This window comes from Wyeomyia smithii, chromosome 3, assembly GCF_029784165.1.
Source record: "Wyeomyia smithii strain HCP4-BCI-WySm-NY-G18 chromosome 3, ASM2978416v1, whole genome shotgun sequence".
NCBI lineage: Eukaryota > Metazoa > Arthropoda > Insecta > Diptera > Culicidae > Wyeomyia > Wyeomyia smithii.
The window spans coordinates 135,016,967-135,089,055 of record NC_073696.1 but is presented as its reverse complement, the minus strand read 5'-3'; the positions used below and the strand labels follow the sequence as shown (position 1 = coordinate 135,089,055).

At 37.4% G+C, this 72,089-nt stretch overlaps 1 protein-coding gene across 6 annotated transcripts; it reads right to left on the bottom strand.

The window, feature by feature from the left end:
• Window positions 1–24,418: 24,418 nt before the first annotated feature.
• On the bottom strand, window positions 24,419–66,897 carry LOC129732842 (uncharacterized). 6 transcript variants are annotated; one of them, XM_055694162.1, is made up of 5 exons: window positions 66,697–66,897; window positions 46,054–46,432; window positions 45,794–45,989; window positions 24,862–25,062; window positions 24,419–24,785 (listed from the first exon to the last, which is right to left on the bottom strand). In XM_055694162.1, the coding sequence occupies exons 3-5, from the start codon at window positions 45,896–45,898 to the stop codon at window positions 24,699–24,701; spliced, it is 393 nt and encodes a 130-aa protein (XP_055550137.1). In that variant the 5' UTR covers window positions 45,899–45,989; window positions 46,054–46,432; window positions 66,697–66,897; the 3' UTR covers window positions 24,419–24,698. The 6 variants fall into 6 exon arrangements, with proteins under 6 accessions (XP_055550137.1, XP_055550139.1, XP_055550140.1 ...); XM_055694164.1 differs by having other exon boundaries at window positions 46,054–46,250; XM_055694165.1 differs by having other exon boundaries at window positions 46,054–46,231.
• Window positions 66,898–72,089: the final 5,192 nt, after the last annotated feature.

The window sequence follows — 72,089 nt, the reverse complement described above, 5'->3', positions numbered from 1 at the left end:
GGAACTGTCGGTGTGGCGAAGTTTGGTTCAAGCAGAGCATAATGCGGAATCGGTGTCCTGCGATGGCGATTAAGTAGCACTTTCGTTTCATCGTACTCGTTGCAGACCTCTGCCATTTCTGGTAGCGTTCGAGCTCGCGCTGATGCAACGATTGATGCATACTCCGTGTTCATATTTTTCTTGACCATGAAAAACTTTTCTTCGGTGACATTGGGGGATATATAAACCGAAAGAGGGTACAAATGTCCCGATAGAATTTCGCGAAAGACTCATTTGCTCCTTGGTAACGAGAGTTGGCTTCGTTGCGCAGAATCTGAGCATAGCTACTGGGTACAAATTCCCGACGAATCTGCTCCTTGAAGTCTCTCCAGGATCTCAAGGATCCTTCCGTGAAAGCCCTTTCGTACCAATCGAGTGCATCGTCCTGCAGAAGGTGCTTGATTGATTTCAACAGCAGCTCATCTGCTACACCTTCGGATAATGCAAAGCATTCTACCCGATCGAGAAACGTGTTCAACGACGTCGTGTCTTTTTCTCCTCTGAATTGAAAGGGCCAATTGTGAATAGCTTTTGGATTCCTAGGCGCTTCTTGTTGATGGCGATCTCGTCGTAGAAAATAATTCAGCAACTCGTCACGAAGACGATTAAACTTAAGGGAGTCGTCTCTTCTATGAATGGTGCGATTTCCCGGTAATCATGCTCCTCCGACGAAACAAATCCTGCCGAGTCGCTTCTCCGTCCGTTTCTCCTGTTTGTCACCGTTTCTTGGTATACCGGTGGTGGGCTTTCAGAAATTCCGAAAACCGAGTTGAAATTCTGTTCGAGCGATGTAATCGGCAATCGATTGTGAGCATCTAACCTGGGATTCCAAAGCGGTGGCTGCGTGGTGGGTGTTCGCCCTCGCCCGCGGCTTCTTGTCAGCGGCGACGATGATGTCGGTCGGCCGATTCTGCAGTGGTTGCTCTTTGTGGTGAGCCTATCAGCTGCTGCTGTCGTGTGCTATCATGTATTCGCGGCAGTGGTCTTGTCTCACTCGTTTCGTTTGCTTGCACTGAACGTCCACTGTAATTAGCTGACTGAACTAAATTTGACAGATTTAACGCTTCATTAACACTGCTCAAGGCCGAATAAACTACGGACTGAACTCTGACATGATCCTCTTGTAGCGCGACCGTGGGAGGACTGATGCGCGTAAACCGATTGCGATAATGACGTTATCGCGATTTGGCATGTTCTAGAAACCCGATGTCGTGTTTCAATATTGCCGTATCGATCGGTGTTAGTAAAAGTTTGATCCACGATTGACAGGTATCAATGTTGGTAGAGTCGTGCATCACATGCGCTGAGCTCGTATAAATCTGACCGCGAATCTTATCCTCCTCGAACGCTTTTTGCAACCGTGAGCATTTAACTCTTCGAGTCGGTTGCCCTAAATCTGTTATGTTACGTAAAGCTAACTCATATTTGAGTTCTTCTTCACTTAAATGTAATGGGTCAATCTCCATCTTCAAATGCGGCTTCTAAAGCCAAATTATATACTATTAAATACCAAATAAATTTTGCCAAACTGGGTTTCAAAAAAAAATCTATTGGTTCGAATTTAGTTGGGCGCCAATGTAATATTAAAAAGCTTTCGGCTGCTCAACAAAACAAAAACGTAACCAAATTTGACATTAACATATTTATTCCTGCGCACTCATCGCAGGCTTGTTCATTACCAGCTTATTTTCAGGCACGTTATTTTCACTCTGTTTCTCCTACTTTCCTCCTTCGCCCTATCTCTTTTTCCACTCTATTCTAGGCATGCCAAACTGCTACTCTTTCAACATCTTGCCATATCTAGTTTTCCCTACTTCCCCTTTTCTCTCCAACTCCGTCTACTCACGACTGTCTTGAGGTATCCACTAGTGCGTCCGGGAGGCCGTGTCACTCGTCTCTCTGCAAAGCGATTTCCGACTCGGTGCTCCACCGGTCTCTTCGTTTCACTGGAGAACTTTCTATTCGTCTGATCCTCGGATCATTCGCCCCTCGAGGATCTCGTGACTCAATCCAATGCGGAACCAGAGGCAAGCAAACGGACTGCAGAGTGCAGAGTACAGAACAAATCCCGGAGAAGGGCCCTACGAAAACAGGATTAACCTCAGCTCGATTTCCCATTTGCTTCTAAGTATTTCGACTCACCCTTATGGGGCCAGCTCAATAAGTTGAACGAGCTTGTTTCGAATAGCACTTCTAATAACGCGCTTCTGGCGTTTCCTGCTGCGATTTGCCTTTGGGTTCGTGATGTGGGTCCCGTTAATTACCTGGATTCCAAAACTTGAGACACGTTTGTCGTTTGCTGCTTCACGCTTGTGTGCCTATCCCGGAAGAATACGATGACGTTTCGACAGCCTTCGATTTGATCGTGAATTTCTTACATCACTTTCTTTTTCAAGCAAGTTGATATGGTTCGGTTGGGTGTACCATGTTAAGTTCATGTCACCAACTCTACACTGTGCTAAATGTTAATTACATTTTACTACCTATTAACTATCTACGCTACACGATATAAACAAATCGCAAGAAATCAATGAATTTAGAATGTTAAAAAATATTAAATTGAACACAAAAATAGGCGGGACGAAGTTTGCCAGGTCAGCTAGTAAATACATAAATATGCTGGTTGAAGCAAAGCTGCAAGTGATGAATACGAAGATTAGAACTCGAGAGCAAAAAAATCGGAAGGATAAAAAAAAAATACTAAGAACGAAGAAAACTACACATTAAATAATAGTTTTTGCATAATAGTTGTTTTTTTTTTTTTTTTTTTTTTTTTATTCTCGCTTATTTTCCGTCGGTCTATTTCCGCCCACTGTTGTGGCCAATTACCGACGCCCAGGGAGGCGACTCCACACCCAGGTCCCTAACTCACGACCCGTTTATTAACGGACCGGCGCCAACGGCTTTACTTCCTCATGCGATGGAAGGCGTGATCCCAGAGATTTTTCGCCTCAGAAAATCTCCCGGTGTCGGCTAGGATTGAATCTAGACCAGTTGGGTTGGTTGTGAGTGGATCACGCCACCCCACAACCATCGACACCTATGTCGGCGGTGGGATTCGAACCCAGGCGTCGAGCGTGGTTGGCGGAGACGTTACCAACCACACTAGGCCCCCGCTATAATAGTTGTTATCACTAATTATGTTTGTTTTGTTGAACATCTTTCATATATAATACTAGCTGACCCGGCAAACTTCGTACCGCCGCCATGAGTTTTATTGATTGTTGTATTGCAGAAGCTGAAATATCTGACTGCTGCTAAAGGAACCTACTCAAGATATTTTTAGCTCTGATTTGTTTTCAGTTCTGTTTCAATCCAGCGCTCGTGAAATTCTTAATTTTTATTTCATTGAACATTATAAAGCCCCTCTCAATCATAATCAAATAATTTCAATACATTTCTGAAAACAAGCAGTCATTCTTTAAAATATTCTCAAGGAAATCTTAAGAAAATTATTACGTTTAAAATTGAACGGCAAGTTGGTAGGAGTAATCGGGATTACTTTTACTTTTAAGGCGACAGACCGATTATCGATCCAGTGCCGAATCCGATACCCGGAGTAATCGGGATACCCGGGATAAATACGACTTCTCCTTTGTAGTTTAATGTCGGAATTGTCGCTTCAATGTCATTTGCCATCGGGTAGTGGCAGCAATGCCCCTATTCGGTGGTAAATTTGACCTTGAACCTATTGAGTAGCAGTATTTGAAAATATTCGATTAGCATTTTTCACTCAATTGAGTGTTTAAGTTACTATACTTTACTTTTCTTTTGTTCAAAACTCGTTTTAAGACTATGGAAATCAAGTGTGTAACTGACAACACATTCATTGTATTCTGAAAAATATTCGCGACTACAAAGCTCAAAAACTTTTTAAAGGCTGCTCACACTCACGCAAACTCTCGTATCGATTGTCAGAGTATGCGTGTTGACAAAAGCAAATATTTCTTTCCTTTACTCTCCTATGCGAAAAACCAAACAAATATCAGGAGCTTCGTAGTCCCGAATAGGGTTTCGAACGTCGTCGCATTTCGAGCTCGTGTTGTTCTCAACCGATCAACTTTCCTTTGCGATTCGTATATTTCCTGACTTTCTGATATTCTATCTTCAGTGTTGCGCAGCGTTACACTTTTATTGACTTGCCTACGCTGCTCTTCGTTTCGGCGTGCCCGAATATTCGCTAGCTGATTCCGTGTATGACGGCCAATGCTACTACGTTTCACACTTGGCATGATTCGTGTCTTAATCGCAAAACTGAAACAAAAACAACGAATTTAATTCTAATTCAAGGGCATGTTAAGTGTTTGAACACACCTCTTGCAACCAGGGATGCCACATATACAGATCTTTCTGTATTTTACAGATTTTTGAACTAAAAAAGCAATACAGATTCTGTATTACAGAATTACAGAATATTGCCAAAAATACAGATTTTACAAATTAACACTTATTTAGCAGATAAACTTAGATATGAGCACTTTTTTCTTTTGAAGATTTTAATGCCAGTTGAAAGTCACTTGTTTGCAATCGTAGCAAGTGTAGCAGCATAGGCTCAAACGTCCGACCAACCAAACCGATACAGATACAGTTAGGGTAAAAAGGTATAAAACGCCCCCCCTAAGCAAGAACGTCGATATTGCAGTTATGCTTATCACAAACAACGAATCTTTTATACAGTTAAATACACCATTTAGTTGGTAATGCACTGCAATTGTTTTGCTTTGTAAAAAAATTTATACAAAATCGCAACATTAAAAACAAAAATTACATTCAAATCGCAGACTTTTAAATCTGCCGGGGCAAAACGCCCCAGATGCAGTATAATATGCCCCAATGCAGAAGGACAACATGCCCCTCATATAATAAACAGAACATTTGTATGCCGCTGCGTTAAAAATAGCTGTAGCTACAAGTGTTTGAATTAACTAAAATATATAAAATTGATTTTTACCAATTGTGGCTGTAAGCGTCAACCAATTGAACAATTAACAACTAACCAAATTAATGACAAATCTTGTTTTCAAGTCAACGTTTTTTATTTTCTAATCAATTCATTAAAAACACAACCATTTTTTTCTGTTGCAGCATGATTCTGCTTGATACTCTTTTTTTTTTATTGTAAAAAAATAACATCCAAGAGCATAACATCACTCCATATACAGTGCCGACACTCGTTTCGTCAACGCTGATGACCCTACTGGGTGGGTAAGGATGCTCATCGAAGACCCGTTCCAACAGGTCGGAAAACTTCGCAACACTTTTCCGATTGAAGCCTCTTGCCCGTGCGATAGAAGTGTTTTCCGGTGTACGAAGGGAAATGTTTGGATGACGCTGAAGACAACTTTCTAGTCAATCTGGCCCAGCTAGCTTAAGTTCCTTGTCAAATGAATGCGGAATCCCATTTTTTCAGCCATCTGATACGCTTAGCTTCGCACTGTTCCGAGTCGTTAATCCGTAGACGCATTGACACATTTCGATCGCGTACGCGGCCAGCTGCTCCTCCTGCTGGGGTTAGAATACTTTGGCAAAACTTCCCAGTCGAGCTAACTTTACATTCTCTGGATGTACCGTTGAATCTAAATACCGCCTCAAAGTACGTTTGGGAATGCCATATTGGATTGCTGCTTGAGTTCTAGACAAACCGAGGTGTACGGCTTTTATGGTTCGGGACAGATTCTCGATGTTCCACGACCATCTTTTTGTCGGTTTACGAATAGGTGTACGTGCCATCTACGAAACAAGAATGCACGGTTAGGTTGCACCAATAGGGCATATTACCCCGACTGGAAGCAGGGCATATTACCCGTAGTAGTTGCGTTGCCGAAATTATTAATTATTTTAGCAATTTAGGCAAATTTTACCGTTTTTCCACTTGATACAGCTGCTTATTGGTTCACTTAACAGGATTAAGCGCAAATAACGCTAGCTAAATTATATTAATTAACAAAAAAACCTTACGTAAATGATGCTGGAAATTAGAGCCGAAGCATTTCAAACCAAAGTTGTTTTTTCTTCCTGTTTGGTTGCTAATGACAACAGGTAAACTTACATAGTATACTAGTTACATGAAACACTAGGGATTCTCAATATTTTCGTATTTTAATATTTGCATATTCCCGAAAATAAGGACTGGGCGTTTCGCCCAGGGGGGGCGTTTTATACCTCTTTACCCTACAGTTACAGATACAGTTCGATACAGATTTTTAATACAGATTTTTTGGTCCGTAATACAGACATACAGATATTTTTGGTAAAAATACAGAAATAAATGTGGCAACCCTGCTGGCAACAACCCTATCTAAAGAAAAATCACTCCAACCACATCAGAAATTTGTCAAAGTCAACTGGAAGATATGCAGCAATCTTGCAATTATTGCAACGAAGGGCGGGAAACATCAAGAGTTGGTTTTTAACGTTTTATAACTTTTCCTGTTGATTTTTGTTATTGTCATGGCATAGTTTTGTCCTGAACTAAAAATAAAAATATCGTTTTGTCCTGAACTAAAATACTCGCAATACCTTATGGCCAACCATTTTTCGGGTTACTTTTTTTCATATATGGTCGGTGTTAAGGTGAAACTCCGTGCTCGAATTTTGTCCAAATTTTACAAGGTAATTTTCTCGAAAATCATTAAGATTACAAGTGTAAAACTTTGATCGATTGTTTGCACTACCGACGCATGCATAGAGTAGCAATTCGGGCGCTATTTATTAAATGGAAGCTGAGATTTTTACGCTCAAAATCGTCAAGTGACATGAAACCTAACCTGAAAATTGTACAAAATAAAGCCACCGTCCCGATTCACCTTAAGTCATACCGGACCAAGTGACATTTTAATCATTTCGAGAAAAACGAGTTTGAAGTTTGTTGCTCTGGGAATTTTGAAGTTTTCAATATTTTTGCGCAGTTTTGATGTTATAAGTTGGAGTAACTCTTCAACTGTGTCAAGCAATGTAACAATTGAAAAAAAAGAGTGCCGTGAGCTCACAAAGGACAGGTTTGTAACTGATTAAATGTACTTGGTCCACTCTGATTGAATCAAAGAAGAATCATTCATGACTTGGTCCATTATGACTGAACAATTGAACAAATAATTTTAGTCCGTTGATCGTCGAACAGTCGAAAATATCTTAATCTACATGGTTAGCTTCTGCGACATCTACAATTATTGAAAATAGTTTGAATAAACTTTAAACTGTGTTTGTTTCAACAAATCAATGGTAGGAGCGGAATGTTTTAATGGTACAAAAATATGGTTAACTCACTCAATTAAGTTATTCGTAATCATCCACTTTCTCTGCAACTTTGCCAAAATTGCCGTAGAATTGATAATGGACTGGATGGTTTCCTCGTGTTTTGGTTCCGGAATTTCTATCACGTTTGGATGTAGTGCTTCAAGGACAGCTTCGTGAAAAGTTGGCACAGGTTCTCCAATATTGATTAGAAAATAATATTGAATAGATATTGACAACATGCTTTACACACTTAAATGTCAATCGAGTCAGCTTCTTCTTGTATTAATATGAAAGCTCTTCTCCAAACAATCGCTTGTGTTGCCTTTAGCTTCGTAATTTCATTACGGGCATAAATCTAATTAGCTTGCATAAAACAGTAACAAACATACACTTACCACTTATTTCAACCTCCTGAGGATATAATTCATTGGTAGAATCATCAAGTTTTAAGTCAGTATTACTACTGTAACTTGAACTTCTTTCGCAAAATTGTGGAATGTTGTGTCACCCACACAAATGACTAACGTTTCTCATTTAGTGTTCAATCAGAGTGGACCATGTACATTTTCCTCATTCACTGGTAAAGTATCCTTTTTTGACTAACGGGCAAAGAAGCATTCCGATAAGTTGCCTGATAGTGTTGAAATTCATTTATGTTGACTTCAAACCGATGCTGTAAATTCCGATAATTTCAACTTTTTTTGCTTAACACATGGTTCACTTTGTCTGCACACTATAAGGCATGATATCAGGTCATGTTAGTGACAGCAATAAACGGTCCAAAAACACATTCAAAACCACGGCAGTGCGTGAAACTTTACAGATTCCGATGGGGGGTGGGTAAAAGAGTTCTCTGATACAAAGAAATCCGGAAAAACACTTGAAAATTCTTCCGTTCGTTCGCTTTTATCAATTGCTGACCGAAGGCAGTCTCCTAGAAAATAAACACTTGGTCCATTCTGACTGAACACTGTAATCGCATTGGTCATGCAGACAAAAATCATGCTGTTATTTCTGCTGTTTTAGAGATAAATAAAATCTGATTGTTGTGTGATGTAGCTTAAAAAAATCTTCATCCAATACTATCGTTAACTCGTTTTTTTTTTTTCAATTTTGCGACTTGGTCTTAACACCGACCATATGATACCAATTGTTTTTCACGTGACCATGTGACATAAAGCTGTTTCTGCAAGAATATGCATGTCTTAGGATTGATGCCGCCAAATATCAGGACTTTGGGCATTATCGAATATCTCGCAACTGCGAGGCGAGAGGGTACATACAGACGTTTGAAATCAAGTGGTAATTTGATAGGTAATATCTGGATACACAGAACTTCGAAATTTTCGCATCAGTGAGGTTAATACTTCATCTGTTTTTTGAGGCTGATCTGCTGCTCCAGCACAGTGCAATTAAAACTCCGCACAACATTATAGTTTTCAATTCAACATTCAACAATTAATTGTAAATCCAAAGATTTGTTGGAATGCAATAGTGCCTATTTAATGAAACATGAACAGAAATCAATGTTTCTTGAGGAGCAAAAACTACACGTTCATTATACCGGCTAACAGAATCATTGCAGCATGCGCAAATGTGATCTAAGTCAGTGTTCATTTTAGAGAAAAATGGAACAGATTGATTAGATCCGAGCAATGAAAAATTAAATCATCGCATATGTAATGTAATTCTTGTTCTAGCTTTTCGTTAAACTGATGCATCAACCGATTATTTGCAACTTAGCCAGGTTTGATTTACATTATCAAGCATATGCCCTTGAATAAAATCAAAGCCACGTTGAGAGTATTCACATACATGTCGAGTTCGTTGCTACCACGCTGTAGCTCTTTTGCACTGAATTTATTCGTTTTTGGCTTTCGAGCTATACCAACACAACACATTCATTTAATTGTACACTTTAGGCCTGATTTTTGAGTTTGAGCTAGACGGCCGCACATTTCGTAGTTGCTTCCCGTGATGGATCTGAGCTAGTGAAGTTACACAGAGAACCACGTATATAGCAACTTGGGATCAGTTTACCATTTACACGTCGTGGCCTGATTATTTGAATATTTCTTCTTCGTGCCTCGATAAGCTACATCTGTTATATTATCAATATTTAACTCCCGTAATGGCGCTAGTTTTACATACAAACAATATACGCACGAAATCTGCAACATATTTTTTTCTGTGAAAGTATGAAATTGAGTCAACTAAATCTAAAATTGAGTAAATTCAGTTTCGTGTGTGAGAATGTCGGTCAAACGCTCACAGAAATTCAACAACAATGCACAGTGGTACAGTAAGGCAATGTAGGCGGACATGAGTTTTTCGATGCGATTTTGTGGTTTTAGAGTAAAATTTTTTTCTAAGAACTTGTTTCTTATTTTTAGTCTATTTTTTATGTGCAAATGAAAATTAGGGTGGTCCTGAAATCGACCAAATAAAAAAAAAAACTAACTTTTTTATTTGCAGAAATAAATGTATACATTCATCGGCACAGTTGTAGACCAACTAATTTTAAGCAACTTTCGGTATTTCTTCACAATATTTATACAATATTTGTTCTTTCAAATGATACCAAAAAACATTATTTATGTTTGCCCTAAACGGAGACATCAATATATCAAAAGGGCCTATTTTCAAAATAGAAATAGTGAAAACTCTTCATCTGTACAATATATTGACAATGTTTCTTCGTCAAAATTGGCGTATTTTTGATTAAAGTTACCGAAGAAAACTTTGTTTTTAAATTTGAATTGAAAAAATAGAGCGAAAAGACTATTTTTGGAAACCAAATTTAATGTCTACAAAATAGTTTTCTTACAAAGTTACTTAGAATTAGTTGGTCTACAAGTTTGCCAAAGAATGTTTACAGTTATTTATGCAATTAAAAACAAGTGAGTTTGTTTTTATTTCGTTGATTTTAGGACCACCCTAATTTTCATTCGCACATAAATAGAGGACTATGGATAAAAAACAACTTTTTACAAAAACTATGGCTTTAAACCGCAAACCAAAATCGCAATGAAAAACTCATGTCCACCTAAATTGCCTTACTGTGCCACTGTGCAATGAGTGTAGTTACCGTTTTCACCTCAAGAGGGGGTGTTCCCTGTCTGTCTTCACGGAAATATATATTTCTGGTGAAAAACTTACTGGTTTGTTGGATTTTTACCAAATTAAAAAGAAATTTCTGAACGAAGTTCTAAAATCTTGGTTTGTTTAGATAAAAATGAAGCCAAAATGAATATTGCACACTTCTAGCAGTTCTAGAAAAAAACTAAGGTGTTCTAAAACACCTTTAGAAGTCTTTGGTTAAACGAAATTTAAAAACAATATTCTTAGTGCAGCGAAAAAAATGTATTTCGTTGGTGGCAATATAGTTGCCACTGCCTTATAAAGGGTTAAACATGAGATATACGGAAATTTGTCCGAGTGTAGCTTCTAAACTCATAGCTTCTGAATTTATATTTACTTATAAGCACGGGTTACACACATACAGCTTATCAAAATAGTGTTCTATCTCCAATAATTCATTATCCAGAGACTTTAAGTTTCTTACGATCCTTGAGAAGGAGTTGTTGGGAGACTTAGTTTAGTTTTTGCATCTACTTGTATACATACATAGTAAGTCAGATTAGAACTGGACTCGCCGCATTCATATGTATTTATCAAAATATAAAATTCTATCAATTTAGCAACCGAAACTGTACATGCAAAAATCTAATCATATTTATCAAATGTAAACTTCGCTTGACTATGCTCACATTAAGTGGAAGAAATCAAATCATATTAACGTTGGCTGTTTACTATCTAAAACCAACCCTGCACCTCAACTTCTAACCTATCGTAATATGTTTACTAGTAAATTAGCAGCTGTGTTTTGTTTAATAAACCAAAATAATTTCATCGACCTTGACAGGAAAAATATAGTCAATTTACTGTTTCATTCGACTTCACCATAATTAGTGGCTTGATCAAGGGGAATCTAATTTCACAGACCGGAGTTCATCCAGCAGAAATGATGGAAAGTAGTAAAATAAGGTTTTTTGAAATAACACCACATATATTTGAGTAACTTAATCATTTATGGGCAGTATAAACTACGTAATTCCACCTCTTGTATGAGACCAACGAAATCAGTCTTAAATACAAAATAAATTAAACTAGCGCACAGTGGTCGGATGCTGGAAAAAACCTCGATTTTTCATGTCAATATTTTAGACGTTTTACATTTTTCCGAAGATTCTCAAAGTGTAAATGACCTTTTCTCAAAGATTCATGACAATCGGTTGAGATATCAATTTTTAATCGCCTTTTGAATGTTGCTATATCAGGCAATTTCGATGATTTTCATGTTGAAATCACAAGTTTTAGCTCAAATTCAAACACCTGTGACTCCCTCAGTTTTGATCCGATTTTGATTCAACAAGTTTCATTTTGAAGGGAAATTTATGTACATTTTGGTTAATCTTCAAGACTTCCTAGAAATACAACCAATTTCTCAATCGAGGTAAAATATATTGCAGGGAAGTCAAAAAAACATGTATTTCTAAATTCATTTCTACCGTACAATCTTGTGAAACAGTTCGGAACGATCGGATAGGTAACAATCAATGGGAAATTTATTGTACTTTTCAGATTTTTGGGTCCCGTTTTGCGTATCGTTGCTCAAAGGGAGATATTTTAAAAATAAAACTATGGAGACGAATGGTGGTCAGTTGTAAAATATTCAATTTCGTATATTTGAACAACATGATTGACTGGGAAGTATACAAAAAGTTTTTTCCAGTAATCTCGAGCATTTTTATATAAACTTGTCAAACGGCTTGAAAGCTAAAAAATTTTCAAAATAAAATAATTGAATTATGATGATTTTCACACCACCCTAACTCAAAAAGGAGTACCCTAAGAACCAATAGAAAAATGCAATTCTAAAATTTTTCGATGAAGAATAAGTGTGGGAACCACCTCAATATTCATCTTAGCACCTATATTCTTCTTGTCGCTTTTATTTCGCTCTTCTCATCGCTCTTAACTTTCGACTACTTGACTGAATCAAGAGGTAAAATAAAACTAGTAAAGCGGGCAATGTATGTAGTTCCGCGGGAATGCGAAGATGAACGGGAATAGAAGGTGTGACTTCATCGCGGCGTGCTGGGATGCGGGAACACAATAGTAGAGGGTGATTCGACATTGGTCTTAGGAAGAGTTACCCTTACCCAGTAGTTTAATTGGCCAAAACACCTTGCCGGAGACAACGGAGATTAAGGGTTCGAGTCCCGTCTGGACGAGGGAAAATTTTTTCTAATTCTAGTCACACCTTCTATTCCCGTTCATCTTCCCGCGAAACCACATACATTGCCCGCTTTACTAAACTTAAATGTAAGTCAATATGACAAAAAATGAAATTAGTTCGTAAAGTAAAATAAAACAAGTTTTACCTTAAAAAAAAAGTAAAATTGTACAATAAATAGAACCAATAAGAGCTATGAGATGAATATAGGTGTTGAGATGAATATAAGAGCGGTTCTCCTATCAAAATTTTAAGCAAGATTGAAGCAAAAAAAAATCTGATCATGAGAAAGGTCTAACGGCACTTTAGGTGCGTAAATTGCTATTTTCAACATTTTCTGACATCAGAAATGAGTTCACCGCCCCAAAATTGTAATAATATGTAATTTCCAATCATATAAAGAAGACTTTGAGGTTTTTTCCGACTTTTGTATAGAGACCTGCCACTGTGCGTTACTGCGCCAATAAGTTTAAGACGACAACGGTCTACCTATCAAATGTACTTTATTTCAAACAAATACTAATGTTACCTTGTTAAAGGTGCATTCAGCCTTATGTATTATGCCCAAAATCCGTTTCAATGAATCCTGTTTCTACAATGTTCCTATTTCTATCAAAACTCTAACAGATACATTCGGGAAAATAGCAATAGGTAAAACTGTTAGAAACCTGACGGAACGTTCTGATAATAAGTTTTTTATATTAGCAAAAAGCACATGCAAAAAGACCCAGGTGCCAAACGTGAACAAATTGAAATCGGTTATTTGGTCATTCCAGAAACCGGAAGTCGCCATATTAAATTTCAAAATGACGTCTGTATTTGATTTTCGGTCTCTGGACACTTTTGGTTCCAGAAATACCCATATTGGATGGTATTCGGCCATCAAGGCTGTTTTCCGTAAACCGGAAGTCACCACCTTGAATTTCAAAATGGCGTCTGAGTTTGTTCTCCGGTCGCCGGACATTATCTCGATTCTGAAATCAATATTTTTGGCATTTTTACCGGAAGTTGCCACTTCGAAATAAAAAATGGCGGCAGAGTTCGATTTTTGGTCTATGTGAATTCTTGAGATTACGGAAAGATTCATATTAGAAAGAATTTGAGCATTTTAGGCAGCTTAATGAAAAGCGGAAGTAGCCATTGTGAATTTCAAAATGGCCTATAAAGTGGATTTCTGAACTTTGAGCATAATTCTCCTTCTGAAAATACCTATACTTGATTTGGCCATGTTTTGCTGTTTACTAAAAACCGGAGGTTGCACCATCTTGAATTTCAAGACGGTGTCTGGGGTTGATATCCGACTTCTAGGCATCACTCCGATTTTGGGAATCATATTATGTCGTATTCGGTTGTTTTCCAGAAACCGGAAGACGCCATTTTGAAATCCGAAATGGCATATCTTTCCGGTTCGAAAAATACCAATGCTGGATCATATATCACGTCATTTTTCCAGTTCTCATTGGTCAAAATCTATGTTTGAAACATGTCTCGACATTTTTCATTAGTACAATAGTTTACCTTATAAAATTATAATTTTGCGGCATTTTGATGGACGTGCAACTAATTTTCCAAACGATTGTTGAAAAAACTAAGGAAATCCGTTGACACAAAGTTAACACTGAGACACAGAAAAATCAGTGTCACAGAAATATACCATGTATACAAAACAATACGGTATCGTGTTTGATTTTGGAGTTTACAAATTACAAATTCGTTATTGCTAACCCTCTCCCCTTACTAACCCTTAGTTGAGAGAATTCGTTATCGATATTGTTTTTTGGCACATTTTGCATGTGTAGGATAAGTACAACGATACACCGTGCCCCAGTGCTGAGTCGAGAAAATTTCTAGCTCGAAAAGATCCTCGACTCGATCGGGAATCGAACCCGATATCACAACCGTGTGGGAGAGCTAGCCGACCGACATCGCTAACCACAGAGCCACGGGGACCACTATAAAAAAAATACGTTGCTAGAGGAGCTTAAAATACCGAATGACATGATAATCGGTCAGGCGGTTTCAAAATTGATATAGGTTGACAACATTCATCCATTTTCTTCCCCTCCTCGTGAAAGCCTCGAATTATTCTCGAAAACACCTTTTTATAAATTTTATGATGAATTTATCAATAATTTACATATAATAAATTTGGTATACCCTCCTTGTCTACGCCACTGAAATACAGAAAAATCAATGTCGAAGAAACATACTTTGAACCCACGTATACAAATTGGCACGGTAATCAAGCTTGGTATTAAAGAATTTACAAATAACTAATTTGCCACCCCCCCCCCCTTGCCACACTAATGAAATACATAAAATGAAAAGTCGCTGAAATACATCACCCACTACCGCTTCCACATACCGAATTTGATGATGATCGGTTCAGCGGTTTTAAAGTTATGAAAGGGTGACATGGCTCATCTCCCTCCCCATACTTACTACACCAATGAGATGTAGAAAAGTCTCAAATGACACACTAACGTGACAAAAATACGCCTCATACTAAAAATCCGCTGCATTTCAAGTTGCGCGGTTATTGTGGAAGAAGTTTTCCAGTTTACAGAGTATAAGTTAACCCCTCCTTGCCTACGCTTATGAGATATATACTAATATAGATATATACTAATAAACAAAATCGTCGGTTGCGGTTAAAATTTCCTGACATAGAAGATTTAGCTTTAGCCGTCCAGTCATCTGAATACAGGGATAATGATACTGCTCGAAAATTGATAGGAATAGAAAGAGACGACGCTAAGCGTAGATCGAACTCTAGTGACATTGTCGTTATCGATGTTGTCCTCATGCGGAACCTTCATCCAACAAACAAACTCTTAACCAACTTTTTGAAAGAAAAGTTTTTGGTTGTATAAATACTAATAAAAAGTACGACAGAAACGTTACACATTTAAAGAAGATTCCAGATTCAACTGAGCGCTTAACCTCGGTCGAGAACAGTGATGAAACCAACGAGTCTGGCGAGAAAACAACAAGCTTACGTCGTTCTGAGCGACTTTGTATAAATACAAATATCCATCATCAAAATGGAAGATTTCAATATCACGGTTAACAGTAATATACAAATATATATTTCTAATTTGTATAGTTCACATCACTGGCAATCATTTATTAAAAATGTAAGTAATTAGTTATCTTTATTTGAGCCGTTGAAAGCAAAAGTGGTACATGTGCCATTAAGTGAATTTTTCAGGAGAAGCGATAAACGAAAACACTCAAATAGTAAATTATTTTCAACAATTTTTTCCAACATAACTGCACTAAATCATTGCTGGAAAGGTTTCAAAAGACAGTACATGAAAACATAACGAGTTCTGGTTGAGAAACTTACCCAAACTTCAATAGAAAAACATGTACCACTTTTGTTCTATAGGAAAAATAATGACAACCAAAAAACGTTGAGAGCAAAAGTGGTACATGTCCATTGAGCATGAAGGATGCATTATAGCTCTCTAATCTTAGGACATAGAACATTCAAGTCTTCAGCAGAGTTGTCTAAGCTATTGAGTACTATAGAATGATGATCTGTTTGTTAAGGAATTCTGCCTCTTCGTGGCGCTAGTGTATATGTATTTACACACATACATACATACAGAAAATGCTCAGCTCGTCGAACTGAGTCGAGCGATATGAGCCATTCGGCCCTTTGGAGCACTTTCATATTTTCGGTTTTGCAAGTGATTGCTATACCTTTCTAGGAGAAAGGCAAAAAGTTAAATAAATTATTAATTAGGAGTAAAATATTCGTGCTGAAGAAATAGCGAAATAAAAGAAATGACTTTGAATTTCGTACACTGCAATCACGAGCAATACCGGGAACGTACGAATAGCACAATACCAAATTTAAATTTTGTTGAGGCCGTATGTTTTGATCAAAGCAGTTACAGTTTTAAATAGTCTTTGAATTTCGATTCTTTTCATAACTTTTGAACCACATATCAAATTGCTATGAAATTTCTTAATTGTGAGTTTGCGAGACAACCCGTTCAAATGACACTAGATATGTTCGAATGAGTCGTGTGATCTTTGAGATAATAGACTTTCGTTGTTTTTATAATTTAATACATAACGCTTGGAAAAAAATACGATTATAGTCAAATAAAATGGGACCTATAGGAAAGCCAAACTTTTCATTTGACACTAAAATTGTTGAATTTAGTCCAGCCATTTTTGGGAAAACGAGTGAATTTAAAAAGTCACCGGAACATGTTTCTTTTCACAATTTTTGAACCACGTGCTTAATCACTATAAAATTCATCAATTAACCTTTAACTAGCCCGTTCATTTGATACCAATATTTAATGGGTTCAATGATGGCAATTTCGGTCACGGGTTTCTTTAAAACACGTTTTATTATGTCAAAGCCGACGTTTCAAGGATATATTTTCTCGTCCTCAGGGCAACTACGATTAACAGTTTACAATTTACATAAATTAGTCACACGAATTAAGTTATTACATACACAACTTACAAACAAAACAAACAAGTTCTCGTCAAAATATGGTGCATTGGTGTAAAATTGCTTTAGGTTAACTGCACTACACTATGGATATAAAATATACAAAATATTAATTGGTTTGTGACTTTTCAAAATTTAAAAAACGCCAACGGATGAGCTACACTTACACAGTATCTTCCAACACACATCACACACGATTAAAGCCGTCGGGAAATGTTGCGTCAAAACGGAGAGAAATAATGTTGCAAGACAGAGATAGAGAGTGCTAGAGACTGTAGTAGTCTGCATCAACATGTGAGAGATCGCAGCGTGCCGGAGTAAGCGATGCTTAAGTTGTTCGTGTCCGTTCTATAATTTATTGCGGATCTGTCACATGCGATGTAACACATTTCTAACACCTGTAATGCTTGAATCCTGTCATCCGAAGTTAAAATTCTAGTGTTGGCTATATTGAAACTGTGATTCTCTTCTATCGCATGCTTCATCAACGCTGTCTTTTTAAACTCATCTTCCCTTCCCTCCCTCTCAGTGCTAGAATCTCTATACTGTTCGTAGCGTTTCATGAGAGAGCGGTGCGCGGCAAGACGGTTCTTTAGTTGCTGTGTAGTCATACCAATGTATGAGCTATCGCAGTCTGCACACGGGATACGGTATATAACGTTTCTTTTTGAAAGATGCGAAGAAGAGTCTTTGAGTTTCGTGAAAAGTAGTCTGTTGGTTTTGACGCGTTTGAAACTCAGACTGATATTTTCATGGTTCTTTTTAATGCTGCGTGCAAGTGCGGGTGTGAGGCCGTCAACATGGTGCAAAGATCGATATACTTTTGGTTCCGAGTTTACTTCCTCAACAACGTTATTCGTGCTTTGGTTGATAAATCTGTTGATTAACCGAATTATCAGTGAGCTCGGATAGTTGTTGGTAAGCAAGTGCTCGCGTACTATCTGCTAATTTTCCGTGAGCGATTTGTTCGTCGATAATCGAAACACTCTCCCAATAAAACCGGTTGCCGTATTCAATTTCTGTGCCAGCGGGTGCCTCGAGAGAAAATTAAGAATTCCCCCGGAAGCGACAGGTTTCTTATACCACTCGGTCACGATTTTTTGTTCGTTGGTTCTAATAAGAACCATATCTAAATACGGTAATCGGTTGTTATTTCCTACCTCATATGTGAATTGAATATGTGAGTCGAACCCGTTGAGAGCGTTCCTCACATATTCAATCTTGTCAGCTGGGAGAGCGGTGAACAAATCGTCGACGTATTTTTTAATACATGGAATGTGTACATCGATCTTCGCAAGCACATCATCAAGTAATGTAGTCATTACAAGATCAGCTAAAGCAGGTGACAAAGGATTCCCCATGGCTGTCCCCTCCTTTTGCCGGTAATAGGCCCCACGGAAGGTGAAATAACTGGACGAGATGTCAAACTCAATGAGCTTGATAAAAACATGTTGATCTTTGATCGTCGTATTTTTCTCGATCAAGTTCCAGTTATTTCTCACCGCTTGTACCACCAAGTCTCTCGGTATGCAAGTGAACAGGCTTACCACATCAAACGATACCAATACATAGTTGGGGGGAAGTGTGACGTTGTTAATAAACGTACAGAACTCATATGAGTTGCGTACGTTATATTTCTCGTGGTCTATCGAATGATGCAGAATGCTAGCAAGGTATTTTGAGAGATCATATGTTGGGCAGTTTATGCATGACAGTATGACCCTCAGTGGATTGCCGTCTTTATGAATCTTAGGTAGTCCATAAATTTTAGGGCAAGTCGCGTTGTATGTAGTTAGCCGATTCTTGGTGGGTTGATCAATCATTTTTTGGTCGAATAGTGATTTCACCAGCGTGTTATTTTTCGTTTGAATTTTGCTTGTCCAATCCGCGTCGATCCTTTCGTATGTGTCGATGTCGTCAATAAGGGCTCTCATTTTTGACTCATAATCTTCTCTCTTCATTATAACTGTTTTATTACCCTTATCGGCGGTTACAACACATAAGTCTGGATTTTCTCGGATGAACTTTTTGCTGACATGAAATGCTTCGATCAAAAAACGATTGATAGTGTCTGGTGGTGATGTATGACCACCGTTCGTTTGCAAACTCTCATCTCGTTCGGACTGTAGAATTGATTCCAAGTCCGCGATAATCTTGAAATATGGTATTTCTTGATTATTTTCCAACGGCAAGGCGAACTTGGGACCATAGCCCAAAAGAACCATCGTTTCTTGGAGAATAACAACATCTGTGATGTTTTTAACCCAAGAATCGTTCAATTTGAGTTTGTTTGATTTTTCAATTTTAACTCTTTTGTAGAGACGTTGAAATTTGCGGCTTGTCGTAATCTGCAACGATCGACATTTTCTTTAAAAGAATGTTTCCTGGCGCTCGAAGAAATGTGTGTATGTGTTAGAGGGGGATACTTGCGTGATTTTGCTCGTGAGGGTAGCTTTCGTTTTCTCTAGCGTTTTGATTTTGTGAAAACTATCGCTGATTTCGACGTTCAGGATCGTGCGTTTGAAACGATCCATCGTCTTCTCCAGCTTCCCTCTGTATGGACTGGCATCCTCCAATAATCCGTTTATGCAGCGGAAGGTGTTTTGTATGTGTGTGGGGTGTAAGCCAAACTTTTTACATCGTCGTCGTTACGAACGAATTGTCTAAGAGGTGCAAAGGAATGTAAAGGTTTATTCAACAAGCTACTCGCGTCTTACACCAGTGTTGTGCGTGAAATTACGTTTGAACATAGTTTGATTTGCTTGTCTCAAATCAACTGTTCCTCCTGGTTGAAGTGGATTCAAAAATTTCGAGCTTATATTGTGCATAGTCGTGTTGAGGTCTCAATTCGTAGGATCTTGCTTTCAATCATCCGAACCTACCGGTGTTTACCAGATACCATTTCGAAATTCCATAATGATAACCCGTTCTACGCATATTTTTCCCATGCTCCAGATCAAACAAACGAGTGTTTAGTGGGACGAATTTGATTAGAAAATATCAAGTGGGTTAAATATGCGTGGAAAATCATTGATGGGACAAACAGGCTTAGTATTGTTTTTGTAGATTTTCGGAACGAACAATGCTATTTTTAATATATTTTGAAAAACCCCTCCCTTAGTTAGCTTAACCAACTTCAAACGCTTTTCGAAGCTGTCACAGGCGGCACGGATTCCCAGATTTTCTGGACAACCGCTTTAACCGTTTTACAAGTTGGAGATTTTGTAAAAAAAGTTTATTGAGTTGAGATCAGGTGAACTTAACGGCAATTTATTTCTATTCAAAAAGTCCCTCGAATTGTCCCCATACCAACGTTGAGTCAAGTTCGCAGTATGCGCTGATGCACCGTCTTACTGGAGCATATAGTAATTAGCTCTGAAGAGTTTTTGAAGACACGGGGTAACGTTTTTTTTTCCAAAACTACCGTTTTATAATAAACAGCTTTAAATTCGGCGTCTTTGTAAATGAAAATCAGAGGAAGTTTACTCGCTTGCAAATTGCTCTCGAGACCATCACTAAAGCTGTACTCTGCAATCGAGGAACGCTCCTTTAGGACTCTGAAATGTTGTCTCTTGCTGCTGCCCACATTCGATTGTTTTGTGTATCCAGTCACACTTCAGGCCAAATGGTTTCTTATCAGAAACAATAAACTCGCGAACAGCGAGTTGTGAAAGTATCATTTTCACTCTATCGAGCCTCGTTTTCTAAAAGAATCGGCCAAAATATTGTGGACCGATTCAATAGTTATACTCAAATGGGTGGGAATTACAAACTGAACGTTATCATTTCGCCGGACACGCTTTTTCATAACAGTCACAATTTTACAACTTGCGGCATCCTTGCAGATCGTGGCCGACAGAATTTTCAACGATCCTCCAAAGAGAATGTTTCCTTGTATTTTTCGATGGTTTAATAAACGAAATCTCGCCTAGCTTCACATGATACAACTGACAGACCACCAACACACCAATGCGTATTCGAGAGTGCATACATTCGTTCACGTACTTTCATTAACACTTATAACTCGAAAACTTGTATTCGAATATATTGAACAAGGTGTTATTACAACCATTTCAATGTGAAATTATGATACAGATTTTAGTTATTTTCTATGAGAACAAATCATTGCACATCCTATGTTCTAAAGACATTAATTTCAGATAAAATTTAATTCATTTATGGTTCAACAATAAATTTCAAACCCTCTCTTGTATATTTTTGGTCACTATTTGGTCACTATTTAATTTCTATTTGGTCACTATTTTAATGAAAAAAGTCACTAAAGTCACTATTATCTTACTCCAAGTTCGCTACTAGCCCTGCATAACGTGTGTGAATATTTGTAGCGTGTATCCCTAATATATAAGGTGTGTGGCTAGCGTGTGTGGCTTGCTATATAGGGTGCATGTCTGTAGCGCGTGTGAGCATGTTTATAATGTTTATAACGCGTGTGGCAGCGTGCGTGGCTAGCTGTATAGCGTGTGTGTATGTTTATAGCGTGTATGTGCATGTCTATAGCTTGTGTGGCTTGCTATATAGCGTACGTGGCTTGCTATATAGCGTGTGTGGCTTGCTCTATAACGTGCGGCTAGCGTGCGTGGCTTGCTATGTATGCTATATAGTTTATAGCATGCGTGGCTTGCTACATAGCGTGTGTGGCTAGCAGTATAGCGATTGAAATTTTCATATATACATAATTGCTAATAAATCACCTCATGTAGAATTTAATTATCACTGTAAATCATCCAAAACTAAATAAAAATTTGCCATGTTGAAAAAATATTCACTTTTCAATAAATGGCATTGACAAACACAATTAACCTCAAAGTTTATCTGAAGAAGCTAGTGATCCTGAATCACACAATTTTTCGCGCAAGTCTTACTAATTGCAGTAATCGGTTTTAAAATTATCTACGCTATCGTAAAATGCAGAAAATTGTTATTGGAACTGTTATATTATAGATGGAGAATGCACTATTTGCCCTTGTCTATTGCCTCTTCGTAGCCACTGCCTAAATTAAGATATTTTAGTGCAACTTGCTACAAAAGACAGCCACAAAACAATTCAATTTCATTCTTGTTTTGGATACGGCAGCAAGTGACAGCAAGTACAGAGGTAAACGTCATCTGGAGCAAAGAGACTATTAAACTAATTAACCCCAATTGAGTGTATTCCCAAACCTATGCCAAGAAAGACATTGACACAAGACAGGCTGTCGTATTCTACGTTAACTCTGCGGTCGTGTCTTATAAACAACCTCTTATTTTTTACATATTTGCTCTTTTTGGTCCCATTTTAGTTAGCACAATGAAAACTTCCGCGAACTGAGAAAACACTAGTAAAACTGGATATTTTTTTCTGAAAACTCTCGGCGCACGTGTTGCGATAAAACTATTTGACAGTATATGCATTTTACTGGTGTATTAGTGATCCCACGAGGCTACTTATACACATCCAGTTTATTTCGAAAATGAATTGAAATAATCTAGTTGATCGAGTATGCTACTAGTCCTCCAGGCTAGCGTGCGATATTGTTGTTGTGTTGTACTCATTTCGCCACCATGCGGCCGACAAATACCGGCGGACAAAACTATTGATACCTACAGCTAAACTGAATTCGGAAAGTCGATTTTTATTGGCACCCTACTACAGTGCTTTTTATCTTTTATCAACAGTCGTTTTTATCACTACTCGCCAAATTCACGCTCGATTTTCTCACGGTTTTTTTTTTCGTTTTTATCACGTTTTGAAAAAAAAAACTTTAAATCAAGAATAAAGTACTTCCAGTTGTAGAAAATGCATTCGAAACATCATTTTCACTTGTGTCTTGTGTCCTTGCATGTATATAGTTTTATGAACTCAATTTATTTGATCAATTTTCTGAGGCAACCAAGTGTCATATCAATTACAAATAATTTGTGTCATAATTTAGAGAAAAATAAACCGTGATATACGTATTTCATTGACTTTGAAGCAAAAATTACGTATTATTAGAGCAGTTGAGAAAAAAGATCTGTTAACAACTCAAATAGCCCTACAGTTTGGTCCTCATAGAGCGTGGAATTAAAAATTATAAAATATAGCGGTTCCACAATTTCACATAAACAAGCATTAGACTCTGCTAGCTATGCTAAAGAATGGGCAGTACAAATCATATTGATATTGCATGTATAATAGCCGGGAGAAAGTCCTCAAAAATGCAATGGGAAAAATATCATAAACTAACCTTTTCTTGTTTGTTTATTTTTATCTTGAACCTACACCCCCTTCAACCATGAAAGTGCATCATTTTACTCAAAATATCATAAATTTCAATTGAATCCAACACAAAAAAATAAATTTTTATCATTTCGCTAAATTCACGGTTTCGCCAAATTCACGGTAAAATTTTTTTTGACCGTGATAAAATCGAAAAAGCACTGTATTGATATACAACAATTAAGCAACAATCGAATCGACCATTGACTAAACTGCGCAACAGTTTATTTAAACAGCACGTGCGTTGCACGGTAAGCAGTATCGCTAAAGATAGCAAAAAAACGCTTCATCAACGCAATTCGTATTGATAATGAAAAAAAAACGTGAGTTACAGAACGCCACGATCGTGGTGAAAATAACAGCCCTTTCGCGACTTAACTAGCTTGTTAGACCAGGACCGTGCCTCGTAACCAACTGGGAGGCTTACACAATACACTGTGTAATTTTATCAAATTTCTAAAGAAATTCTGTATTGTGAGTATTTGAGTTATTAGACAAACTGCTTAAAAGTAAAGTTTCTTTGTTCAGTAAAACTCAGTATGGGTAACAGTTTATTTAAACAGCACGTGCGTTGCACGGTAAGCAGTATCGCTAAAGATAGCAAAAAAACGCTTCATCAACGCAATTCGTATTGATAATGAAAAAAAAAACGTGAGTTACAGAACGCCACGATCGCGATTCGCGATTCGCGACTTAACTAGCTTGTTAGACCAGGACCGTGCCTCGTAACCAACTGGGAGGCTTACACAATACACTGTGTAATTTTATCAAATTTCTAAAGAAATTCTGTATTGTGAGTATTTGAGTTATTAGACAAACTGCTTAAAAGTAAAGTTTCTTTGTTCAGTAAAACTCAGTATGGGTACTGTGAGAACAACGAATTACATTTTTTCGAATTGAGTAACCGAGAACAATTATTATTTAACAAAATTTCGTTTATAATACAAAGTGCATTGTTTTTTTTTTAAATCGAACTGAAATAATACTCAACACAAATAAGGCATATATATATATATATATATATATATATATATATATATATATATATATATATATATATATATATATATATATATATATATATATATATATATATATATATATATATATATATATATATATATATGTATGTGTGTGTATTCGCATTTTTAAGACTACCAATTTTATGATGTGACTTTCTCGTACAGTCCGCTGGAAATTCGTTCGTGGTGTTACATTATCAGCTTATTGAAGTGTGTGTGTTTCATATTCCAGAATTAAAAACGCCCAGCAGCGAAAAATAAGTTATCTCATAATGTTCGCTTAAATATCATCCTTTACACCAGCTTTTTTAACACGAATGTTTCATCCAGTATCGTACTGAAATGCAAACATGAGCTCAGGATGCGCTATGTGAGCATTTTGAAGAACATAATGGCTAACGCTATATTAATGATTAACACCAACATCACAAGTTGCTGGCGTGAAAACCAATCCTAAAAATAGATACAATCAATAATTATGTTTTATAAGAAAACTTAATAACAATAATTATAATAGTATTCAACTAGCCTTCACTTTTGGACTGACTAGGTATAACAACGGGTTAGCCTTCAAGCGTTCTGATTCATCTATTTGCCGCCTCACTTCCTCTCTCCGTGCAGAACCAAGCATTGAGACTTCTTCTCTACTCATAGTATTCGTAGCGAATGGTAGCTGTTGGACATCTGGTAAAGATTTTTTTCGCTGCAGTGCTGTGTTAACTGGAATTGACTAGAAAAGAATACGTTTGTTATACAACACTCAAATTGATCATAAATTGCGATGTATAAATATATAATTTTCAACAATTTCTCTTTTAAATTTTCTGAAGATCATTGTTACCTTACCTATTTCAAAATGTGAAACCATTTCACTCAATGAGATGCTGAATAATTTCTATTGGAGTATCCAGAACATGTTACTAAGTGAAGAATAATTCTGGAGTACTTCGTGATAAGGTCGTATGTCTGGACGTGAACAAAACGAGTGAGAGATGATTTGTGCTTGTGAAGTACAAGGGATATAACTCTCACTCGTTTTGTTTACGTTTAGAAATACGACCTTATCACAAAGTACTCCAGAATTGAACTTTTATTTCCATGACGGACCAATGTAGTTGTTTTTACGGTAGCACGGTGCCCCGATGGACCGGTATTATAAAACAAATTGTCCATTGACACTCAGTACGGAGCTTGATTCAAAGCCCGCACTTGGATTTGATGGACATTTTTTAGAATAACGGTCCAACGGAACATCGTAGGAGTGCGGCACCGCTGTGCTTGACACCAAACCAAATAAATTCCTCTCTATTTCTAAGTAAACCTAAACCCAATAGTAAAATCTATCTGGGCAATCCACGCAACTTCGTAAATCGATGCTGATCGATCGTTTCCGATTTCGCTGAAACTTTTCACAGTTGTTCTTTTTTTGATAAAGAGGTCATTTTAGGATATCAGTTCTAAATTTACACTCGCGACTGCTGTTTCAAAAGGGCCTATTCAAAGTGGTGACTAAAGGATAAAAATTTCTATAGCAGAAAAAGGGATTGTTTGATATATATAATATATATATATATATATATATATATATATATATATATATATATATATATATATATATATATATATATATATATATATAATATATATATATATATATATATATATATATATATATATATATATATATATATATATATATATATATAATATATATATGTATATATATATATATATATATATATATATATATATATATATATATATATATATATATATATATATATATATATATATATATATATGTATATATATATATATATATATCTATATATATATATATATATATATGTATATATATATATATATATATATATATATATATATATATATATATATATATATATATATATATATATATATATATATATATATATATATATATATATATTTTTTTTTTTTTTTTTTTTTTTTTTTTTTTTTCAGGTGAAGGGGAAATTTGCATCCAAACCCCTGAGGTGACCAACCTCAGGGAGTGTGGGGTTGGTTTGAATCAGTGACCGGACCCACTAAAACCCCTTCAGTCTCCAGCCCATAATACTCCCCGGGACCACCGCTAGGTATTGCTTCGGGGAGCGGCTTTTGTGCTCTGTGCACCCTCTTGGTTCTTTAGGTCTTTTTGCTAACTTAGCTAACTAACCTGGAGACTGGCCGTTAGCTAACACTGGCGTGTCGGTGGTCAACCTGTCGCCTGTTTTGCAATTCTAAAACTATTTGAGAGGCGGCTGTACAAACCGCCCTCCAAATGTTTGGGTCTTTACACATCCTCCGAACTAGGTTGTCCGGAGTGGTGTCTGGCCCGCTCACTACCATCATGTCGCTCCGCGCATGCACAAAACGAGGGCACACGAAGAAGACATGCTCAGCAGTCTCTTCCGCTTCCGCGCACTCGGGACACATGGGGGACCCCGCATGCCCGAATCTGTGTAGATACTGCCTAAAGCAACCATGGCCTGACAGAATCTGTGTCAGATGGAAGTTTACTTCTCCATGGCGCCTCCCGACCCATCCGGATACATCCGGAATAAGTCGATGCGTCCATCTACCCTTCACGGAATTGGACCACTCCTGCTGCCATCTGATCATCGAGAATGATCTTCTGGTACCTCGTATGCCCCTTGTGTCACGTTGATCGAAGCATTCTACGTCCTCCTTAATGGCTATGCTGATAGGCATCATGCCGGACAGGACGCAGATTGCGTCGTATGACACAGTTCGATACGCGCTCGCAACCCTCAGGCACATGAGCCTGTAGGTACTTTCCAACTTACCCCGATGTTTACTAGTACCTAGTGCTTTGGACCACACTGGCCCGCCGTATCTCAGTATGGACGAAGTCACGCTAGCTAGAAGTTTCCGCTTGCTGCCGTACACTGCTGAGCTATTGGACATCATGCGAGATAATGCTGCAATAGCCATTGAAGCCCTCTTACAGGCATATTCGACATGGCTCCCGAAGGCGAGCTTGTCATCGATCATCACCCCCAGCAGCTTCAGGGAGCGCTTAGAGGCGATGGTGCAATTCCCGACACTGATCAACGCCTGTTGCTTCGACTTGCGGTTATTGACAACTGAAATCTCCGTCTTATGATGCGCAAGCTCCAGTTTTTTGGAGCGCATCCAGTCCTAGACGACGCTTATAGAGTGCGAAGCCGTCAACTCAACCTCCTCGATCGACTCGCCGTAGACCTCAAGTGTGATGTCGTCCGCAAACCCAACGATCACAACCCCTTGGGGGAGCTTTAGTTTCAGCACTTCATCGTACATGATATTCCACAGTACCGGGCCCAGGATGGAACCTTGTGGAACCCCTGGGGTAATTGGGACACATTTTTGACCCTCGTCTGTGCTGTAAACTAGCACACGATTCTGGAAATAATTTTCCAGAATCCTGTACAAAGATACCGGAATGTCTAGTTTCCGAAGCGAGTGGGCTATGGAATCCCAGCTAACACTATTGAACGCATTTTTCACGTCCAACGTGACGATTGCGCAATAGCGAATGCCCCATCTTTTACGCTGGAGTGCTACCTCTGCTGTTTTGGTGACGGACAGAATAGCATCCACCGTAGACTTGCCTTTTCGGAAGCCGAACTGGTTACTCGACAGACCGTTTGCACTTTCGGTGTACCTAACCAGTCTATTGAGAATAACCTTCTCGAGCACCTTACCCGCCGTATCGAGCAGACATATCGGTCTGTATGCCGACGGGTCACCAGGTGGTTTCCCTGTCTTCGGCAATAAGACCAGCTTCTGTCGCTTCCATCTCTCTGGGAATGTACAGTCATCCAGGCACTTCTGCATGACTTCCCGGAATAGTCTGGGGGCCTCTTTGATGGCCTTCTTCACAGCCAGATTCGGAATCCCATCCAATCCCGGTGCCTTGCTCACCTTCAGGGAGTTGGCGATCGCGATGAGTTCCTCGTTCGTAACCGTTTCCGCCTCCTCTGCCTCGGCACGGCTAACGCCGTCACTCATATATTGGGTGTTCGGCAGGTTGGCCGACCACCTCTGGTCTGAGTTTGAGATACTGGAACGTCGGTGAAGTGACTCGCCAGCCGGAGGCCAAGGATTTGGCTCGTGGCGTGGAAAGAGTCCCTCTATGATCCGCTCAAGCATCGCTGGTGATTTTTCTGCGGGCGCCATCGCACCCTTAGTCTTGGCCATCACCATCCTATAGGCGTTACCCCACGGGTTAGTGTTGGCACTAGCGCACAGTCTTTCGAAGCACGCACGTTTACTAGCTTTTATTGCTCTCTTAAGCGCCGCTTTTGCGGAACTGAATGCCCCTCGACGATCTTCCCTTTCTTCGTCGGTTCGCGCACGTTGAATCCTTCTTCTCGCTTGAAGACACGCTCTGCGGAGGTCCGCTATCGCGTCGGTCCACCAGTAGACTGGTGGCCTTCCATGCCTAGGCTGGCGGTTCCTAGGCATAGTGGCGTCGCACGCCCGCGAAAGTAATGCAACAAGTTGATCAGCGCTCAGGTTACGAGTTCTGCTCGCCTCGTGTTCTAGTCTAATTGCTTCCGCAAATACCTCTTCGTTGAAGTGTGATATCCTCCAACCGCGAGGAGCTGGAGTGTTAATTCTACTCGCCACATGCGGACTCGTTTTACAGTCTACGCTATAACAGACCGCCAGGTGGTCGCTATGAGTGTAGCCATCGTCTACCCTCCAGTTCGTGATCAATCCTGGACTACAGAATGTCACATCGATGATCGACTCCACGCCGTTTCTACTGAAGGTGCTCTTCAAGCCGACGTTGGCCAGATCTATGTTGAGCTTCGCCAAAGCCTCCAACAAGATCCGGCCTCTCTGGTTTGTGCGTCGACTTCCCCACTCAGTTGCCCATGCGTTGAAGTCGCCCGCCACTACCAACGGTGATAGACCGATCAGCTCCACGGTGGCTCGGTCGATCATCCTTGCGAACTGCTCGGTAGACCAACGAGGCGGAGCATAGCAGCTGCAGTAGTACACTCCGTTCACCTTGGCAACCGCGTATCCTTCGTTTGAAGTTGACACTATCTCTTGAACCGGGAACCTGCTCGTCGTCCATATTGCCGCCATACCGGACCCGTCCGAAATCCAGTTACCGTTTCCGGAAGGAATTCGGTAGGGGTCCGAGATTATGGCGATGTCCGACAACGACTCAGTGACTGCTTGGTATAGCAGTTGCTGAGCCGCGAAGCAGTGGTTCAAATTTAGCTGTGTCACTCTCGCGCCCGTGGCTTGCTAGTCGGCTTACCGGCCGTGCACCTCGGGCCTCCCATTATGTGCTTTGCGTCACGCTTCCCGGCGCACGCCAAGCACTTCGGGGGCTCTCCGCAGTCTTTGCTTTTGTGGCCTGCAGCACCGCACCGCCTGCATAAGGAGCTCCTGTCAGGCCCCTTGCAGCTAAAGGACTTGTGTCCTTGCTCGAAGCATCGAAAGCAGACCTCCGGCGGCTGGTAGATGCTGAGTGGGCACATTGACCAGCCCACTTTGAGCCTCGCTACCTTTAGCGCCTGGTTTGCGTCTACTGACGGAAGCCTGACAGTGGCGGTCTGGGTTCCCACTGGGCCTTTGCGCAGTCGAACTGCCTCTGGTGCCACAACCACTTCGCACTGCTCCTTGAGGGCATCCACGACTTCGCATGCCTCGGTGACTTCGTCCAGGTATTTAAGTTGTAGGGTTACCTGCGACGTGAGTGCCCGAACCTGCACTCTATCTCCAAGCGCCTCTTGGGCCAATGCCCGATAGGCTGGGCCCTTGTTTCTGGCTTCCTTGCGGAGCTCGACGATCATTTCTCCCTTGCGGGATCGGCGGATGCTACGCACATCTGCCCCCAGATCTTTGAGCTTCGCATCGCCTCTCATTGCCTTAAGGACTTCCGAGTACTTTGACTCTTCTGTCTTAAGGATGAGTGCGTCGCCCTTATTTTTAACTTTCTTCGTCGCAGGATTTGTAACCGGGTGCGGTTTTTTGGCCACCACTTTTTGGTTCCTACTCCTTCCCGGAACCGTTACCCACGGGTTACCGGGAGCCTTCTGCTCCTTGGCTGCCACCGTGGGCGTTGCTTGCGCCACTCCTACACCGGTCTGAGGGCTGTTTGCGATTAAACGCTTCTTGGTGCCCCCGGGGGCCGTCTCTCCCGGGGACTGTCGCGTTCGTTTGGCAGCTGGTCCTGCCGCGAAAACCGCCGCAAACGTGCTGGCGTCCGTTTGGACCGACTTCGTCGCCAGCTCGGTCACCTTCGTCTCCTCTTTCTCCGCAGCCGCAGCTTTCATTTCGAGCTCGGCATGCTCCTTTTTCGCAGCATCGACGGAGGACCGAAGCATGTAGAGGGCCTGCTTCAAGTACTTCGTTGTATTGCTGCGACTTTTCGCAAACTCGATTATAGCATCGAGCTGCTCAGACAGGGCCACTACCCTCGGTAGCGTGTCCCGCTGTCTTCCGACCGCCTTTAATAGCTGTGGACCAGCCACCGCGATGTCTTGCGTAGATCCGGTAGGCGTACTGCCTTTACCGTCTTCGCAGGCGACCTTCACTGCATCCGTCTCCACTTTTCTAGGCGGAGACCGCTGGATGCCACCTCGCGCAAATGGGTTTTCCAACCCATCTGCCCCCATCTCCAGAGTTTTGTTTTGTTGCATTTTTGTTTATTGGGTCCCCCTACCAGCCGCTATCCTTATCCATAATGGAGTAGTCGCCTAAATGGTCCCAAGGTAGTCTATGCCGGAGCAGTGAGGCCATGGCTAGGGGCGGCTGCCATAGCGCCTCATGGGCAACTATGACACCCCCGACCGGCGCAAGTCAGGAAAAGACATCTGATCCTACTCCTGCCGGGTTCCCACCAGGCAATGGACTCGGAACGTACTGGAAGGCCTGCCAGGTTTTACGGGACGGAGACCCCTGCACCGGTTGTACTCTCGCCGTTTCAAGCCGTTATCACACGACATTACTAAGGGAGCTCGGCGCAGGTGCCAGCCCAAAATCATGGTACGAAAACGAAATCCGACTCTTATCCTATAGTGATGCGACCAGTTGCCGTAATTGGGAACATTACTGGCATCAGTCCCAATGGGCGGTATAGTGCATTTGGGTGGTGGGAGCGGCACTACTCGCTCCGTCGGAGCTGCTTCCGGCCATACACATAGAAAATCGAAAGCATCTAGAGACAATCGACATTAAAAACATAATCGGATTTGTATCAATAAGCACTTTAACAGTTTTTATATTGGCAGTTACAATTTTTGGGATCATCAAATACCAGCAGTTCGCGAAAACAGGTAATTGCTCGGGACGAGCAATACTTGCGCAAGGAGCAGTTAACGACGAAACCAAATCTCAAAGTTAACCGGCACAGGCCCAGGAATCCGCGGCGTCAGCAGACAACAGGAAATAACTCCAACGTCGGACGGCGAAGCCACAAGCAGGTGTCCAAACGCTAGGTGCACGTTATGTGCTAAGTCAGGGATTTAGGTTATTCGTTAGCTCTCTGTAATTAATTTAACGACAATAAAATCATTCCAGTGTGAACCGTGTTGAAGTGAAGTTCAGTTTTAGTTTTTTTTTTAAATCCCCCGAAGAGTTCCAAATAATTAACTTATATATATATATATATATATATATATATATATATATATATATATATATATATATATATATATATATATATATATATATATATATATATATATATATATATATATATATATATATATATATATATATATATATATATATATATATATATATATATTAACAGTAAATTTATTCTTTTCGCCACCTTAAAAACACCAACTCACGCAAGAAACATTCGGGATCGCCGACACAGAAAAATTACAGTTATTTATCCGTTCCACTTGTAAGAAGAGTGTCTGCAGATTGTAATGACATAACCTAACATCATACAACAACTAAAATCAGTGCGCAAATGTGGCAAATTGTCCAACACTGCAAATGTATTTATTATTTTCGCCATCACTGTACGTCTTCAGTTTACCCATTATCTCTTCTCGAGAGGGCTGCAGTTGATCAGCTATTGAAGGAGTTTTAAAATAATGTTCATCATTTCGAACAATTCGCGGATAACGAAAGTAGCGAAAAATTAAAATATCTCAACGCACATGCTAGAAGAGAACGACGGACAATGTGTATCTGTTTGCTCAAATCAAATTTGCTTATATCGGGTTACTCTATTCCAGTGATAAGGTTGGCGGATAGAACAAAGTAGGAGGTTATAGTCAAGCTTAGGAAAATGACTAGAGAGCGACACTATACTGACGACTTCTCTCTCTTTTCACTCTAAAAGCTTCATGCATGAGCTATTCATGAGAGCTCACATACAGCTACAGCTTACACAAGGCGAAGAAACTGTCTTGTGTTGCGTACGATAGTTCATTCTTGCGCATGTATTTTGTTCGTTCGGACATGACAGCCTAATTTGCTCATTTTGAGGATGTCCTGTTACTGTTGACAGCCTGCTGATCGGCTGCGGCTGTCATCGACTTGCAATTTTTCGTTTCTCCTTTTTTACAGGCCGGTGGTATACTGAATACAAAGCAAACCGTTTCCATTGTTGATATTGTTCCCCACGTAAAAAAACGAGCTTCGCACCATCTCTCTTACTCATCGGCCTTACTGTCGTGAATCATAATCACCTGACATCCCGCTCGGGTTCGTGTTGAAGGATGTCAGAAGATTATAGGCTGTCATTTGCGACAGCTTGGAAATACCAACAGACATATAGAGATGAAAAATAACAGCCCGTTTGGAGTTGCATGTGTGCTGTCGTCAGTTGCTGTCGGACTGTTTACCGAACGTGTGGGGAACAGAGAGAGCTGTGCAATACAATGAGAGCCGGATCAGTTGAAAATTTGCTGTCATTGTCTTGCAGTCATTTTCATAACACTGGTTATAGCTGACACACAACCGCACACACAACACAGTGGGCAAGAGGATAGAAAACTAAAATTACCACATCTTTGATTTTTACTTCCTAAAGTCATTAATTTCAATTTCATCACCCCTCTTTTTTATTAGGTCTCATTGCAACGACTTATCCAGCACATGACTTCCTCCTACCCTCCCCCCGCGAACGATAGTGCTGGCTCGATCTTGTCTCGTAATGTCATTTTTATTTTTTATGCAAAAACGGTACAGCAAGTTTATTTTTACCTTTTGTATTTCTCGTGGGATCCGATTTCGGCACTGCAGCTGGAGGAAGTCGATGAAAAATTACCGAATATCAGCTCTACTGTTCTTATTCTTTTCCATTCCTGGGAAATATTTGATTTGTAGTGATATGAACTGAAGTCCATAGTTGGAATCACTTACCGGAATCGGCGATTCCTTTAATTGCAATCAAGAGAACAAAATTTCAAACGATTCGGGAAAATGTCCGCTTTTGTATTTTGACAGCTGCTTGTTGATGAAATCAAAACGCGCGTCAATGAAGGCAAAAGAAAAGATGGAGAGGTAGGATTAAAAAGAGTAAATGCGTATCCAATCACCTCATTATTTTGATTAAGTTGTTGCCTTATTGAAGAAGATTCACAATTATTTTGGTGTGGTCGATGAAAGAAATTATTATTAGGTATTTAGAAATTCACAGTCCTCTAGCGTCAACTGTACAACTTTGAGAAGCAAGTATGATCAACTCTAGGAAGGGCTACAGAAATCCTAGAGGGGGCTATGACCCCCTGTAGTTACGCTAATGCTTTCTGCTCCCACCATGGCAGGCTCATACTTTCTATTAGTTTCTTCCATTAGTTCACAGACGCTTTTGGTGATATCGCAAATATAATGCCTGTAACCACTGCAACATGGCAATCAAAAAACACGCTCACTTCCTGGAAGGAAGCTAAATAAGGAATGAATTAGTTAGGGGCCATCCACATACCACGTGGACAGCTGTTAGGGGGGGGGGGGTGGTCTAATGTCCACGGTCCATACAATTTTTTTAGAATTTATATGGACAGTTGTCCACGGGGGGGAGGGGGGGTTTTAAAATCGTTAAAAATCTGTCCACGTGGTATGTGGATGGCCCCTTAGCTGTGCTACAGGCTATTGCAAATGATTTACATTACAAGTTATATTTTCTGATGCGGAAGCAAACGCAACTAAGGAAATGGAACAAATGACAAACGGGGTGGGGCTTTTCAATTGCTAGTGAGTATGCGGGTATGAAAACAACCTAGCGGACAAAAGTGCAGGCTACACCGCGAAAACTAATTCGACATAAGTAAACTCGACCAACACGAGCAACTCAGTCTATTTTTTCTCTCCTTTTTTTTTAAGGGGGGATTTGTTAGTAGCTTAAGTATTTATGATAAATATTAGTAAATAATGAGTATGTGTGTCCAATCACAAATGGTGACTTCTCAACACTATTAGAAATTTGTAATTTTCATTGTTAGGATTTGTTTGCTCTCGCAATTAGGACTTATTATTCGTAGGGATTTAACCTACTTGTCAGAAAAGGGGAAGTAAACTCACAACTAACTTAATTGCTAACTTATTGGCTATAAAGAGAGCTTATCGTAGCAATTGAGGATTGCAACGATTTTTGTCGAAAATTGTTAATTGTTTAATTTGACATAGTTTCTAATGGTTCAACACCAGTAAGTCTATGTAATTCGAGTGTACCAAACCAATGAGGACGCTTCAAAATCATTTTTAGAATTTTATTCTGAATCTTTTGGAGCGTTTTCTTCCTTGTTGAACAGCAACTTGACCAGATCGGTACAGCATAAAGCATTGCTGGTCTAAAAATTTGTTTGTAAATCAAAAGTTTGTTCTTTAAACAAAGTTTAGAATTCCTGTTAATGAGAGGATATAAACATCTCGTATATTTGATGCACTTGGCTTGTATACTCTCAATGTGCTCTTTGAAAATAAGTTTTTTATCATAAATTAGTCCCAAGTACTTAACCTTGTCAGACCAACTTAAATTAACCCCATTCATCTTGACAACATGATTACTGTTTGGCTTGAGGAAAGAAGCCCTAGGCTTATGCGGAAAAATTATCATTTGAGTTTTAGAAGCATTGGGAGAGATTTTCCACTTTTGCAAGTAGGAAGAAAAATATCTAAACTTTTCTGCAATCGACTGCATATGACACGAAGACTTTTTCCTGTTACGGAAATGCTTGTGTCATCGCAGAACAATGACTTTGTGCATCCTGGAGGCAAATCAGGAAGATCTGAAGTGAATATGTTGTACAGGACTGGACCCAAGACTGAACCTTGAGGTACACCTGCTCTGACAGGAAATCTATCAGATTTTGAATTCTGATAGACAACCTGCAGAGTTCGATCAGTAAGATAATTTTTTAAAATTTTGATTAGGAAAATTGGAAAATTAAAAGTTTGCAATTTCGCAATCAAACCTTTATGCCAAACACTGTCGAATGCTTTTTCTATGTCTAAAAAAGCAGCTCCAGTGGAATAACCTTCAGATTTGTTAGCTCGTATCATATTAGTAACTCTGAGCAATTGATGAGTTGTGGAATGCCCATGGCGAAATCCAAACTGTTCATTTGCAAAAATTGAATTTTCGTTGATGTGTGACATCATTCTGTTAAGAATAATTCTCTCAAACAGTTTACTTATTGAAGAAAGCAAACTGATTGGTCGATAACTTGAAACTTCAGCTGGGTTCTTATCCGGTTTTAAAATTGGAGTAATTTTTGCATTTTTCCATAATTTGGGAAAATATGCAATTTTGAAGCAGCAATTGAAAATTTTCACTAAAAATTCCATTGTGCTCTCAGGGAGATGTTTGATAAGTATATTAAAGATTCCATCGTCACCAGGTGCTTTCATATTTTTGAAATTTTTAATAATTGATTTAATCTCATTCAAGTTTGTTTCAATTATTTCTGCAGGTAAAAAATTCTGGGAAGAAATTAAATCATATTGACGTGTGACTTCATTTTCAATTGGACTCACAAAATTCAAATTTGAGTCATGAACACTCTCAAACTGCTGAGCAAGTCTTTGAGCCTTTTGTTCATTGGATACAAGAAAACGTTCACCATCTTTCAAAACTGGAATAGGCTTTGGAGGTTTCTTAAGAATCTTCGACAGCTTCCAAAAAGGTTTTGAATATGGTTTCAATTTTTCAACTTTAGTCTCAAAATTTTGATTTCTCAGAAGAGTAAATCTATGTTTAATCTCTTTCTGTAAATCTTTATAAATAGTTTTCATAACAGGGTCACGAGAACGTTGATATTGACGTCTGCGGACATTTTTCAAACGAATTAGAAGTTGAAGATTTTCGTCAATTATTGGTGAATCAAATTTCACTTGAGCCTTTGGAACAGAATAATTCCTGGCATCAACAATTACACATTTTAATGCTTCCAAAGTGGAATCAATATTCACTTCGTTTTGCAAATCAAGCTCATTATTGAAATTTCTCTCAATATGAGTTTTGTATCTTTCCCAATTAGCCTTGTTATAATTAAAAACAGAGCTCATAGGGTTTAAAACTGATTCATGTGATAAAGAAAAAGTTATTGGAAGATGGTCAGAATCAAAGTCAGCATGTGTGATCAAATTACTGCATACATGACTTTGATCTGTTAGCACCAAATCAATTGTTGAAGGGTTTCTTACAGAAGAAAAGCATGTGGGACTGACTATTCGGAGACAAAATAGAATAGTATCCTGAAGAACAATCATTGAATAAAATTTTGCCATTAGAATTACTTTGAGAATTATTCCATGAACGATGTTTAGCGTTAAAATCGCCGATTATAAAAAATTTCGAACGATTTCTGGTGAGTTTTTGTAAATCACCTTTAAAATAATTTTTGTGCTCGCGTGTGCATTGAAATGGTAAATATGCTGCGCAATAAATAAAATCCCAAGTTCAGTTTGAACTTCAATTCCCAAAGTTTCAATAACTTTCGTCTCAAGATGGGGAAGAGCACGATGTTTGATTCGGCGATGAATAACAATGGCAACTCCACCGCCGGAACCCTGAATCCTATCATATCTATAAACCACGTAATTGGGATCATATTTTAATTTTATGTTAGGTTTCAAAAATGTTTCAGTAATAATTGCAATATGCACATTATTTACTGTTAAAAAATTAAAAAGCTCATTCTCATTGGCCTTCAATGAGCGAGCATTCCAATTAAATATTTTAATTGCTTTATTTAAAATCATTGCTACATTTTAAATTAGAAACAATTTTAATAGTAAAATTTGTGCCTATTTGAATGGCTTCAAACATTGATTTTGCCTGCAACATGGCGTTCAAAAGATCGAACATTGCCTGTTGCAAAAAAGAAAGTTTACCTGCCGTAATAGGCCCCAGGCAGTTGATATTAGAAAAAATATTTTCGGCAGCAATATTAGCTGGAGTAATAGGTGTACAATTATTTTCTAGCGTGTTTTGCTTACCCATATTAACGGTCATTTTCGAACTACCAACACTAGGCGGTATAATGGTCGAACTACCTGTAACCTGTGCATAAGTTAAACGGGTATGCAAAGGAGTAGGTAAATTATGCGTCACGCTTGGAGAATTATGCGTCGGTACGCTTGGAGAATTTTGTTTTGAAGTTGGTTTTAATTGAGAAATTGAATTTTGTTTACCTTGCCTTGCCTTAACAATTGCTAAACGGACTGGGCATTGGTAAAAATTTGACATATGGTTGCCGTTACAATTCGCACAGCGAAAATTTTTACTCTCTTTCACAGGACATGTGTCCTTTTTGTGAGAAGAGTCTCCACAATTAAGACATTTTTGGTCCATGTTACAGAATTTGGAACCATGGCCATAACGTTGGCAAGGACGGCATTGGGTGATATGCTTTTCACCTCCGTCATACTTCCTATAAATTTCCCACTTTACACGCACATTATACAAAGCATGTGCTTTTTCAAAAAATTTTAAGTTGTTAACCTCATTGCGGTTAAAATGAATTAAATAATTAACAAGGGAAATTCCAGTTCTCTGACTGTTATCGCCTCGTGTTTTTTGTTTCATTAGAATTACTTGGGTAGGGGCTATGCCAAGTAATTCTGTTAAAGTAAGTTTGATCTCATCAACGGTTTGATCGTTGGTGAGACCTTTCAATACGACCTTGAACGGCTTGGCGCTCTTCGTGTCATATGTAAAAAATTTATACAGCTTTTCAGTTAAATACTGAATAAGACGATTACGACCCTTTATAGAGTCGGCTAATAAGCGGCATTCGCCTCTACGACCAATTTGATAGGTAACTTTAACGTCAGAAACAAACGTTGAAAGTTCCTTTTTGAAAATATTGAATTCGGAAGAAATAGTTACCACAATAGGTGGAACTTTTTCCTTTTTTAAAGAATTTACATTTTGTATAGTTTCATTACTCATAACTTCCATTTCACCAGCTTCTTGCTCAGGCAAAATATCAAAAGGATTGTCACTACAGACACTCGAAGTGTCAGAAAGAGATGCCTCTCTTTTCCTCCCCGCAGCGATGCGAGGTTTCTTTTTCCGTCCAGCCATTTCAGGTGATACGAAAAAAGTTAAAACAAATGTTAAACTCAAAAGTAGGCAGTCTTGAGAAAGACTGATGGAAAATAACTTTCAGGTAGTCTTTAAAAGACACACTGACAAAACACAAACTTTGAAGCTATAGGCAGTCAAAGACCAGTCCGCAAGCAACCGAAAAAACGTCTGATCTGTAGGACAGTTCAAGACGCACTGTATTTTTTCTCTCCTAATTTCTTTTCCTCTTCTGTCATGCTCAACAAACAAACTGTAAAAAGAACCGCGGATAGCTCTGCTGTGTACATATTGTGCGTAATTTCCATACATGTGAGAAAGTGCACCATAGATCATTGTCTCTCATGAGATAGATTTCAGATGCCACCGCGGTACTTTCTGGCAGCCAGATACACATTGTCCGTCGTTCTCTTCTAGCATGTGCGTTGAGATTTTTTAATTTTTCGCTACTTTCGTTATCCGCGAATTGTTCGAAATGATGAACATTATTTTAAAACTCCTTCAATAGCTGATCAACTGCAGCCTCTCGAGAAGAGATAATGGGTAAACTGAAGACGTACAGTGATGGCGAAAATAATAAATACATTTGCAGTGTTGGACAATTTCCCATATTTGCGCACTGATTTTAGTTGTTGTATGATGTTAGGTTATGTCATTACAATCTGCAGACACTCTTCTTACAAGTGGAACGGATAAATAACTGTAATTTTTCTGTGTCGGCGATCCCGAATGTTTCTTGCGTGAGTTAGTGTTTTTAAGGTGGCGAAAAGAATAAATTTACTATTAATATATATATATATATATATATATATATATATATATATATATATATATATATATATATATATATATATATATATATATATATATATATATATATATATATATATATATATATATATATATATATATCTGGCTGCCAGAAAGTACCGCGGTGGCATCTGAAATCTATCTCATGAGAGACAATGATCTATGGTGCACTTTCTCACATGTATGGAAATTACGCACAATATGTACACAGCAGAGCTATCCGCGGTTCTTTTTACAGTTTGTTTGTTGAGCATGACAGAAGAGGAAAAGAAATTAGGAGAGAAAAAATACAGTGCGTCTTGAACTGTCCTACAGATCAGACGTTTTTTCGGTTGCTTGCGGACTGGTCTTTGACTGCCTATAGCTTCAAAGTTTGTGTTTTGTCAGTGTGTCTTTTAAAGACTACCTGAAAGTTATTTTCCATCAGTCTTTCTCAAGACTGCCTACTTTTGAGTTTAACATTTGTTTTAACTTTTTTCGTATCACCTGAAATGGCTGGACGGAAAAAGAAACCTCGCATCGCTGCGGGGAGGAAAAGAGAGGCATCTCTTTCTGACACTTCGAGTGTCTGTAGTGACAATCCTTTTGATATTTTGCCTGAGCAAGAAGCTGGTGAAATGGAAGTTATGAGTAATGAAACTATACAAAATGTAAATTCTTTAAAAAAGTAAAAAGTTCCACCTATTGTGGTAACTGTTTCTTCCGAATTCAATATTTTCAAAAAGGAACTTTCAACGTTTGTTTCTGACGTTAAAGTTACCTATCAAATTGGTCGTAGAGGCGAATGCCGCTTATTAGCCGACTCTATAAAGGGTCGTAATCGTCTTATTCAGTATTTAACTGAAAAGATGTATAAATTTTTTACATATGACACGAAGAGCGCCAAGCCGTTCAAGGTCGTATTGAAAGGTCTCACCAACGATCAAACCGTTGATGAGATCAAACTTACTTTAACAGAATTACTTGGCATAGCCCCTACCCAAGTAATTCTAATGAAACAAAAAACACGAGGCGATAACAGTCAGAGAACTGGAATTTCCCTTGTTAATTATTTAATTCATTTTAACCGCAATGAGGTTAACAACTTAAAATTTTTTGAAAAAGCACATGCTTTGTATAATGTGCGTGTAAAGTGGGAAATTTATAGGAAGTATGACGGAGGTGAAAAGCATATCACCCAATGCCGTACTTGCCAACGTTATGGCCATGGTTCCAAATTCTGTAACATGGACCAAAAATGTCTTAATTGTGGAGACTCTTCTCACAAAAAGGACACATGTCCTGTGAAAGAGAGTAAAAATTTTCGCTGTGCGAATTGTAACGGCAACCATATGTCAAATTTTTACCAATGCCCAGTCCGTTTAGCAATTGTTAAGGCAAGGCAAGGTAAACAAAATTCAATTTCTCAATTAAAACCAACTTCAAAACAAAATTCTCCAAGCGTACCAGTGACGCATAATTTACCTACTCCTTTGCATACCCGTTTAACTTATGCACAGGTTACAGGTAGTTCGACCATTATACCGCCTAGTGTTGGTAGTTCGAAAATGACCGTTAATATGGGTAAGCAAAACACGCTAGAAAATAATTGTACACCTATTACTCCAGCTAATATTGCTGCCGAAAATATTTTTTCTAATATCAACTGCCTGGGGCCTATTACGGCAGGTAAACTTTCTTTTTTGCAACAGGCAATGTTCGATCTTTTGAACGCCATGTTGCAGGCAAAATCAATGTTTGAAGCCATTCAAATAGGCACAAATTTTACTATTAAAATTGTTTCTAATTTAAAATTTAGCAATGATTTTAAATAAAGCAATTAAAATATTTAATTGGAATGCTCGCTCATTGAAGGCCAATGAGAATGAGCTTTTTAATTTTTTAACAGTAAATAATGTGCATATTGCAATTGTTACTGAAACATTTTTGAAACCTAACATAAAATTAAAATATGATCCCAATTACGTGGTTTATAGATATGATAGGATTCAGGGTTCCGGCGGTGGAGTTGCCATTGTTATTCATCGCCGAATCAAACATCGTGCTCTTCCCCATCTTGAGACGAAAGTTATTGAAACTTTGGGAATTGAAGTTCAAACTGAACTTGGGGTTAATTATATTAATTATTTTAAAGGTGATTTACAAAAACTCACCAGAAATCGTTCGATATTTTTTATAATCGGCGATTTTAACGCTAAACATCGTTCATGGAATAATTCTCAAAGTAATTCTAATGGCAAAATTTTATTCAATGATTGTTTTTCAGGATACTATTCTATTTTGTCTCCGAATAGTCCTACATGCTTTTCTTCTGTAAGAAACCCTTCCACTATTGATTTGGTGCTAACAGATCAAAGTCATGTATGTAGTGATTTGATCACACATGCTGACTTTGATTCTGACCATCTTCCAATAACTTTTTCTTTATCACATGAATCAGTTTTAAACCCTATGAGCTCTGTTTTTAATTATAACAAGGCTAATTGGGAAAGATACAAAACTCATATTGAGAGAAATTTCAATAATGAGCTTGATTTGCAAAACGAAGTGAATATTGATTCCACTTTGGAAGCATTAAAATGTGTAATTGTTGATGCCAGGAATTATTCTGTTCCAAAGGCTCAAGTGAAATTTGATTCACCAATAATTGACGAAAATCTTCAACTTCTAATTCATTTGAAAAATGTCCGCAGACGTCAATATCAACGTTCTCGTGACCCTGTTTTTAAAACTATTTATAAAGATTTACAGAAAGAGATTAAACATAGATTTACTCTTCTGAGAAATCAAAATTTTGAGACTAAAGTTGAAAAATTGAAACCATATTCAAAACCTTTTTGGAAGCTGTCGAAGATTCTTAAGAAACCTTCAAAGCCTATTCCAGTTTTGAAAGATGGTGAACGTTTTCTTGTATCCAATGAACAAAAGGCTCAAAGACTTGCTCAGCAGTTTGAGAGTGTTCATGACTCAAATTTGAATTTTGTGAGTCCAATTGAAAATGAAGTCACACGTCAATATGATTTAATTTCTTCCCAGAATTTTTTACCTGCAGAAATAATTGAAACAAACTTGAATGAGATTAAATCAATTATTAAAAATTTCAAAAATATGAAAGCACCTGGTGACGATGGAATCTTTAATATACTTATCAAACATCTCCCTGAGAGCACAATGGAATTTTTAGTGAAAATTTTCAATTGCTGCTTCAAAATTGCATATTTTCCCAAATTATGGAAAAATGCAAAAATTACTCCAATTTTAAAACCGGATAAGAACCCAGCTGAAGTTTCAAGTTATCGACCAATCAGTTTGCTTTCTTCAATAAGTAAACTGTTTGAGAGAATTATTCTTAACAGAATGATGTCACACATCAACGAAAATTCAATTTTTGCAAATGAACAGTTTGGATTTCGCCATGGGCATTCCACAACTCATCAATTGCTCAGAGTTACTAATATGATACGAGCTAACAAATCTGAAGGTTATTCCACTGGAGCTGCTTTTTTAGACATAGAAAAAGCATTCGACAGTGTTTGGCATAAAGGTTTGATTGCGAAATTGCAAACTTTTAATTTTCCAATTTTCCTAATCAAAATTTTAAAAAATTATCTTACTGATCGAACTCTGCAGGTTGTCTATCAGAATTCAAAATCTGATAGATTTCCTGTCAGAGCAGGTGTACCTCAAGGTTCAGTCTTGGGTCCAGTCCTGTACAACATATTCACTTCAGATCTTCCTGATTTGCCTCCAGGATGCACAAAGTCATTGTTCTGCGATGACACAAGCATTTCCGTAACAGGAAAAAGTCTTCGTGTCATATGCAGTCGATTGCAGAAAAGTTTAGATATTTTTTCTTCCTACTTGCAAAAGTGGAAAATCTCTCCCAATGCTTCTAAAACTCAAATGATAATTTTTCCGCATAAGCCTAGGGCTTCTTTCCTCAAGCCAAACAGTAATCATGTTGTCAAGATGAATGGGGTTAATTTAAGTTGGTCTGACAAGGTTAAGTACTTGGGACTAATTTATGATAAAAAACTTATTTTCAAAGAGCACATTGAGAGTATACAAGCCAAGTGCATCAAATATACGAGATGTTTATATCCTCTCATTAACAGGAATTCTAAACTTTGTTTAAAGAACAAACTTTTAATTTACAAACAAATTTTTAGACCAGCAATGCTTTATGCTGTACCGATCTGGTCAAGTTGCTGTTCAACAAGGAAGAAAACGCTCCAAAAGATTCAGAATAAAATTCTAAAAATGATTTTGAAGCGTCCTCATTGGTTTGGTACACTCGAATTACATAGACTTACTGGTGTTGAACCATTAGAAACTATGTCAAATAAAATAATTAACAATTTTCGACAAAAATCGTTGCAATCCTCAATTGCTACGATAAGCTCTCTTTATAGCCAATAAGTTAGCAATTAAGTTAGTTGTGAGTTTACTTCCCCTTTTCTGACAAGTAGGTTAAATCCCTACGAATAATAAGTCCTAATTGCGAGAGCAAACATATCCTAACAATGAAAATTACAAATTTCTAATAGTGTTGAGAAGTCACCATTTGTGATTGGACACACATACTCATTATTTACTAATATTTATCATAAATACTTAAGCTACTAACAAATCCCCCCCTTAAAAAAAGGAGAGAAAAAATAGACTGAGTTGCTCGTGTTGGTCGAGTTTACTTATGTCGAATTAGTTTACGCGGTGTAGCCTGCACTTTTGTCCGCTAGGTTGTTTTCATACCCGCATACTCACTAGCAATTGAAAAGCCCCACCCCGTTTGTCATTTGTTCCATTTCCTTAGTTGCGTTTGCTTCCGCATCAGAAAATATAACTTGTAATGTAAATCATTTGCAATAGCCTGTAGCACAGCTAAGGGGCCATCCACATACCACGTGGACAGATTTTTAACGATTTTAAAATGACATTACGAGACAAGATCGAGCCAGCACTATCGTTCGCGGGGGGAGGGTAGGAGGAAGTCATGTGCTGGATAAGTCGTTGCAATGAGACCTAATAAAAAAGAGGGGTGATGAAATTGAAATTAATGACTTTAGGAAGTAAAAATCAAAGATGTGGTTATTTTAGTTTTCTCTCCTCTTGCCCACTGTGTTGTGTGTTAATGAACAATAGCTCGGCATTGGCGGCACGTCAATAATGCGGTTGTGTGTCAGCTATAACCAGTGTTATGAAAATGACTGCAAGACAATGACAGCAAATTTTCAACTGATCCGGCTCTCATTGTATTGCACAGCTCTCTCTGTTCCCCACACGTTCGGTAAACAGTTCGACAGCAACTGACGACAGCACACATGCAACTCCAAACGGGCTGTTATTTTTCATCTCTATATGTCTGTTGGTATTTCCAAGCTGTCGCAAATGACAGCCTATAATCTTCTGACATCCTTCAACACGAACCCGAGCGGGATGTCAGGTGATTATGATTCACGACAGTAAGGCCGATGAGTAAGAGAGATGGTGCGAAGCTCGTTTTTTTACGTGGGGAACAATATCAACAATGGAAACGGTTTGCTTTGTATTCAGTATGCCACCGGCCTGTGAAAAAGGAGAAACGAAAAATTGCAAGTCGATGACAGCCGCAGCCGATCAGCAGGCTGTCAACAGTAACAGGACATCCTCAAAATGAGCAAATTAGGCTGTCATGTCCGAACGAACAAAATACATGCGCAAGAATGAGCTATCGTACGCAACACAAGACAGTTTCTTTGCCTTGTGTAAGCTGTAGCTGTATGTGAGCTCTCATGAATAGCTCATGCATGAAGCTTTTAGAGTGAAAAGAGAGAGAAGTCGTCAGTATAGTGTCGCTCTCTAGTCATTTTCCTAAGCTTGACTATAACCTCCTACTTTGTTCTATCCGCCAACCTTATCACTGGAATAGAGTAACCCGATATAAGCAAATTTGGGACAAATCACAAAAAAATATGCGAGAATTGAATCGACCATTTTTGATTGCATGAAACTGCACACGTATTTAACTTATGCATCTGAGTATAGAGATTGTTATATACAAAAATAGAACATTGCATGAATCACCTATTGTTTTTTGTTAAAAAATAAATGAAAAAGAAATAGTCACCTCTACGGGTGGAGTATCTATCCAGCTCTCGGAAGCTCTTCGCGCTAGTAAAGCCGGAGAATACAACAGATAATCCTCATCATCTTCTTCGAGATACCACGGCATTCTGTATTATTATATTGTATTATTTATTTTATTCACATACAGGTGTTTTCGTTTTGTTCGTAGCTCCTCTATTTACGGCACTGGGCACCAGCTAGAAAGCCAAACGCACTTTTTGTAGCAAACTACAGTGTATCAGCAACGCACTTGATATTTACCGAAATTTGGCGTGTAGCAAATGGCAGAATGGGGATGTATCAAACTGTTCCAAATTTCACGCGGGGAGTTCTGCATAAAACTTTTTTGTAGTTTAAGCGTCGTCGCTTTTATCTATTCTAGTTGATAACTATCCAAAAATTACTTTCAGTACTGCAGCTGATGTAAAATGGTGAACTGCTTTTCAATATGGAAACTTCTTTTGTTTGGTTTTTTTATGTTAATGGTCTTTTTTTTTTTTTTTTTGACTACCTGCTATTCTATTCGAGCAATTTTCGCTGGAACCAGGCCGCTTCAGCAAGAATTACTCAATTTACATTAATTCACACCATTTTTTTCATCGTAGCCGTGTGTGTTGTGTTAGTGTTTTTTGGACAGCTACTGTGAATTGTGTGATTTAAGCCGGATTATATCAAACCATGTTGATGTGTATATGTAGGGTAATCACTCCATTATTCATCTCAACAGCTTGGTGCACCTATATTCATCTTATTTCTCTCATTTGTCCAATTTACTGCCAAATTTCTACAAATTTTTGAAAGTATATCTATTTGCTTCTCGATTTTCTCAAGTGGCTGAAAGTTTTACATTGAAAATATGGTAAAATTTGACGATAAATTGAGCAAAAAGGCGTGATGAGATGAATATAGGAGCGGTTACCCTATATAGATCATTTTACGAACTGACAGGTGACACGGATCCTGTTGATGATGATGTTGCTTTTACGTGTGTTATGTCAGCGGTTCCGGGCTTTCTTTAAAAATTTCATTCATGAATTGAGTTCAGAAACGACTCGCAAAATGGTCTATTTTACTTTAGAGGTTCTCAGTATTTTATAATGAGCAAAATCATCTCACATGACCTGAAAATATGCAAAAATTTAATCGACCATTTTTGATTTAAATGAAACTTTGCACACGTATCTGACTTAGCATTTGAACTTAGAATTGAGCATTTTTCACAGATGAAGAGATTTTTTAGACCCATGAGATATCTTTTAAAAGGCGGATGCGTTTTGGGATAGGTTTTATTCAAAGCATTGTAGTAGCTCAAAATTTTTTGGTTGTATAGAAAAACTTTCTGTTAATGAGTTGTAGGGATTTAATAACACCTTGTAAGAAAATATACACTGAGAAAAAAATTTCTTTGACTGAAAAAATTGAAAATAAACACTAAATTTCAATTTCCAAAAAAAGTTGAATTTTACTATATGCCCAATTTATACAAACTGGATTGCAATTCAGATTAATCTCTGAATAGTTCCAGTGTGCAAATTTTTAAGAATAATTGTTGTACTCAAATTAAAGTTTGAATGTCAGGTAATACCACATGCCATCACCCGCCGGGAATGGGTTGAAAACATGGCGCTTGATTCGGTCTGATCGCACGCCGATCATCTCAAAATCACTTTCCACCGTCCTTTGTCTTCAGTGCAATAGATATTTTTGGCGGTTTTATCGATACAACTGGAACAGAATCTTCAGCCACATGCTAACGTATCACGTGCGCCAAACCAGCAAAGACATAGTACACTGTGATTTCCTTAAGCGGACATTACACGAAGCAAATATTTGCTATTTTTGGTACGAATTTTATTTGCACAAAATAAAATCCGTACCAAAAATAGCAAATTTTGCTTCGTCTAATACCTGCTTTACAGTCCGATGACTTCATACCAGGCGAGACGTACGATGCAACGAAAAAAAAACACCACGACCGGCACCGTTCTGTTTTACAAATTTTAAAACCTATGTTGCACAAATTTTCGAACATCGTGTTCAGATCGCGTGTCGTCTCAACATGTTTATGTGCATCTTATATTTGGGCATGCTAGTAGCAAACGGTGAACTATGATGGAAATCGCGCGCTCGTTCAACAAAAACGTAGAATTTTCACACGGCGTGCACATGTGGGCATGTTTTGCAGAAGACTGATGGTAGCTAAAGTATGTCCATCATTTTATCAATCCAACGACATATTGACTATTGTGATCGCGCGCATCGTTCACGGTTACGGAATAAAATTTGACGACAAATCCAACCAAACGATCTTCACTTCAAAGCGAAAAAGAAAAACAAACAGTTCACTCAACCAAAATGAACCTCACGAAACACTTTTTCACTGACACTGACCGATGCCTTGACAATCTTCGTTAACTGATAAACTGATTTTGTTGTCTTGCTTCCATCGCATGAAATATAAAGAGGTGTTTTGACAGTTCACTTCAATGCAAAAAGCGGGAAGGGAGAACTCTGAAAGGATTGTAAAAAACCGTTTATGGATGCTTTTTTCCACTTTCACTCAAGAGTGTCAACAAATATCAATCCCTTTTTGTGATCCATCATGTGGTTACATCAGTATTACTGTTTGAAATATTTCATTCAACGTTACCACTTGGTTTTAGTTTCCGCGGAATGTATCTCGATATAGTGCGGTAAGATGTAGTCCTACGTCAAAAAATAGAAAAATATCTCTTTTTGACGTGGGACTACGTCTTTGTTTACTATACTGGGATGCATTTTATAAAATTGGAAAAGAAACTGGCAAATGTTGCGTCCGATTTCAAACATTAATAGCAGCATAACCACATAATGGATAACAATAACCAATGTGTTGTTGGATAGATAAAATGTAGAACAAATTTGTAATATGCTGGCTATCACTCTAATTTCATTGCTAGGCGGTAAAATTGATAAAAAGTATCAATGACAAATTTACGCGAACAATTAACCAATTACATGCGAGCATTCCTAGCACAGACGACGTGAATGGACACCATCCGTTGCCTGTGATATTTTCTGTATCAATATCGAAATAGAAATTGACAGAGTCTGCCCGTCCCAATAGGTCAATTTATTTTTGCTTCAATGAGCTTAGACTTATATGATGTCTCGAAGGTAAAAGTTTTCCGAAAAATTTGAAACAATCCCCATTTTTGAACAATTTGTAAACCTGCTTACCGTCTTGAAAGAAAATATGCCGGTAAAAGCAACAGTACAGAGTGGAGTAAAGAGCCGCAGGTCTCTCGTCGTCTATGCAGACCGATGTCATGGCAACAGTTTCCTGAAGCCGCCGCCGATGATGATGGCGCTACTGTTGGAAATATGGTCATAAGCTCCGTTCATTGTGCCGCATGTGTTACTGTACGGATTTTTTGCGTGCTTCTAACTATATTGAATGTAGGGCTATCCGGAACGTGTTGAAACATGTTTGAACGTGACCATTTATGTCCTGCAAACGTTCAAAACAAAACAATCGTTTTTCGCTTTCTTCATTTCTTCACACCACTTGCAGCAACAGTTAATCTCGCATGAACGGTGCTTAATCGGTTGTTTCGCAAGCACTGACAGCCTTTTGACGGGTAATCGAGTCAGAGAGCCAGAGAAAAACGGCTTCAAGCGTAATGTATGGGGATGACGTTCGTGACAGGGATGTGCGTCTATGATTGCAGCGGTATTCTTCTATTCGTACATTTCAACGGTACACTTCTATTCGTATTGCAGCGGTACTATCCGTTCTGCAGCGGTACTATTCGTATTGCAGTGGTACACTTTTGTTCGTACATTTCTATTCGTGTGCAATCGAGGGAAAACTGCAATGCTGCTGCTGATGGTGATTGAGAGTTTATTTCATAAATATGGTTACCATAAATTACTCAACAAGAATTGTAAATTTTTGCAACGGATATTTATTTAATTTTATCTTCGGTATTCACTAAATAATCGTGAATGTTTTTGGGATGTAGTGTGTGCTGCCACACTTGAGTCATTGACTCGATCGTTGTCTACTGCAGTTTTATGTTCTCGCAGTCTAGCTTTAAGTTTCCGCTGAGTTTGGCCAATGTAAACAGCGGGGCAGTTTTCGCAGGGGATTTTGTATATGCCTGATTTTTCCTCCGGAGGCACTTTGTCTTTAAAATTAACCAGCAGATCTTTTAAATTATTATTGCTTTGATATGTAGCGTGGAAACCATGTTTTTGAAGTGGATGGAATTTGAATCGACGGGTTGGATGGAATTTGTCGATTTTGGATAAAACGGGAGGCTGATCCAACGCCTTTCTTCTTTCTCTGACTACAGTGTTGTGCAGTTCTGTCTGTGTTTTCTCCTTTCGTATTTCCGGAGGATTTTTTTAACAAAGGTTTTATCGTATCCATTCAGTTCAGCAGCTTCATGTATTCTATTCCTTTCGGCTACAAAGTTTTCGCTCTCCATCGGTATGCGGAAGAGACGGTGTGCCATCGAATGGAAGGCTGCTTGTTTTTGAGCACCGTGATGGTTGGAATCTGAGGTAATGTGTCTGTCTGTGGATGTCGGTTTTCTGTATATTTCGTACTTTAGTCTATTATTTTCTTCTTTGTTAATTATAAGATCCAGGAATGGTAGCTTTCCGTCGGATTCTTTTTCTACCGTAAATTTAATTGTACTATGGCGGGAGTTTAATAAGTCTAGCGTTTGTGAAAGATATCGTTCTTTTACCACTGAAAATATGTCGTCGACATAGCGCCTCCAAAATCGCGGGAAATATTTTTCTTTGAGCAATCCCATTTCAAAGTCGCTCATAAAAGCTTCTGCCAAAAGTGGTGACAATTTGGAGGCCAAACTCGGCGAAAACTTAAAGCTAGACTGCGAGAACATAAAACTGCAGTAGACAACAATCGAGTCAATGACTCAAGTGTGGCAGCACACACTACACCCCAAAAACATTCTGTTGATTGGGAAAAGGCTAAATTGATAATAAACATACGAAAAAACTCACACTTAAATGCATGGGAATCCATGTACATCACTACCACTGACCACCCACTAATGAATGAGGACGACCCCCCAATATCGTCCCCTCTCTTCCATCTAACGAAGCTGTAAATACAATACAACTCTCAGCGTATCAAGATTGGAAACTACTACTACAAGCAACTAGTCAGACATCATCCAGCTGATGGGCAAGATCGTAGCCCGAAACCGGTCGACGAAAAAGGTAAATTTACTCCTTTTTATGTTTTGTAAGAATAATAATTGTTATGTCTAGCGTCGCGGTCAAATTTGTTATATGATATGGTCGGAGTGCGACCAGACCGAACCAAGCGCCAAAACCATTATTTCGAGTAACCGGTGATCAAAGTTTCACCACTCCGTATGTTTCCTGCAAGCTGCTGCAGGGAAATTTTGTTGTAATAGGGTAATGGGGGTATTTTGGCCAGCTTTGGGAAGTGTTCGCTTAGTTCATTAAAAACAAACACAATTTTTCAACATAAATATCGACTCTTATACCATTGTTAAAAACTAAGTGTCTATTTTAATATACACCGTTCAACAATGCAATATATTGAAAAATATCCTAGAAATATCAAAATTTCTACGAAGTACTAAAAACATATTTTGGTCCACCAAATTTTTAGTTTGGCCCACCTTTATATCTAGAGACGTGTATGGAAATACTTCGGACTAATTATATTTAAGATCATCATCGGTATTTTTAGAGCAAAAATAGTGGGTTTGAGGATAACATCCTTCTGCTGTGAATTTTTGTAAATTTTAGGCATTTAAAAATGAAATGATTTGGATTATGGCGCTTTGACAGGCATTCTCATCCAATTTTATATCATTAAATGTGATAAATTAAGAATTAATTACCTGTAAATTGTCACAAGCTGCTTCTTTGTTCACGTGCAACGGCTGAACGGCGAACAAAGAGATGTCAAAACTTGGCATGGCCAAAACATGTTCACTCCAGAAAGAGGGAAACATTTTTCGGCCATGCGTTTAACTACTTTTTCAACTTTTTCCAACATGTTAGAGTATCAAACTGTTTCTATGACATTTTATTGATGTTACTACAACAACGAATTGTTTCAAAAGCATACATATTTGTTACAATAGCTTCCGGACGTTGACTTGTATATTACCACTTCCTCTTGACTTTGGGTTGACTCAGCCATGACTTTGAATGTGTATGAACTAATTCCAAAATAACACTACCTAGAGCCAGTTTTTCGCCGAAAATTTTTGTGTAGTAGGATTCTTAGATGTGTTATTCGATGTTGCATGCAAAGTTTTCTAATATTTATTGAAATTATCAGATAAAATGCGTAAAATGTCACCGGGTGGGCCAAAATATGCATGTGGGCCAAAATACCCCCGTTACCCTACCATTATAAACTATTCTAATGATTTCTTTTTTTCATGAAAGATAGATTATCAATTTTAACATCCACTGATGTTAAAAACTCAATTTTTTCAAAAATGGCGCTTGGTTCGGTCAGGTCGCACGCCGACCATATATTATTATTATAAGCTTTACCATAATAAGCGTGTATTAGCTGTCTTCGTAATACAGCGAATGTAGTTGTAGGCAAATGAAAAAAATTGTCAAGCAAAAAACAAAAATGCTATTGTAGATTGCTACGATTTTTTGTTGGAACTTGTTAATAATTTTGTTTAACATATCTTCTTAAAAGCTTCCATATTATTTTGAAAATAAGATCCATATTATAGATTTGATTCAATCAGAGTTAAATAAGACAAAACCATTCATTATGATAACGTAAGTATTATTGGATTTGGTTTTTGAGGATATAGAGTTAACTCTGACTTTGAAGCATTACGAGAAATTCTTGGTGATTCTTCAACAAGCACGATATGCTTGTGTCTTGTCAAATACATGTTTGCACAAAAAAATACTACAGGCATAATATCGCCAAATATAAACGATATTCTTTCGAGTGTTGTTGAATATATTTCAAAAATTGATTTCCGGGGGAGGCTGAAAATGAAAATACGTACAGTCGCTGAGCGAACACATTGATTCTGTCTGCAGACTCTGTATATTTTGTAACAAAAAATCCCCTAATTACAGTGTTTAGACCCACGTCAGCATTTCATACAACCTGAGGGCTGTATACCTTGTAGTATTTTTGTAAATTAAAATTTAGTGTTTGTTTTCAATTTTTTGTCCAGTTAAAAAATGTTTACAATGCTAATAGAACCTATCCCAAGACGCATACGCCTTTTTAGAAACTCAAGAGCTAGAAAATCTCTCCATCTATGAAAAATGCTTGATTTGCTGATCCAAATACGTGTGCAAAGTTTCATTTGAATAAGAAATGGTCGATAATCGAACATAAGTCATTTGGCGCGATTATTTTCTAATGTTTCCAAGCGCAAAGAACTTATAACACTTTAATAAAATAAAATCATGGTCATGGACTTTTCCAGAAATTGTAAACAAATTCTCTATGGTGGCGAAGTTTTAAAGAACTTGATTTTTATTATATCACCATTCATAAGTCTATGAATTACCTGTTAAAATAATTTTACAAATTACCAAGGATCTCACACCTAAACCTGTACAATACTAAACACGTTGTGGCATGATTTACTAAATTGCAATACTTTCTTATTCAAATCGTTCCATGTTTACTTTGCCTATAAATTATATAAATTACATTGTACGCGTCAAGGATTAACCAATAAAGTAAGATCTTAAGTTTTTTTAGCTACATGAAATTTCTGATAAGTATTGCATACAACAATTTTTCTGTATTTTTTGTTAAAAGTAGTATGAAAACTGCAAAACCGACTTGAGGCTTGAATGGCTGCGTGACACAGAGTGTTCTCATATGTGTACGTGTATAAATGGGACCGTTTAATAATTACGTAAGCATATTTTCTCATTTTTTCAAAATAGTAAGACATCGTAAGATTTTTTGATACCCTCCCTCCCCCCTAGTAAGATCTTACTTCAAGCATATAAATATATATACATAACCAAACGATCTTCACTTCAAAGGAAAAAGAAAAACAAACAGTTCACTCAACCAAAATGAACCTCACGAAACACTTTTTCACTGACACTGACCGATGCCTTGACAATCTTCGTTAACTGATAAACTGATTTTGTTGTCTTGCTTCCATCGCATGAAATATAAAGAGGTGTTTTGACAGTTCACTTCCATGCAAAAAGCGGGAAGGGAGAACTCTGAAAGGATTGTAAAAAACCGTTTATGGATGCTTTTTTTCACTTTCACTCAAGAGTGTCAACAAATATCAATCCCTTTTTGTGATCCATTATGTGGTTACATCAGTATTACTGTTTGAAATATTTCATTCAACGTTACCACTTGGTTTTAGTTTCCGCGGAATGTATCTCGATATAGTGCGGTAAGATGTAGTCCTACGTCAAAAAATAGAAAAATATCTCTTTTTGACGTGGGACTACGTCTTTGTTTACTATACTGGGATGCATTTTATAAAATTGGAAAAGAAACTGGCAAATGTTGCGTCCGATTTCAAACATTAATAGCAGCATAACCACATAATGGATAACAATAACCAATGTGTTGTTGGATAGATAAAATGTAGAACAAATTTGTAATATGCTGGCTATCACTCTAATTTCATTGCTAGGCGGTAAAATTGATAAAAAGTATCAATGACAAATTTACGCGAACAATTAACCAATTACATGCGAGCATTCCTAGCACAGACGACGTGAATGGACACCATCCGTTGCCTGTGATATTTTCTGTATCAATATCGAAATAGAAATTGACAGAGTCTGCCCGTCCCAATAGGTCAATTTATTTTTGCTTCAATGAGCTTAGACTAATATGATGTCTCGAAGGTAAAAGTTTTCCGAAAAATTTGAAACAATCCCCATTTTTGAACAATTTGTAAACCTGCTTACCGTCTTGAAAGAAAATATGCCGGTAAAAGCAACAGTACAGAGTGGAGTAAAGAGCCGCAGGTCTCTCGTCGTCTATGCAGACCGATGTCATGGCAACAGTTTCCTGAAACCGCCGCCGATGATGATGGCGCTACTGTTGGAAATATGGTCATAAGCTCCGTTCATTGTGCCGCATGTGTTACTGTACGGATTTTTTGCGTGCTTCTAACTATATTGGATGTAGGGCTATCCGGAACGTGTTGAAACATGTTTGAACGTGACCATTTATGTCCTGCAAACGTTCAAAACAAAACAATCGTTTTTCGCTTTCTTCATTTCTTCACACCACTTGCAGCAACAGTTAATCTCGCATGAACGGTGCTTAATCGGCTGTTTCGCAAGCACTGACAGCCTTTTGACGGGTAATCGAGTCAGAGAGCCAGAGAAAAACGGCTTCAAGCGTAATGTATGGGGATGACGTTCGTGACAGGGATGTGCGTCTATGATTGCAGCGGTATTCTTCTATTCGTACATTTCAACGGTACACTTCTATTCGTATTGCAGCGGTACTATCCGTTCTGCAGCGGTACTATTCGTATTGCAGTGGTACACTTTTGTTCGTACATTTCTATTCGTGTGCAATCGAGGGAAAACTGCAATGCTGCTGCTGATGGTGATTGAGAGTTTATTTCATAAATATGGTTACCATAAATTACTCAACAAGAATTGTAAATTTTTGCAACGGATATTTATTTAATTTTATCTTCGGTATTCACTAAATAATCGTGAATGTTTTTGGGATGTAGTGTGTGCTGCCACACTTGAGTCATTGACTCGATCGTTGTCTACTGCAGTTTTATGTTCTCGCAGTCTAGCTTTAAGTTTCCGCTGAGTTTGGCCAATGTAAACAGCGGGGCAGTTTTCGCAGGGGATTTTGTATATGCCTGATTTTTCCTCCGGAGGCACTTTGTCTTTAAAATTAACCAGCAGATCTTTTAAATTATTATTGCTTTGATATGTAGCGTGGAAACCATGTTTTTGAAGTGGATGGAATTTGAATCGACGGGTTGGATGGAATTTGTCGATTTTGGATAAAACGGGAGGCTGATCCAACGCCTTTCTTCTTTCTCTGACTACAGTGTTGTGCAGTTCTGTCTGTGTTTTCTCCTTTCGTATTTCCGGAGGATTTTTTTAACAAAGGTTTTATCGTATCCATTCAGTTCAGCAGCTTCATGTATTCTATTCCTTTCGGCTACAAAGTTTTCGCTCTCCATCGGTATGCGAAAGAGACGGTGTGCCATCGAATGGAAGGCTGCTTGTTTTTGAGCACCGTGATGGTTGGAATCTGAGGTAATGTGTCTGTCTGTGGATGTCGGTTTTCTGTATATTTCGTACTTTAGTCTATTATTTTCTTCTTTGTTAATTATAAGATCCAGGAATGGTAGCTTTCCGTCGGATTCTTTTTCTACCGTAAATTTAATTGTACTATGGCGGGAGTTTAATAAGTCTAGCGTTTGTGAAAGATATCGTTCTTTTACCACTGAAAATATGTCGTCGACATAGCACCTCCAAAATCGCGGGAAATATTTTTCTTTGAGCAATCCCATTTCAAAGTCGCTCATAAAAGCTTCTGCCAAAAGTGGTGACAATTTGGAGGCCAAACTCGGCGAAAACTTAAAGCTAGACTGCGAGAACATAAAACTGCAGTAGACAACAATCGAGTCAATGACTCAAGTGTGGCAGCACACACTACACCCCAAAAACATTCTGTTGATTGGGAAAAGGCTAAATTGATAATAAACATACGAAAAAACTCACACTTAAATGCATGGGAATCCATGTACATCACTACCACTGACCACCCACTAATGAATGAGGACGACCCCCCAATATCGTCCCCTCTCTTCCATCTAACGAAGCTGTAAATACAATACAACTCTCAGCGTATCAAGATTGGAAACTACTACTACAAGCAACTAGTCAGACATCATCCAGCTGATGGGCAAGATCGTAGCCCGAAACCGGTCGACGAAAAAGGTAAATTTACTCCTTTTTATGTTTTGTAAGAATAATAATTGTTATGTCCTGTCTAGCGTCGCGGTCAAATTTGTTATATGATATGGTCGGAGTGCGACCAGACCGAACCAAGCGCCAAAACCATTATTTCGAGTAACCGGTGATCAAAGTTTCACCACTCCGTATGTTTCCTGCAAGCTGCTGCAGGGAAATTTTGTTGTAATAGGGTAATGGGGGTATTTTGGCCAGCTTTGGGAAGTGTTCGCTTAGTTCATTAAAAACAAACACAATTTTTCAACATAAATATCGACTCTTATACCATTGTTAAAAACTAAGTGTCTATTTTAATATACACCGTTCAACAATGCAATATATTGAAAAATATCCTAGAAATATCAAAATTTCTACGAAGTACTAAAAACATATTTTGGTCCACCAAATTTTTAGTTTGGCCCACCTTTATATCTAGAGACGTGTATGGAAATACTTCGGACTAATTATATTTAAGATCATCATCGGTATTTTTAGAGCAAAAATAGTGGGTTTGAGGATAACATCCTTCTGCTGTGAATTTTTGTAAATTTTAGGCATTTAAAAATGAAATGATTTGGATTATGGCGCTTTGACAGGCATTCTCATCCAATTTTATATCATTAAATGTGATAAATTAAGAATTAATTACCTGTAAATTGTCACAAGCTGCTTCTTTGTTCACGTGCAACGGCTGAACGGCGAACAAAGAGATGTCAAAACTTGGCATGGCCAAAACATGTTCACTCCAGAAAGAGGGAAACATTTTTCGGCCATGCGTTTAACTACTTTTTCAACTTTTTCCAACATGTTAGAGTATCAAACTGTTTCTATGACATTTTATTGATGTTACTACAACAACGAATTGTTTCAAAAGCATACATATTTGTTACAATAGCTTCCGGACGTTGACTTGTATATTACCACTTCCTCTTGACTTTGGGTTGACTCAGCCATGACTTTGAATGTGTATGAACTAATTCCAAAATAACACTACCTAGAGCCAGTTTTTCGCCGAAAATTTTTGTGTAGTAGGATTCTTAGATGTGTTATTCGATGTTGCATGCAAAGTTTTCTAATATTTATTGAAATTATCAGATAAAATGCGTAAAATGTCACCGGGTGGGCCAAAATATGCATGTGGGCCAAAATACCCCCGTTACCCTACCATTATAAACTATTCTAATGATTTCTTTTTTTCATGAAAGATAGATTATCAATTTTAACATCCACTGATGTTAAAAACTCAATTTTTTCAAAAATGGCGCTTGGTTCGGTCAGGTCGCACGCCGACCATATATTATTATTATAAGCTTTACCATAATAAGCGTGTATTAGCTGTCTTCGTAATACAGCGAATGTAGTTGTAGGCAAATGAAAAAAATTGTCAAGCAAAAAACAAAAATGCTATTGTAGATTGCTACGATTTTTTGTTGGAACTTGTTAATAATTTTGTTTAACATATCTTCTTAAAAGCTTCCATATTATTTTGAAAATAAGATCCATATTATAGATTTGATTCAATCAGAGTTAAATAAGACAAAACCATTCATTATGATAACGTAAGTATTATTGGATTTGGTTTTTGAGGATATAGAGTTAATTCTGACTTTGAAGCATTACGAGAAATTCTTGGTGATTCTTCAACAAGCACGATATGCCTTTGTCTTGTCAAATACATGTTTGCACAAAAAAATACTACAGGCATAATATCGCCAAATATAAACGATATTCTTTCGAGTGTTGTTGAATATATTTCAAAAATTGATTTCCGGGGGAGGCTGAAAATGAAAATACGTACAGTCGCTGAGCGAACACATTGATTCTGTCTGCAGACTCTGTATATTTTGTAACAAAAAATCCCCTAATTACAGTGTTTAGACCCACGTCAGCATTTCATACAACCTGAGGGCTGTATACCTTGTAGTATTTTTGTAAATTAAAATTTAGTGTTTGTTTTCAATTTTTTGTCCAGTTAAAAAATGTTTACAATGCTAATAGAACCTATCCCAAGACGCATACGCCTTTTTAGAAACTCAAGAGCTAGAAAATCTCTCCATCTATGAAAAATGCTTGATTTGCTGATCCAAATACGTGTGCAAAGTTTCATTTGAATAAGAAATGGTCGATAATCGAACATAAGTCATTTGGCGCGATTATTTTCTAATGTTTCCAAGCGCAAAGAACTTATAACACTTTAATAAAATAAAATCATGGTCATGGACTTTTCCAGAAATTGTAAACAAATTCTCTATGGTGGCGAAGTTTTAAAGAACTTGATTTTTATTATATCACCATTCATAAGTCTATGAATTACCTGTTAAAATAATTTTACAAATTACTAAGGATCTCACACCTAAACCTGTACAATACTAAACACGTTGTGGCATGATTTACTAAATTGCAATACTTTCTTATTCAAATCGTTCCATGTTTACTTTGCCTATAAATTATATAAATTACATTGTACGCGTCAAGGATTAACCAATAAAGTAAGATCTTAAGTTTTTTTAGCTACATGAAATTTCTGATAAGTATTGCATACAACAATTTTTCTGTATTTTTTGTTAAAAGTAGTATGAAAACTGCAAAACCGACTTGAGGCTTGAATGGCTGCGTGACACAGAGTGTTCTCATATGTGTACGTGTATAAATGGGACCGTTTAATAATTACGTAAGCATATTTTCTCATTTTTTCAAAATAGTAAGACATCGTAAGATTTTTTGATACCCTCCCTCCCCCCTAGTAAGATCTTACTTCAAGCATATAAATATATATACATATATATATATATATATATATATATATATATATATATATATATATATATATATATATATATATATATATATATATATATATATATATATATATATATATATATATATATATATATATATATATATATATATATATATATATATATATATTTGTATCCGACGGCATACTACCTCACAACCTTCCACCAGACGACTTTAATCGCACATCCATGGGACCAATATACCCAGAGCTCCGACACATGTCATTTGCAGTGAGAAGCAGGCGTTTTCATCGCTACTCGACGTACGCCGTCCATGTGATATCGCTTTGATTAACTTGTTTTTGTTAATCAATACACTATCAGAGATCAATAAAAGGCTTTTGTTCAAGCCATGATTTGAAAGCAGTGAACATAACATAATTTTTTTGAATTAGAGGTTAAAACAAAACAGTAACATTTTAAAATCAATAAAGATTAGTATGAATATTACTCATCACTGACTCGCCCACACATGTGCTGGAAGGATTTAAGCCAGAGTAGGCAGTGTGACTTTGCCCTCGTATCCAAGTGATTTTTAAAACTTGCTTGCACATTTATTTTCGGTTTGCACGTAAACCCTACTAACAGTGCTTTACACTTGAGTTGGATTTGAGTTTTAATCCTGCATAACAACAATTGCATAAAAATCGAAATGCGATGAAATTCGCGCCGCGTCTGCTGCAACAGTTTGTTGCATTGTCCTTTGAAAGCATAAACTCGATCTAAAAACAAAACTCATCGCGTTACATCATCGCCTGCATCGCTGGATACATCGTGCACTGCATGCATTGCACGCATTTAAACTCAATCGATCAGAGTGTGCGGTGCAAAAAAACTCAAACTATCGAGAGGAAGCAGATTCAAGTTGGATTCAAATCTGGAAAAGTGTTACTCAGTTCAACTTTGCACGAGTTCATGCCATCACTGATTTTAGCATCGCTGAAACCTTCAGAACACTCAATTACTTCAGCTATCTCTCCTGCATCAATATCCTTTGCATTAATCCACTCCCCGTCTGAGCTCCAGTTTTCTCATCATGAAGTAAGCACAATCCTTCGTTTCCTCTTCTGCTCTTAATTCGAGATCATCGTCCTTCCGTAATTTTCCTTTTATGAATTTTACCGTTCACGCTTTCAAGAACATGGTTATCTGAACAGCTGCATTAATAATGTTTTTCTTTCGTAAGATAATCAATTCATCCCCTCCCTTCTCCCCCTTGTAAGATAACGTAAGAAAATTGCACATCCCCTCCCCCCCTCCCTATTTGTTTACGTAATTATTGAACGGCCACATTTGGCAAACAAATGAACATCTTGTTTTCGGTGATGACTACAGACTGTAGACTACAGTTATTACATGACTACAGATATTATATGGAACACTTTTGTCATTTTGCTTTTTAATGAGTGATTTTGAGGCGCCTGGCTACCTCTGTAGTCTATAATCTCTGTAGTGATGACTGATGATGATGACGATACTGGCTGTTGACTTATATAGACCATCACACGATGACGTCACATTAATAAGTTTGACAGGCAGTGTTGTCGTTTTTTACGCGTTGGACTTGTAAATTCTGCAATAGTCTAGATGTAAATCGTAGATTCAATAACCTTTATTGTTTTTAGATGAAAATCAGTTCGAGAATCATAATATTTTTTTAAACGATCAGATTGCCGGTAAAATATTGTCAATAAAACTACTAGGTCCAAAACGGGAACAGTGGCGCCACTACTTTTCACAAAAGTGAGGTTGAAAGAATGGTCTGTTGATATCATTTCACGAGCAACATTTCAAAAGATCGTAAATGCATACATAGTTTACTAGTTTTACAGTGAAGGCTGGTGTGCATTGGCGAAAAGTCATTTATCTCCCTCATTCGTTTGCATTATTTTTCTGTAGAAGATGTTTTTTTTCTGTAGAAGACTAAACTACCAATAATGATAACTAATCGTGTTCGGCATCGGACCGTGTAGGGTCCGGTGAGTCAGGGCCAATTAGACCGGAACCTCCAAAGTACGATTTTATTTCGGACCGGGTAACAGATCGTGTAATGCTTCTGGGGTCCGAAAAAATTCGGTTACCAAAATTGAAAAATGTTCAGTACATAGCTAAAATTCACGTGATTCAAAGCAAAAGGAGCACAATTCTATCCAAGGTTCTTTTTGCATTTTTATGAAAGTAGGTAATTTCAATTCATGTGAAGAAAAATGAATATCACATAATTTCAAATGTTGTGTTTCCTCTACTAAGCTGATACTAGAAACCATAATAATTTCTATTACCGTGCAAAAGCCCGGAGAGAAACAACAACTGCAACTCAAGCAGAAAATTTTCTCATTCAATTCTATGAAAAATTTATATAGTTAAGAATGCAACCTATAAGATCAACAGAACGCTGAAAGTTATTTTGAATTTCTCCAAATCCCCAATTATAAATTCTTTCACTGTGCAGATATAATCGGAAGAATTGGAAACCAAAATTAAAAAATTTAGTTAAAATAATTGAAATTTGAATTTTACTACTTTTTTAAGATTTACTACAGTATAAAATGGGCAGCTGTTCAATTTAATAAATAAAATTGTTGTTCCTTTAAAACAATATGAAACCACTTACACATACGTACACATTCGGAATTTACGCGGTATTTTTTTTGCGCGGATTTCGGTTTCCCTTCACTCGGAATGCAGAATTAACGCTGGTATTTTTACGCGTATTCCGGAATTTACGCGTTTTTTACGCGGATTCCGGAATTTACGCGTAAAAAGCGACTTCAGTGTACGTACATTTAATATTTTTTAAGAGAACTACTTCAACTAACCCTGACAATTAAGTTAATAAAAGATGTAAATTAGGCTGCCAATATCTCCACCGAAGCAGTCACTGTGTAAACTGCTCTACAGTCTTTAAGCCCGTGATGTGAAACTTCAAATTAGTTTTAAAACGTCGATCCGTCTATATTTCACCAGAATTTTTTATTTCAGAAAAAGTTCTCCGATTGTAAATTATTTTAATAGTACAATATTGGTGTTTGCGATGCATTTTTTTATAATAACGGTCTGTGGGAGCACCGTGAAACAATAACTGCCCTTTAAAGGGGAGGATCATGTATCTTTGAGTATCTCTTACACTTTTGATATTACATTTAACAGATTCCAAACAAGTTGATCTTACATAGAAAAAAACCTTCTTCAGTATTGTAGGGGAATGGGGAAATACTGACATGTTGCTGACATTTTACGTAGATCGAACAGCTACCAATCGATTTCTGAAACTTTTTAACATAATTTGACTACCACATTTAGGTATTAGCGGATTCATTATCACTGTGCATACTTCACATTCTTTTACCTTGTGAAATAGTATAAAACCATGCCAAAACTGTTTTGTAGAATCACCGTTTCAGGTCAGTTTTTGTTCAATTCAAAATCTGTTTTTTTTTTCGAAGAAGTGTTATTAACGTGTGAGGAAAAAATCCGAACAACTTTTAAATTGGTCTACGATTTCGAAGTGCTGCACAAATCGAAAAATCCTTTTCCACAAAAAGAAGATCCACATTTATATAATATTCATTTACATTATTGTCAAACACTTCGAGAATGAAAATACCTTCAAAAGAAAATCTGGTTCCGGACGAAAATACACTTTGCAAGAGAGCAAAGTTCGAACGAAATTGAGGGCGGAAACGCCTGGTCGGTCGGCGAAATTATATCGTGAGCTGGGCAATAAATATCAGATTGATCCAAAAACAGTGAATAAATATCTGCATAAAATGGGTTCAAAACTTAGAATATAAGTACCATAAAAATGACAAACTAGTGTTTTGGCCAGACCTTGCATTGTCACACTATGCTAATGCAACTTTAGCGGATTTGCGGCAAAGCAATATCGGGTTTATCCCGAAAGAATATAATTCTCAAAATGTGCCACAGCTGCAGTACTTACAACTGTACTTTACACTAAAGTGCGTTTATATTACGTGCATTCTTTTGATTTTCAATGCTCTTTTTCTATCAACAACTTCTTCTATCAATGCTTTTTTTCTAACAAATTCAATCGTCTATAGTTATTCTTTCTATTCAATCTAAATTTTAATTGAAAAGTATAGCAGTTCTATAAAAACCTTGTATTCATACCAAGGGTGCCACGGAAAACAATGAGACAGGTGCAAACCACGACTTGCCGACAACTACGTGACAGAATTGATCTGCGGTTTAAAGACGAAAGAGTGCAGTTGAAGGTAAAATGCGTGGTACAACTTATTTAACAGAAAAATCTACATACTCTTCCCTTTGTAACAAAAAGTCAAGTTTAATAACTTATCTAAAGCACTTATCTAAAGTTAAGTAACGCTAAACATAAAATTGCACATCAGTCGTTTCAGACATTTTTACTCTGGAATTATTTTCTTATCTGAAAGGCAATTCAAATCAAAATCGATAAGCAAATGTGTCATTGTTGTTGTTGATTTTTCAAATTTCAAGGAAGAACGACAATGTCAAAATACAAAATTGGACAACTCTTTATTTTCGATTTATAACAGTTTTCTGCATTTTCTGAGTTGCGAAATAGTTCCAGTAGATTAGTGAAAGTTAGCTTCATCCAGCTCATTTATAAAGGTATGTTTTTAACATTCATTTTAGTGTCTTATGGTCAATGAAACGACGTAATACCAACTGAAATTAAAATCTGATATTCAGAAAACTGTAGAATCAGCCTTCTGTTTTACTTTTTTATCGTCAATTTGTTCACATGCATATAAAACTTCGTGATTGATTGTTTCACCAAAATAATACTTTTTAAAATAATTCAGCTTTCACACCCAGACTCCGACCCGAACTAAGGACCGGACTACGAACCGGACTTTGGATCGAACTCAAGTCTGGAACTAATCGAACCCGACTCAAAACAGACCGGAATCGGCTCGTTCCGATTTTCAACGAGACCGGACCGGAACTTGAACCCAACTTCTCGTGCCGATGTTGAACACTGTTAAAGACTGATACATCGAAGCGTAAAGCATTTGTGCAATTCCACAAAAAAGGGCACCCATTCTAATGGTCCATTTTTGACCGTGATTAAAAAAAAAAACAATAGTACAAAATGGCATCGTTTGCCTATAGAAACATTTATGCAAAGTTCCAGCCAAATTAAAAAACAAAATTAAAAAAATTAATCAAACTGGGACATTTTTTGTGGAATTGCTAACTTCGAAGAACGAGTTAATTGAAAAAACAACAATGGTTTGAAAGCGTGGTTTCTTGTTCAAAGAAAGATGTTCACTGCAGGTAAGTTTGTTTGTTCAGGGTATGATAACTGTTGAGATCTTAACTTTTGGTTAATCTGCGATATGCTTCTAAGTTGGAACAATTCTATACATAAATAATTATAAACACGAGGTATTTCCTGTAATAAATTTATAAATGAATACGTTAGCCATAAATATACACCATTTCAAAGTTTGCATTTGTCGTGACAGCAAATGTTACAGCAAATAAAAACAATCGATCGGGAGACTTGAGTAACTTTAAAAAATGTGTAAATACTCTGAAGGTGAATGTTAGTTTTACTTCTACGAATTTACATCTGTATACACCTGCCGCCTGTAGGGGAACAACAGGCAACACGGACAGGGCGAGCAAGATGGACCATTGCTTATTTCTATATTAACCATTGAAATTAAAACAAATCATTTATGCCAGTTGCATACCAACAGGGTTTTGGGAGTTCTGAGATAATATGAAGATTGAAACAATTGTTAGTTATTTGAGAAATAATCAAAATAAGCTCACCCTTAACAGCAAAGCAATGTGATGTAGTTTTCGTGGTGTCGAAAAAATTTCTGCTGCGGTAAAACTTCAGAAAAATATAGGAATAATTAAGCATATTTGAAACATGAGGATGAAGGTAGTTCAGTGAAAATATTATTATTTTTTTTTTGCTTTTGGAAATCAATCTATCCAAGAAATTGTTTGCCTCTTGGGCAAGACGGTCAGTTGTTGTGTGGGTAAAATGGGCAGTCTGAGAAAACAACGATAGCCCCATTTACAATTCTATTTTTCAGCGTTCTTAGCATGCGAGATGAAACCTAAAGTCATCAACTCTCATTTGAAATAAAAATCATTATTAGAAACGTTGTGAAAACTAGTAAATATACTACATGTAATTGATGTGAAGGTAAGCTTAAACACGTGTTTTTTTGCGCATTGCATCGTCTCGTATAGAAAAAAAATTTGCTATAGTCTTTCATGCACGCAAAAAAATTTGAAAGACTACATGCACGTTGTGAAATAGTGGTTTTTCGAGACTGTTTTTATTTTAGTGAAAACTAATACCAAATCACTCTAAAAAGGAAAGGTTTGCATTATTTTAGAAAATGCACTAGTCAATGTCAAATATTTTGGATATCGCTGGTTGAAATGTTGTGTTTTGAGCAGAAAAATGAATGATTTCCTTAGGGTCACCGTCTTGCCCGTTGTTCCTCTATTGGCGACGAGCGAATTCATAATAGTCATTATACTAACTCGATATGATAAAACGCCTTGCATATGCAGATTATCTTCGTTTGGATTAAAATGATTTAAAATGATTTCATAATAGAATAATCTTATAATCAACAAAAACTGTTGAACTAAAGAAGGTAACATAGTGTCCTATCATTAAAACGTTCGAAGTGTCATGTGTACAGATCACCTCTAATGCTTGCATAATAAAAGTAAAAAGTTACATTTTGTCGAGCGATTGTTTACAATTTGGCAACAAATGTTAGATTAGAAAACTTGTCTTTCGAGCCGCTGTAAAAAAATGATACGGAAATTTCAAACGTTCAAATGGTGAATATTTCAGATATTTTGTTGTAAGGCTGCTCCACAACAACACCGATTATAAACTATGTGATTCTAGTGTGTCTCACTTAACGATACAGAATAATGCACATGTAGATTAGCCTTGAGATCAACACTCTTAAAATAATAGTAAAACTGAGATAATAAACATATAGGATAAATATATTCGATGAAGCAGTTCGCTTGCGCAACTTTTCAGTCGTTAATTTTTTTTCAGACACAATTTTTTAAATGAACAAGATGAATAATATCAATCCGTTTTTAATTAAGTTTATAATTCCGTTCCTAACACCTTTCACTATTTTGACGTATGATCACCACTTGATTATAGTTCTCCAGAACACATTAGTATCACACAGTGTAGAATTGAAAAAAGTATGAGTAAACCAACGAAGGAAACAAAATTTCAAGAACCAGTAATGTATACAGGTTACGAACACTTATGCCAAAGAATGGATTAAAATAGGATTGAGCGTTTGTCTTTTTTAAACCTGATGAGCGTAAAACTGAGCCAAACCTGGCGCATGTTATAACAGGAAAAAGTTATTTCTAGCTGAGCAAAAACTTAATGAAAAAAAGAGAAACAAGAGAGAACTATGAAAAGTTTCTCGTAGTCGAAACGGCATTCCGCAACAATACTTTTGAATATTATAGCATGCAAAATATTGGTGATCATTAGTTTAATTTTAATTTTGATTTCAGATTTTTATTTCTAATTCTGATGAAAATTATAATATTAATTTTAAATTTAACTTCAATTTTATTACAAGTTGAATTTTATTTTCATTTTAATTTTAATTTTATTTCTAAATTTATAATATAATTTCATTTTTAATTTTGAATTTGGGTTTAAATTTAAATTTCACTCTCAACTAGAGTTTAAAAGTGAATTTCTAAGTCTTTATTTAGAAAATTTGGATTATTTTTGAATTTACACTAGTCGTCTCAAAACCATTTATAATTAAATTGGGTAAAAGTTGAATAAAAATTAATAGTTGACAAAATCAAGATAATATTATATCGCTTATTGCATTTTTTTATTTAATAAAGTTACTATCGTTCTTACTCTTGATGTGTTTTAATTTTAACAACCGAACCTATTTTTCAAACACCGTCTAACCACAAGAGAACCGGACGTCGCATGTTGCATGGCGCATGAGCAGAAGATTTATTGTACAGCACTAGCATCGCAATTTAACATTCATACCTATATGAAAAATAAAAACAATTACAAAAGCCTGAAACAGACATCACAACCGTTTGATAGCTTACGTTTGGCTTTTTTAATATTTAAATCTTGCTAATTTCGTGATTAGCTGTTTCCCAAAATTATTTCAATTGCGAATTATAACAAGATTGAGAATACAGTTGTGAAATGATTAACGAAAAATGATAACTCGCTCATTTCGGAACAAAGTCTTACAGTTGGCAGGTACACACTTTAGTATGGAAGGAAAATACCTGATAAATAACATATCATCAATATGTAGTTAATTGCTGGTGCCAGCAACAATGCTCTGTTTACAAGAAAAATCTGACCTTGTTAATAAACAATGACATGACACTAGGGATTTAATTACTTGTTGCTATATGAAAGTCGAATATCCCTGAAAATTATTATCATCCTGGCTATGTCCTTGCAATTATTGGAGAAGGAAAGGGATGTCGTGTGAGATAACGTGTGAGGGAAAAAATCCGAACAACTTTCAAATTGGTCTACGATTTTGAAATGTTGCACAATCGAAAAATCCGTTTCCACAAAATGAAGATCCACTTTTATATAACTGGTAACACAACCAGTCGATTCTGCCAGGTGACGCTTTGTTGAGAAAAAGGCGTTGTCGGAAGAAAACCGTCGTAAATTGATTTGCAATTTTTGTGAGCGAAATAAAGAAAAATCTAAAAGTGAAGTGTTCCACTATTTCTATGATCTTGGATATTAAAAAAGATTCATATACATTATTGACAAACTCTTCGAGAATGGAATCACCTTTAAAAGAAAATCTGGTTCCGGACAAAAGTGCACTATGCAAGAAAGCAAAGTTCGAACGAAATTGAGAGCGGAAACATCTGGTCGGTCGGCGAAATCATATCGTGAGCTGGGCAATAAATATCTGATTGATTCATAAACGGCGAAAAAGTATCTGCATGAAGTGGGTTTAGAACATGGACTATAAGTAAGTACCATAAAAATGACAAAGTAGTGTTTTGGCCAGACCTTGCATTGTCACACTATGCTAATACAACTTTAGCGGATTTGCGGTAAGGCAATATCGGGTTTATTCCGAAAGAATACAATCCTCAAAATGTGCCACCGCTGCAGTCTATTGAAACTTTCTGAGCAAATTTGAAGCGAATGATCTACCATAAAGGTTACATTGCAAGAAAAAACGTCGATTGTTTGATAAAAAAACCAAGAAGGAGCTCAAAACAATTGAAACATCCGAAATTCAGGAAGCTATAAAGCAACTACCCCAGAGGATCAGGAAATCAGCGCGATGTGGAGCTGAGTTTTTCATATGAGGGTTGTAAATGAGTTACATTACTAGAATAAACAAACAAGTATAAAAAAATAAGTTGCGCAAGATTTTAATTTGAAATTGAAAGTTTGTTCGGATTTTTTTCCTCATACGTTAGAAAACGCGTTTAAGAAATGAAGGCACTGGTATACATCTGTTAGAAGTCGACGACTGATTATTTTACAAACTTAACTTTTGAAAACTGTTAAAAGTTTAAAGTGTTGTTATTTACCTGCTCATAGTTTCGATTCTATTTTACCAACTATGTATTTAGTAATTTATAGTGGAATAATATTTCATACTAGGGTAGGAAACATATTTTTAGCAGCTTTACGAACCGCCTGTGTATTCAGACGAAATACTCGAAATGTGTTGGGTGAAACTCAAACAGTATTATATCAATCTGTTCGCTATCGTTTTCTCTATCAGAACTTGTTTTCAGATTGTAAAACTCAGTTAGCAAAATTTGACAATCGTTAAGTTACGAATCGAGGGACACTATTCCAATCACCCCGAACCTATTTTAAGCAGTTTCCATCTGTTTTGCAGGCGTTTTTTTTTCAGCATCCGAAGTGGCTCCTGAATTGCTGCAATATAGGTCGATTGGTTTCAATTGCAATTGTTCGCAGATTTCTTTGTGATTAACGGTATTACTTATATTCGTAAGACAGCTAGACAATCAAAGTTTTCGTTTCCATCATTGAAATTGTCGATATTGATTAAAATGCAGGCCTGTTTTCTTCGACTGATTAAAATAGGCGCTACTGCTTGCCGTTCCTTACCCTATTATCTTATTTTGAAACAAATGTTCACTCGCATGGCAAGTCAACAAAAACTGTATTCCATAGACGTAACCAGGATTTGCAAAATATATCCCACTTAACCGTCAAACTTTGATGTCTTGCTTGATGCTGCAAAGCGCACAAACAGTTTACTACTGATATCTTGGCGTACTTCTAATTTAACGTCAATCACGTAAAAGTTCAAGTATGCCAAATGCTACTTTAGAACAACGTCTTCTTGTAAAATGTAACTAACAAAAGTTAAGTGCAAAAAATTAATTTTTTAGTAACTTTCATAGAATCTCTGTAACTCTGTACCCAATAAAGATAATAATTTTATTTGTTCAGCAAAGTTTTATACTTTTCCACGTTCTAAAGCTTTGCGAAATAAATCATTCCTCTATCTCTTAACACAAAAAAGTTAGTATTTTTGATATACGAAAACCTACTGTAACATATGCCCACTGTACACTAATATGGGTGGATTGGGACAAATGGAACCTAAAGGAGTTTATAGTACTTCAGCTCAACTTCAAAGAATAGTATTGACATCATGATTCCACTTGCCTCTTTTTAACCTATACGTTCTTGAAGTTATTGAAAGTCCTGGAGATATATGGTCTTTGGTAAAAATGTGTGTTTTGTGTGCCTTAACAATTCCTCTGAATAAAACTTTCGTGTAAAATGCAACCAACAAAAGTTAAGTAAAAAAAACTAACTTTTAAGTAAGTTCCATGTAATATACTTATGACTTATACTATAACTTTGTACCGAAAGAAGATAGGATTTTCATTTGTTCAACAAAGTTTCATATTTTCGAATCTTCTACAACTTTGCTAAATAAGCTATTCTTCTATCTCTTAACACAAAAAAGTGAATTTTTTTATTTTTAGTATAGTAAGCTTTTCATACTTTTTGACGATTTGCGATTATGCGGGTCATTCATACAAACAATTGTTCCGAATACACGTTTAAGCTAGGATGAAGGTAAAAGGCGCTATGGAATCAAGTTCCACTTTTTGCCTTATTGGGCCACTGTGCGCTGTACAATGGAATCCTTATGCTGCCGCACATGAAAAACGTGTAGAATCATTTAAAAAACAATTCCTTCTATACGCGCTTCGCAACTTGAAATGGACTGCAATTCCTCTGCCATCGTATGAAGCACGTTGCATGCTCATTAATCTGCAAACACTCAGCATAAAACTTTCAAAACTTGTGAAAAAATCTTGAACAAACCTACCGAACATTGATTTTTCCACAATGTTTTTGGAGTTCTACGTTATCACAGTTAACAAAAAGCAAGCCCTCTAAACCCGAGATTAAAACCATCTCTATATCTTTCTATATTCCATTGCATTACTATTACAACCAAAGCCTGAAAAAGTCATTTTCAATGTACAATTATCAGGTTATAGTGACGCTGTGACCCGTTGCTTGAAAAACATTTGTTTCATTTCGAGCACTTTGTGATTCAAATGAAAACTACTCAAATGTTCTTGCTTTGATTTTAACGATTAAAAGGCTTGAAAAGTAAAGGGAAGATTTTCCATTGAAAGCGAAGATTGACAGCGTCACTATCACCTGGCTAACTCCCGGAGAAACAATCTGCTTCCACCCCAAAACTGTCATCGGAGTCTGAAATAACGTCTACTGGTAAGCGTATTTCATTCAAAATGATCGTTGAATGGATATTTACCTTTTTTGGTTCATCCGATACTCTTAAAAGTATGATTTCGGCTTAGTTTCTAACAATTTGCAGGTTGGGTAAGCCCCTCCTCGCGTTTGTATCCTTCGATGTTTAAATCAGACAACAGAAGTGACGAATCGACGACAAGGATCATTCAATGGAACTGTCGAAATTTGATTCCCAAATTAGACAAATTTAAACTCCTGCTTCGCGATAGCAAATGCGATATTTTCGCGCTATCTGAAACATGGTTATCAACTGATACGGCACTAGTCGTTCCAGTCTTCAATATCATCCGTTTAGACCGAGGAATGCTACAGATTCTTCCGAATTCCTCTCCCAATTATTGATGGTATAGAAATTGTTGCTTGCCATATAACAATTGTTTGTGAGAGCCTCACTGCCGCATCAGTTTACATTCCGCCTAGAGCTACTATTATTTTTTTTTTCCTCATCTATAGAGCTACTATTAACTGTCTGACACAAATAACTGAACTGCTTCCGACTCCACGCTTTATCCTGGGAGATTTCAACTCTCACGGTACGGCGTAGGGGTCTTCCAGTGATGACAGCCGGGCTGTTTTTATTGATAGTTTATTGGATGATTTCGATATGACCCTACTGAACATACCTGGCTCAGCTACGAGAACAGCAAGGCACGAGAGAGCACATGAGACTTGTCAATGTGTTCCTC

Coding starts and splice junctions, on each gene's coding strand:
- LOC129732842 (XM_055694162.1), bottom strand. CDS start 45,898: ATGCCGTGGTATCTCGAAGAAGATGATGAGGATTATCTGTTGTATTCT. Junction 25,063..45,793: donor TAGATACTCCACCCGTAGAG/GTGACTATTTCT, acceptor ATTCTTTTCTAG/TCAATTCCAGTTAACACAGC. Junction 24,786..24,861: donor TAGTCAGTCCAAAAGTGAAG/GCTAGTTGAATA, acceptor ATCTATTTTTAG/GATTGGTTTTCACGCCAGCA.